This window comes from Sus scrofa, chromosome 15 (assembly GCF_000003025.6).
Source record: "Sus scrofa isolate TJ Tabasco breed Duroc chromosome 15, Sscrofa11.1, whole genome shotgun sequence".
In the NCBI taxonomy this organism is placed as follows: Eukaryota; Metazoa; Chordata; class Mammalia; order Artiodactyla; family Suidae; genus Sus; species Sus scrofa.
This window is the reverse complement of record NC_010457.5, coordinates 111926484-111998572: the sequence shown is the minus strand read 5'-3', so window position 1 is coordinate 111998572 and position 72089 is coordinate 111926484. Positions and strand designations below refer to the sequence as shown.

General features: G+C 37.6%; 1 protein-coding gene across 1 annotated transcript; it reads right to left on the bottom strand.

Moving 5' to 3' along the window:
* On the bottom strand, positions 39522–41784 carry LOC100522220 (gamma-crystallin F). The gene is given in 4 exon segments (XM_003133626.3): positions 39522–39789; positions 39792–39816; positions 41451–41693; positions 41776–41784. Coding segments are annotated over 4 exon segments (522 nt in total). The 3' UTR covers positions 39522–39544.

Sequence of the window (72089 nt, the reverse complement as noted above, 5' to 3'; positions counted from 1 at the left end):
TTGCACTGAGATCAACTACAAACTGTAGAGAACCATGGAGCATTTCAGAAAGGACCTACACGTAATTCTGTTATGAATTTAATACTATTTTATTCAAGTTGTTACAATGTGTCACTACCATATGATGATCCAACTGTCCCTTGGTTTGGCCAGCGGGGATCCTTTCAGGCTGACTTCTCTCTTCTAATATGTAGTCATCATTTGTTGAGCGCATTCTTGCTTTTTGGTGAAAAAAATTTCTGGGCTTATTTTGTAGGTTTTTCTGATAAAGACCTAGAATCATCTATTTTTCCAGGGATCCCTGTTTGTTTTTCAATGAAGAATGGTGTTTAATAAACCACGAACTGGGCATTATGTTTACTCATTGTTGTTGAGCTGCCTCTTGAAAGTAGCAAACTTCAACTGACTCCAGACTTCCAAATTAGTTATATCAGACAGGTTCTGCCAGTGCAGTTACCTATGGAAATTTATAGTATCCCTGACCACATAGTAGCACTGGTAGGCCCTCACCATTTAATTATTTTAACACCATTGAAGGATCAAGGCATGCCTGTGTTATGCCCATTATCCACTGGAGAGTTTTTCTTAATGTTAGTTGGAAATCTCATTACCACTTCTATCCTTTTGACCTTTACTATTTGGTCCTCATTCTTTATCAATTCATATTTTTGTTAAGATATAAGTTTACAGTAGTGCATCAATCATACATACGGAATTATCTGCTAGCAAAGTTAGGAGGTAGAATTACACATGGAAAATATCTGGATTTTGTGGTATTCAGAAAGGAAAACTGTGAATTTTAAGTGCTCTTGCATCTAAAATATGTTTGCAATCTAGTATTCTAGTATGCAATCTTGTTTCTTATTAAATTCCTGTAACATTAAATCTCTATATTTTATCTTCCAATTTTTATATATAAAATCTGTCTCTTCTGAATCATTGAGTGTGAAAACATCTTGTCAACAAAACCAGGAGTTCCATATGAGCAGTAGTAAAATGTGTATTTCAATACAAAACTCCTTTTTTGTGTCTAAAAGACTATGTCCAGTAGTAGGCTCTGAGATGTTTATTGATTGATTTATGGTGATCTCTTTGGCTATAGTTTTAGATTGATATTGTTTATTAATCAGTGTTAAACTCTGAGTTAATTCAAGTTGGAAATGATTTGGAGACCTGATTTCTCTTCCATTTTTTAGCTGTTGTACTTTGTCAGGTTCAGTTAGGGTGTGACGAGGATAATGTTCCTACTTTGTAACTAAGGTTGTGTGAGTCTGCATGTTGCCAGGTAAAACTCCATCCTTGAAAGCATTTTATAAATGTCAGGTTCTGGATAAATATTAGGAGTTGGTCAGGGAATCAGTAATTGGAAAGATCTGGTTGTTCTGTATAAATGGAAAAAAAAACCTTGATGGCCTGTCTCCCACTATTCATCATAAAATTCTGGCAGGTTGTCCTCATGGCTGCTCCACGCACACCTTTGCCTGTCTGCAGGATGCCTAGACAGCTTTTTATTGGCTTCTTGTGGACTTTAGGCAGAGTCCCCCAATTGTCTGTGCTTCTCTTTAGGGGCTAAGTGATGAATGAACACTGAAAAATTCATTTTTCGCACTGTTCTTGTTTCTAGTAACAATGGATAAATTAAAAAAAAAAAGCAAGCAGAAAATCAATGAACGTTTTGCTATTAAAGTCAAACTTATGAATGAAACAGTAATTAAATGGTAATTTAACTTGAGAGTGTGGCTACATTGAGTGTTACCTTAAAGTAGCAGAACCTGGTTAAATAGCTACACATTCCTCAGCAACATCTACTTTTCTGTTAGCTTCTAGAGGTTGTTTTTGAGTTGCCAGTTTTCTCCCAAAGTTTTCAAACACATCCAAATATTTTTGCATTCATTCATCTAAGGGATATGTCTTGTATGTTACCAAGTGCTGTGAACTCTGCTAAGTGTAGGAAATTTGATGTTAGCATATACAGACACAGACCCTGTGGCATTCAGAGAGCTAGGAAGCTAGCAGAGTAGACAAACATTAGGCTATTTTTTGTGTGTGAGAGAGAGAAGGTATAGGAAAATGGTTAAATTTGGTTGACCTGGCTTCAAATTCTGACTTTGCTACTTCCTAGCTTTGGAAATATATGCCAATGACTTAACCTGTGTTAATCTTCTTTTCCTAAAGCAAAAGGGGTAACATAGCATTTCTTTCATAAAGGTATTTTATAATGATTTAATTAACTAACTTATGTAAAATGTTTAATTCAATATTTGGCATGTAGAACATCCTCAGTCAATGGTAGCTAATAGTAACATAGGAATAGAACCCCTAGCATCACTGGTAGCAGTTACAATAGCAGTGGGACTCTGGTCAGGAAAGGCTGTAGCAAATATACTGGAGCCCTTTCAGAAGGGTCTAGATAGTTTCCCAGAGAAAGTGACCTCCAGGTCCTCAGCAAAGAGTAGAAGTTAAACAGCAACAACAAAACAAGCAAACAAAACTATCTCAGAAGGAACATATTGTGTCAAGGCTGATGTAGAAAGAACTGCCAGAATCAGGGCTGGAGTTTGAGGAAGAGAAGCAGGGAGTGGGGAGGGTGAGCTGCATTTTAGCCACCTGCCAGCATGCTTTGTTCTTAAGCATTTTGAGCTCTTCATGAACTCATAGTTCTTTACATAGACTCATCTCATTCATTTTGATTTTCTATATTTTACTGATCTTAGCTAGACTTCTTTTCATATGTTTTTTTCCTAGTGTAACTTCAAATATCCTTGGTCACATATTTGCTTTCTTGTAATAAGTTCCAACCTTATTTAATACTTTTTTTCCCGTCCTGATCCAGGACATGGAATTAATCGCGATTTCCTTTAGAATATTGGAGACTCAAACTTGGGTGACAGTGATACACAGAAAATTGGTTCACATAGCTTGAGCTAGACATAATGCCTCTAGCACCTGGGGACAAAGCAAGAGCTTATTTATAGAAAGAAAAAGGAGTCAAGTTTATGTTGATAATTTCCTTTTCTCTTTCATGAAGTCCTTTTAGTGGTCTTTTAATGGGATTTTTGAAACCTAGTGTTTGTTTTTTTAGCCAACTCTTTATTTCTTCTCTCCCTCCCCCTTTTATCTTCTCTCCCTCTCTCCCCATCTTTCTCTTTTCTCCCTTTCTTTCTCTTCCTTCCTTCCATCCTTCCTCCATCCTCCTTCGCTCTCTCCCTTCTTCCTTCCTTCCTTTCTTTCTTTCTCTTTTTCTTTCCTCTCTTTCTGTAGAAATCACAACATAGTGATTGAGAGCATGGGATTTTAAAATAGTCCACTTAGGTTTAAATTCAAACTCTTCTATTTCTTTTCATTATGACCTTGAGCAAGTTACTTAAACTCTCTATGCCTCATGAATGGTTTTTATTTTTATTATGATTATACTAGATGACGTGTAGCATGTTTATCTGTAATTTATCCCCAATAATTGCCTTATAAGCTCTCTTTCACTCTTGCCATTGTTAATGCTGAAGTGATTTATTTAAAGAATAGAAAAGCTTTTCTTTATTTGTTTAAACTCCTCAAAAGGAGATATAAATATATTAACTATTAAAAATTACAAATTTAATCTTATTAGAAATTTTTTTGCATTGCAATGACTCCCCTTCCCAATTGTAGGCTTTTTAAATTTTATTTTACTCATGTTTAATTCTTCACTCTTGCTTTTTGAAAGGAGGTTATAGATTGTCTTAGTTTTATTTTCTTCATCAGCATTATTTTAGAAACAAACACCTAAAAGGACAAAGAAATCCCTCTTCCCTCTGTCTCTCCACCCTCCCTCCCCTCAATACCCTACAGAGGAGAAAATAACCCATAGCACAATGCCAGGGCTGTCAACATCCTGGGCTGCACACACTGATTATTCTTTAAAAAGATAATACAGTTAAAAAAAATACTACGGACTCGTGAGATTTTGTGGAAATTTTTCTATTAGTTAGCCGAGCTTTAGCCTCATTATGTAAAATCATTTCTCTTCTTTCACTATACTTACACTCTCTTAATTCCATGGTTCATATTTGTCACATACAGTTTTCAGATCAGATTAACTGTAATTTCTCAGTGGTCCAGGTATTAAATATTCCAGGTGTCACATTACTCTTATTCCCTTCAAACCATTAAAAACTATTTTCTGGATTCATATTCTAATTTATCAGAGAAATCTATAAAAACTTTCACACAGAAGTGTTTGGGTTTTTTTTTTTTTTTTTTTTTTTTTTTTTTTTGTCTTTTTGCCTTTTCTAGGGCTGCTCCTGCGGCATATGGAAGTTCCCAGGCTAGGGGTCTGATCGGAGCTGTAGCCACCGGCCTACACCAGAGCCACAGCAACGCGGGATCTGAGCCGCATCTGCGACCTACACTACAGCTCACGCAACTCCAGATCCTTAACCCACTGAGTAAGGCCAGGGATCAAACCCGCAATCTCATGGTTCCTAGTCGGATTCATTAACCACTGTGCCACGATGGGAACTCCTTTTTTTTTTTTGTATTTTTAAGGCTGCACCCAAAGCATATGGAGGTTCCTAGGCTAAGGGTCGAATTGAAGCTGTAGCTGCTGGCCTACACCACAGCCACAGCACCTCGGAATCCAAGGCACATCTGCAAACTACACCACAGCTCGCGGCAATGCCAGATCCTTAACCCACTGAGTGAGGCCAAGGATCGAACTTGCATCCTCAAGGATACTAGTCAGATTCCTTTCTACTGAGCCACGAGGGGAACTCCTCATACAGAAGTCTTTTGTAGCTTAGTAGAGATTCTGTGGGTTCATTCTGTGCCACCTGCAGAATTTCACAAGTTCACAAGAACTCATTTTTTAAAAGCAACAACTGGATCCACATAACCTGTTAAAGTTACCCTAATAAACATATAAGTAATTTTAGAACACTTGGATATACAGAGCTTTAAATTATCTTATATATCAAATAATAAAAAAGATGATAATAAAAATGGACCCACTGTACCAGATGTGCACCATGCCGTAACTGGCACATGGAAATTTTTTTCCTCTCTTGGCAAAGAGATTGTTAAAATCATCCAAATTGTGAGTCTACAGAGTTTATATCTAAATCTCTCTAAACCCAAGTTCATATTCTTTCTACGCTATCATACTGTCCCCACATCATACAAGAATATTTGTTGGTTAAAGGGAAGGGCATTATTCTTGGAGTCAGTATGAGCTCTTCAGCTTCATAGCCATATGGCATCATATTTGTTTTCTTCATCTGAAAGTTGAAATAATAATATCCAGCAACAAAGCTGAGGATGGCTTTATGAGGTTAAATATTTTTGAATCCCTACTCTGATCTCCACATATAGTGGGCCAGGAGTGCAATCTTATAATTGTACCAAAAGTATAGTCCTAATGGAGGGTAGCTCCTAGACTATGTTCATAAATTCAATATTGAGAGAAAAGCAAGGGCAGCTGAATAATTAATGATAAGCCAAGATCAGTAGAATTTCCCTGAATAGTATCTAAAATTTCATTTACTTTTCTTAAATAAAAAATGTTCATGTAAAATTAAAAATTCAGTTTCAAAGTCTTAAGAAAAATCTGCTTTCAATTTGCTCCCAAGCACAACTATTTTATGGTATTAGAATTATATAATTGAATCTCACTATATGTAAACATAATGATACTTAGAGATTAAGTATCATTCAGACAATTAAAAATATATTTTATTTTTCATCAGGAAAAATATTTCTGAGAGAATCCCAAAATGTCAAAACTGAGGAATCCAATAGCCTTTGTAGCCTGCGAATTATTGTTTGATTTATATTAACTCAATATATGTCACCTTCCTTATGGCAGAGAGTCCTTCCAGGACAGAATAATATACCATCTGCAAGAATAACATATTTTTAAGTTCTCTTTTTGTTCTTGTGTAGTGTGAAAAATAGACATCTCTGTGACTTTAATAAATGTTATATAATGAGATATCTCAAATTCCTATATCTCAGCTGCATGGTAATCAGAATCAATCAATCAAATGTCTGTTTTAGTTGGCTTGGGAAGTCACTTTGTTATAGAGGACTCATTAATTAAACTTTCGTCCATCCACCTAATGAGATCCTGGGCAAAAGAGAACTCTATGTATGGATGGGGAGGGAAAAATCAAGAATATACTGTTAAATGGAAACAGGAGTATATATTTTAACTTTTCTAAAATAAAGGAATAAAGATTATAAATAATACATTTTTGTGCGTGAGTATATATTTTAACTTTTCTAAAATAAAGGAATAAAGATTATAAATAATACATTTTTGCATGTGCATACATATATATAGCTAAAAGAGATAACGATACATTAAAAAACTAATAGATTACCTATATGAGGCTGGGCTAATGAGGTAGATAGACAGGTGAGAAGGAAAATTCTCAATATGCATCTTTATTCATGTGTATATAGTCTGAATTTTGCAGCACATTACCCATTACAAATCTTAGTTTTTGTTTAAAAATAGCCAATACATTATAAAAATGTGTTAACTACCACAGTAAAACAATAAAAACCATTTTATTATTCTTTACATCCATGATTTCTTGGCTTTAAAAAATTTCATCTAGAATTGGAGTTCCCGTCGTGGCACAGTGGTTAACGAATCCAACTAGGAACCATGAGGTTGCGGATTTGGTCCCTGCCCTTGCTCAGTGGGTTAAAGATCCGGCGTTGCCCAGCTGTGGTGTAGGTCGCAGACGCCGCTCGGATCCCGCATTGCTGTGGCTCTGGTGTAGGCTGGTGGCTATGGCTCTGATTAGACCCCTAGCCTGGGAATCTCCATATGCCTCGGGAGAAATAGCAAAAAGACAAAAAAAAAAAAAAAAAAGTTCATCTAGAATAAGCAAAAGTCCACTGCAGTTTATTCCTGAGATTGCCCTATAAGCTCTTTTCCTTTTACCATTGTCAACACCGAAGGAGTTTAAGTAAGATAAAATAAAGGCTTTTATTTATCTGTCCAAACTCCCCCAAAACATAAATTAACATTTTAAATGTAATTAGTGTTTATCAACTCTGTACTTATTTTAGTTTAAAATCTAAGGTGAACAGAACATGGCAGTAGTCTTCGCTGCTCTTGGGAGAGCACTACCATATATAGGGAGAATTGAGGTCAGGTGGGCTCATCAGTTCCTGGGACAAATTAAGCCTTATAATTAAGAGGATTGGATGGTCATGTGAGTGAAGTAGGGCCTGGGTCAAGCAGGGCATGTACAGAGAGCAAAAGAACAGTCATCTATGGCCCGACTATACAATTGGGATGGAATTTAGGTCCAACTGGGATTGATTCCCCTACCTAATATTGTAAAAATCAGAAGGCATATGAGTCATGGGTCAACTAATAATGTGGAACTCAGAACTCATTAACCTTCTTCCATTATTTTGGTTGTTTTAAGTTATTTTCCTCGCTATTTTTCTTCCTCTCTGTTTCCCTCAATCCGCAGCCTATGACCAATTGCATAGAATACTTTTGGAAGATTTAAAACTTTCCTTAACTCTCATTGTCTCTGCTGTACCAGGTTATTCACTGAAATTCATGTCACAGATGCTGGGAACATAGTGTTGGAGACATCAGGAGAATTCAAGCTCCAATCTTAGCAACTATGTAAGTGTAATAGCTTAAAAGCATATATAAAAAAGAATATTTGAAAGGCCTACTAAAAGCCAGAAAAAAAAAGGTATTTCTAAGGTTTTATTCCACACACTTTGAGGAACACTTGTGTGTACAAAAATAGCTATAAGGGGATAATTGTGTTCAGTGATCAGCCACTTTACTTCATGACCCCCACCAAAACACAACTGCCGAACAGGCATACTGTCCATTTTAATCTACTAGCCCAAGGTGGCCAGGCCAATTCAAAGTCTTTAAAATAACAATGTATTTTATTTGAGTGCTTTCACTACCTTTTAATGTAAATAAAAATTGTAATTTCTAACACTCTTCTCCATTTAGTTAGTTAATTAATTTATTTTCGGCCACATCATGGAGCAGCTTAAATGGGATCTCAGTTCTGAGATCAAGGGTTGAACCTGGGCCTCAGTGGTGAAAGTACCAAATCCTAACCACTAGACCAGAGAACTCTTTCTTTTTTCCCCTTTTTTCTTTCTCTCTTTTTTTTTTTCCCTCCTTCTTTCCTCCTTCTTTTCCTATTGTATCTTCGTTACCTACTTCAGTGCTGAGCATTCTGTGAGGAGCAGATGAGAAAAATACATATATCCAGGGGAATAGAAGAATAAGTAAGAATGTCTGGAGATGGATATATAAACAATATACATTTAAATATAATTTTATTTTTATATATAAATATAAAACGTTGCTAGGGCTTTCATTTGGTATATTTTCATTAAAGAGTTAAATGGATTTGTCACCAAGAGAAATTCTGCAGAATCACTGTAAAAGACACAGTTATAAGAAAAAAGATAAACAACTGATATTTCTGCAGCCAGCCTATATCTTTGTTTTTAAATTGCATAATGTATCTGACATTTAAAGGAAAATGAAAACTACATACTTTCTTTTCTGCCCCTAACTCCCTTAATATTTTCATTTGATTGTCCCTGATCATTCTTTATTGATTGAATCGGAAATCATGCAAACTTTTGTGTATAAAAGTCTCTTTAAGTATTAAATTCCTTGAGAGTAAGACTGGTTTCATACTATTAAATGATATACCTTTGAATATACTTGTGCATCTTTATTTTTAATTAAAGTATAGTTGATTTACAATGCTGTGCCAATTTCTGCCATCCAGCAAAGTGACCTATTCATACATATGTATGCATTCTTTTTTTCTTTTCTCATACTCCATCATGATCTATCCCAAGGGATTGGGTATCATTCCCTGTGCTATACAGTAGACGTGGTGCATCTTTATTTTAAATTAGTTTATTTGGTAATTCTTTGATCTGCATTTTTTGCTTTTCATTTTTTTCTTTAGGTAAAGTGTCATCCAGTTTTATGTGAGAGTATTTGGGCTTGCAGAATCTAGAAGAAAGGGACAGATGTTACTGCACCTGTAATCTGAAGAAGATAAAAATCCACCTTAGTTATGTTCACATAAATCCAGGGGTTGGGGGAAGTAAACTGAAAAAGAAATCCTTACTTTAGAAGCTCATTGGCTTCCCCTGTTAAACATGGGAAATAAAATATGGAGAAATTTAGAGAAGCCAGATTGCATATTTGCTGAAATACCATCTTATCAAACTAGACCAGATCCCTAGAAAGGCTCAGAATTCTATCTCAGATTCTGGATAGAAGTATACATGATATCATATTTTACTTTTTAATGTGAATGACATGCTGGGGTCTGTCTGGTGATTAACATCACATCCTTGATATCCAGCTACATTTCTGAGCAAACTTCACTACTATTAAAACACAGATTCGGATTATCTTCAAAATTATTTAATACAATTCATTTTATATCTAACTGGATTTAATGTTGACAGAAGTCTTGACAAAAACCTCTGTTTTTGAGGTTTTTGAATTTTTTATTTCCTTGGAGTTTGTCTGGTGCAATATTGTTAAGTATTTTTTTCAAAAAATATGAATCAGCTATATATAAACACTATAAATGTTTTGCCTTTGTTCATGAAAGACAAGTTGACTAGCAGAAAATTGTTGAATTGTTGAACCATAATTCTTTTTCATCAGATTCTGAACAGAAGAATCCTTTGTCTTCTCGACTTTAGTGTTGCGTATCTGAAGGACGCCTGCTTTGGTTCCTTTGTGGCTATTTTTTTTGCTTTTTAGAATCTCTTCAACTCTGACATTAGAAGTGAAATAATCAAAAATAATTTTCTCACTCTTTTTCATTCATCATTGTAGTATATAAATTTAATCTTTCCATTTGCAGACTTGGGTTTCCATAGTTGGGAAATCATTCTACTTTTTACACTTATTTATTCATTTGCTCCATATGGTAGGCGGAATACCCAACCTTAAGCATGTCCATGCCCTCATCCTTGAAACCTGTAACTATGTCACATTATGTGGCAAAAGAGATTTTGCAGATATAATCAAGGTTACGGACCTTCCAATAGAGGGATTATTCAGATGGTCCAAATTACTTGCATGGGCCGTAAGAGAAGATCAAATTCTCTGGCTGGAGGTAGAAATGTGGTGGAAGGGAAAGTCAGAATCCAGGTATGAGGAAGCCTCTAGCAGCAAAGTCAGTCAGAGAGAAAATGTGGACTTTGACCCCACGATCACAAGGGACTGAATGAGCAAACAGCCTGAAGTAGCTTAAAAACACATTCTTCCCTAGATCCCCTAGATAAGAAGCCAGGCTGATCAATACTGTATTTTGATCTTGTGAGGTCTAGAAGAAAGGAACCACTGAGTCCATACATTCCTCTGACCTACGGAAACATGAGATAATCAATTTGCATTGTTTTAAAACACCAAATTTGTGATGATTTGTTATAGCAGCAATAGAAAACTAATACATTCTATTTATTACCATATTTTTTTTCCAGATAATACCTTTCCATTATTCAAGTGGGAGTAGCATGAATGATTTATGTTTCTCTGCTTTGCCTCAATTTGGGAATGCAGTTATTCAATTGGAGCCTTATAGGCATGTTGTGAAAAGCTGGATTGTAGTTTCGAAATAAGAACTTGGAAGAACTCTGTGGGACGTAATTTTTATTTTGACTTTAATTAAATATTTAAGTCTGTAACTTATTTCCTACATTTCAAGACATATATCCAAAATATTAAAATAAAATAATGAGCACGAGATAAATAAAGCAGTTAAACCCATTTGCATGGATGTTACCTTTTCTTATTCTTCTCTTTTTTTTTTTTGCTTTTTAGGCCGTGGGTGTGGCACATGGAAGTACCCAGGCTAGGGGTTGAATAGAAGCTACAGTTGCTTGCTCACCTACATCACAGCAGCAACAATGCAGGATCTGAACTGCATCTGTGACCTACACTACAGCTCATGGCGACACCAGATCCTTGACTCACTGAGCGAGACCAGGGATTGAACTTGCATCCTCATGGATGCTAGTCGCATTTGTTTCCACTGAACCACAACAGGAACCCTGGATGTTATCTTCTTCTGAAAGACTGATGATGAATTAATTTCTTGAGTAGAGGTGAAAATACAAAAGGTACATGGTTGTGCTGTGGTTGAAAATGTAAGCACATAGATACATACATTTGTATATACAAGGATTTCTGCAAAACAAATATAACTCTCAATTAGTACAATGTCATAAAATTGAGCCTGGTAGAATGAATTAATTCAAGGAGTTATTTTTAAACAAGATTGATGTTAAGAAAATTAATGAATGAAACTGAACATCATAATAAATATTTTTTACTTTAATCTCTCGACTCAGTGTCTTTGCAAAACAAGGCAATGGTAATCAGTAAAGTAGATGAACATAGGAAAGAAAAACTCAAAATTTAATGGAAAAGCAAACTTGCTGACTTTTTCATTTATTCAGATGTTCAATAAACATTAAATGGAAACTGAATTTTATGTTTTTGGTATAAATTTATTTTTTATTTATTATATAACATAATAATGACAATCATACATGTTAAGGCTGACTCCACTACTCATTTTTTGACTTTGGGCAAGTATTTACCACCTTGGGCCTTTTCCTCATCTAAAAAGGGAACCTCGCAAGGCTGGGGTCCTGAAGAAATGAGATTATAACTGTTAAAGCTGTGAGTCACAATGTCTAGCACCTGTGCTCAATGGGCAGGGGTTTCATTTAGTGAGAAACTTCCTTGTGACACATGCTGTTCTAAAGGCTGTAGTGAAAATGGTGAAAGATAAATAAAATGTCCCCAGCTTTGAAAGAGCCCACAAGCTAACAGAAGAGATGGAAAAACAATCAGCATTAGGGTAAATAAGTGCCAGGAGAGATGTGTGTACAAAGTGCTATGGGTATATGGAAGCGAAGATTGATTCACCCTCATGAGAGGTCAAGGAGGCTTTATAGGAGTGATGATTTCTGAGAAAAAAATGACTGTTGGAATTTGCCAGGTGGAGAAGTTTCAGCAGAACAGCAAGAGAGGTTCACAGTTCTCCTGGTCAGAGAGACATGAGTTTGGAAAGACATGAAATCAGGAGAGACTATGTTATGTATTTTGGGAAGACTTAGTATTGAGGTACCACTTTTCTTAACAAGACCTGGGCATTACCCTTTCTGAGTCCTTTGCTTTTTCAGCTTTGTCCTTGAACGAGAGCGACCTTCCAGCTGAAGCCAGAAGGCTGTTTTCAATCATTTAAACCCCTGAGTCATCTCATCAAGCAGCTGTGCCTTTTCAGAAAGCAATGCTGCCAAGAGGTGGGTGGTTGTGCAAACAGTGTGGATGGGGGACCAGATGTATGCCAACCAAATCAGTGCCCCAGAAAGCTGGATGATGATGTCAGCAGAAAGGTCTATCTCAGTGAGTGAACAGACAGGCAACCACCAACGCATGTATCTAAAGCCTGCTGTAACAAGTTACTATAGTCACTATTTTATTACATTAAACCAAATTGGCTCTATGCTTGTACATCTGTGAGCATTTCACACCGTATGTCCCTATGTTCCATTTTAACCTAGTTTTCAGGTACTAATATCTTTTTTTGTTTTGTTTTGTTTTTTTAGGGCTGCACCCACTGCATATGGAGTTCCCAAGCTAGGGGTCGAGTTGGAGCTGTAGCACCAGGCCAACACCACAGCCACAGAAACACCAGATCCAAGGTGCTCTGCATCTGCAACCTACACCACAGCTCACAGCAATGCCAGATCCTTAAACCATTGAGTGAGGCTAGGGATTGAACCTGCGTCCTCAGGGATGGTAGTCAGATTCGTTACTGTGAGCTGCAATGGGTACTAGTATCTTGCAATAGAAATAATCAAAGTTAACTTTTATTTGGAGAAAATTCTCGAGGGGTATTTAGAAATTTGTAAAAGAGTAGAGTAGACGAATTTCTATTTAGAATATTGTTGAATGGGACTTGAAGTTTTTTTGCAAGTACAATTAATGCTGTTTTCCTTCACTGGATTGAATTGAATTTCATTGCAGTGAATATCTTCCTAGTGCCCTGCCCAGCCCAGCCCAGGCAGTGATATAGGAGGCAAGAAGTACTTATGATTCAGGAGGAAAATGAGCTCATCCCAAGGAATGCATAAATGAATTGGGCAAGTATTACAGTTCAAGCTGAGGTTATATCAGTATGAAAATGAAGGGATATAAGATTCACTTTGCTGTACACCTGAAACTAACACAACATTGTAAGTCAACTATACTCCAATAAAAAATTTTTTAAAGCTATTGTCTTAATAAAGCTGTTAAAAGGCAAAAAGGAAAAAAAAAAGCTAAGGTTATGTCAATTGGGAATATTCAGTGCCTTTAATTGCATGGATATTTACTCATAGATCTGCCATGAATAAAATGAACTGACCAGCACTGCCTTAAAATACTCTGCAGCTTGATCAAACTTTAAACAGACTTCTTGCTGCCTGAGGACCTGATCTTCCTTTCCTTAGAGCACTTTAGGAAATTCATCATTTTCTTTGCCCTTTTGAGATATAAATCTTAAAAAAAAAAAAAAAAACAAAAAAACCTCTTGCCAGTTCTACAACCCAGGATCTTCTTTCTCAAAGCCCTGGAAGCCTTCTCTTTGAAATGCGATCATCAAGAAATATAGCACCCTGATCTCCCAGTCTCTGCAGGAAGGTAGGGATCTAACTTTGGTAAGGTCCCTTGCTTGAAGCTGTAAAACTACTGGCTGTCATGAAGATATGGGAAAGTTTTCTCTTCCTTTGGGTAAAGCCAATTAGCAGGCACATATTGCCTATGGTCTCTCAATGATCACCCCAACTCTTAGAAATTTTCTATCTTTTGTTTCAGCAGAAGCAAGTACTGAGTTCTAGTCTCATTCCCATATTGCAGGATCTTGAATAAAATTTTGCATACCTGTTTAGCTTTGGTGAAGTTTTGGCTTTGACAGAACCTAAAACTGAGTTTTCTAATTGAGCGGGCTGTGGATAAACCAGCATGTGAGGAAAGAGATAAAAAAAAAAATAGCTAAAGCAAAAGTTATAGTAGGACTATTGGGGAACCTATGAATGTGAGGTAGGGCCTTGCACCAAGAGGAGCAGGTGGTCAAGGCAGAGAAGAGATGAAATGAGCAAAGGAGAATACACAGAGCAAATGGGCAACTGCAAACATCCAAACTGGACCCTTGTCAATGATTCTGCACTTCTCTTGAGCATCTAGAGGATTAGAAGATAGTATGTGATCAGGAAAGTGCAGGATATGGTCCCAGTAGAAATTCATTGTGGAAGCGTAATTCCTATAGCCGTTCTTTCTTGCATGCAGTCTTCATGTGTAGCGATAAATAAACCAAGTCACAGGAAACCTTCTCTAGACTTGCTAGCCAGATAATGTAAAATGGGAAGCCAAATAAATTTCTTATCATCAATCCAATGTGTTTTCTTCTCTCTCACATTCTTTCTTCAAAAGGCAGAAAATGAGAAACTGTTGGAGAAAAGTTAAAGAGAAGGATGCTGAAGTTGTCCCAGTTGAGAAAAGCAGGTTATCAGGACTTTAATAATTTGGAGAGGAAAGGAGATATTTGAGAAATGAAGGAAGAAAGAGGGATCAGGATTTAGCAGTGAATTAGGTAAAAAGTAAAACCCACAAAATAACCAGCACATGTTGGGTTTAGGAGGTGAGAAAGATAATGGAGGGTCCACCAAAAAACAGGAATATATACAGGGTGTATGAGACCAGTGAGCTGCCAGCTTTGGGGATTTATTACAAACTGTTGGTGTTGGTTATAAATGGATAAAAGTGATCCATAGGCAATTTGAGATATAATGCTCGCTGGTATAAGGAAATATGTAAGATGGCAAAAAAAATTGGAGGACTGACAAATTAAATGTGCTAGAGAATAAATGGTAGAACCAAGGAAAAAAAAAAAGCAATGGAAGTGTCCCCAAGAAAAACAAACAAAAAACCAAAAATCTTCCAGTGAAGACCTAGGTAATTATTTGTACTAACCAGCAGCCAGTCTGAAATAGTACTGCTCATTCTCTGGAGAGGAGCCAAGATGATGAGCAGAGACTGAAAGTCTTTAAGATGCCATCATAGACTAATTCATCATGTTATTTTGCCATTTCTCTGGAAAGGAAAAAAAAAAACTACAGAATCACATCTATGTTGGAAGAAAAGGGGCAGAGAAAATCCGTATCATGGCAATGATGCTTAGAGAGTGGAAAGCTTTAAAAGTCCATGACCTTCCAGGGCCCTGGGGTAACAGAAGGACATAAAACATCTGCAGGATGAGTAGTGCAAAATCAGAACAAATGAAAGGGGGAGTAGCAGAAGACAGTTTGTTTCCAGAGGCAGGCTATGGTAATAATTTAAAAGTTATTAATCAAGATTATAGTCAAACATACATATAAGTAAAAGCTACATAGCATTTGGATGGTTGGATACTGGAAGAAACTCAGTTCTTGTGGAAGTGCCAAACCTGTAGAACAGTGTGGTGGATAAGGTCACACCTAGAAGAATTATATCTTAAAACAGATGTGTTATTCCCAGCTACTAAGCTAGGTGGGTAGAGTTGGATGGGAATGAGAAATGGAAATAAAAAAGAAACAAGAAAAAAAAAAGGACCTTGCAGACTGATAACATTAATAGGCCATGAACTGAGGACCAGGATGAACTTTGCAGTGAGAGAGAGGATTTGAGACAATGTTAAAACAAAATCAGTTCTGTGGCCTACAATATGATAACTTTCCTGGCAAACTACACTGAGTTCAAACCACTCCAAAATATATGGATATTTTCCATTTCCTGGAATTCAGTAGCTTTCTCCTAAGCCCACTACCCTCTGGGGCTTCTCTAAGTATGAGTGAGAACAGCATTTCAATGGTCTTTGGTAATCTTGAAAGGCGGTATTTGCTTGGCTCCACAGTAACACTCCAAAGAGATTATTTTTTAAAGATCTGATGTCAAGACAGTGAAATTACTGGTACTTCTTGGTAGCACTTAATAGCAGAGCTCAGTAAGGTTTTCACTGTTATGTAGAAGAGAAAAGAATAAAGCCAAAACTAATATTATATAACATGCATAAGAAAAATGATTTTTTTTGTGTATGCGTCTCCTGGCCAAGAACTGACAGAATTAAAGAGAAAAGTATAAACCTAATACATGTTTTATATTAATTATACAGGTAAAAGTAAGAGCACGGCTCATGACTTTTTGATTTGAGTAATATATGGTATTTCCAGAATTTATTTTCTTTTATGATTATCTAACCAGTAGTCTCCTGTTATTCTAATTTAAGATTTCTTCAGCACTGATTTTTGAGGTGCCTAGCATAAATAATGAAAACTTACTTGATAATGTTTCTGGTCAGTAATTTACTTTTTCTATGATGAATACATGTTAAAATTATCCAAAGACATTTTTTCTTTGGTTCCAGAGAAATAAGACAGATGAATTGTAATGTAGTTGAAAACAGTCTCCTAATCTAATGGTGAGCTTAAAAAGGAAATTTCAGGCCAATGTGCATGATTAATCCCATTTTTGTAAAAATCTGTGCTTACAGGTTCTTAGAATTTTTGGAAGTATATAAAACAAAGTGCAAGAGTGGTTATATCTGGATGGGGTTTTTTTTGTTTGTTTGTTTGTTTTTGTCTTTTTGCCTTTTCTTGAGCCACTCCTGCAGCATACGGAGGTTCCCAGGCTAGGGGTCTAATCGGAGCTGTAGACACCGGCCTACACCAGAACCACAGCAACGCAGGATCCAAGCCGCGCCTGCAACCTACACCACAGCTCATGGCAACGCCGGATCCTTAGCCCACTGAGCAAGGCCAAGGATAGAACCCACAACCTCATGTTCCTAGTCGGATTCATTAACCCCTATGCCACGATGGGAACTCCTGGATGGTTTTTTGATTGTATATAATTTGTTTACAGGTTTTCTCTAGTAAAACCTGGATTATTTGTATAAAATTTTTAAATATTAAATTTTCCTTTAGAGAATGAAAGGCAATATGAATATTAGGCTAGTGTGGCCACATGCAGAGGATGACATTGCTAGAAAGTCCTGTGACTTATGCCTTGAAGAATAACAACAAGGAAGCTTCTATAGGTTTTTGTTACAATTTGTAACAAGGTCTACTGTAACAAAATAAGAGGGACAATTATTCATATAAGCAACACTGATGTTGACAGGTCTGCTTCTTGTAAGCAGTTTGGATAGTTTCACCCAAAGTAGCAGAAATTCTGATCCAATATGGCTGAAGAAATAAACTCGTCCAGTAGAGTAGAGTAGATTCAGGAGTTTACTGGTAAAAACGGACTCTGATTCTTCTGTCGCTAGGCTATGCCATCCTTAATGTAAACTTCTTACTCAGGCTGACTGTAGAACAGCTACAACAGTTCCAGGCGTGACAGCCTCACCTTACAGGGTCTAAAGGCATCATATTGTCCAGCTCTTCTTGCGTCCTCTCAGACATTTGTGAACTTTTTAGAAAGTGGTCATAAAACTCCCACTTTATTTGCCTTTCCTGAATCCATCAAAAAGTGGGTGTGAGTACATCCCTCAAATGTATCCTTTACCGATAAGCCCTCCTTGAAAAAAATCAGAACGTCACTTTGTAGCAAGGTGAATTCTTCACAATACTAGGGAGATTTCCAATTTGGAGGGTATAATAAACTTCTGTACATGTCTCTGGGCACGGCTGGTTCTTATTTTCACAAACGTTTGTTGAAACAAGACTTTTATTACAGCCTTGCAAATTAACTATACTTCAATAAAACTTAAAAAAAAAACAAGACTTAACATTTCAACCTTTTTGTTGTGTGAGTAATGATATCTTACTATTTTATTTCCTACTCAGTAATGCAGGCATATCATTTCCTTTATGGCCATTTGTTTCTTTATTTTAATTCTGTGATGTTCCTCATCAAATCTTTAACCCATTTCTCTATTGAGACTTTTTTCAAATCTTATTTGTAAGTTCATTTATGTTTTCTGGATTCTAGACACTCATGTTATCTTTCGTATACCTCCTTATAGTAGATTTTAAATTTATTTAATTTTAATTAAAAATATTCTGTCAACAGAATTGACTTTTTTAGGCATACAGGTCTATGAGTTTCATTTTTTAATGTTTTATTGGTATACAGTTAATTTACAATGTTGTGATGATGTCTGCTATACAACAGAGTGATTCGGTTATACCTTTACACACATCCATTCTCCTTCAGATTCCCACATAGATTATCATAGATTGTTGGGTAGAGTTCTCTGTGCTATATATCAAGTCCCTTTTGGCCAATCATTCCATATACCTCAGTGTGCATATGCCAATCCCAAACTCCCAGTCCCCTTTGGTAACCATAAATTTGTTTTCAAAGTCCGTGAGCCTGTTTCTGTTGTGCAAAGAAACTGTGTTTTAAATATGCATAGATTTTCATAACTACTACCACAATACAGAACAAATTTAATATCCCATAGAATTCCCAGGTGCTGCCCTTTTGTTGAATACAAAATGGCATTTCTCCTACCTCTAAACCTTAGTAACAACTGATCTGTTTTCTGTTCCTATATTTTTGCCTTTTTCAGACTGTCATATAAATGGAATCATCCTGTATGTAACATTTTTGAGACTTTTCTTTCATTCAGCGTAATGCATTTGAGATTCATTCTATTGTGTGTATCAATAGCTCATTCTTTTTTATCGCTGAATAGCATTACACTGGATCTATCACAGTGTTTTGATCTAGTCACTAGTTGAAGGACATTTAGGTTGTTTCTAATTACCGGTGATTGCAAATGATGATTCTGTATTCAGGCACAGGTTGTGTGAACATGATTTCAATTCTCTAGAATAAACAGAATAGAAATTGCTGAGTCATATAATAAATGTGTGTTTAACTTTTAAGGAAACTCTTATGTTGTCCTTTGTTGAAAAGAGGTTTATAAATATGAATTTTAGACTCTTAGGATTGGTGTTTTTCTGTCTTGTTTAATAAATGCTTCCATTCCCCCAGGAGAAGAGGGATATCACAGAAAGTTTTCTCCTATATTATTACCTAAAAGCTTTACAGCTTTTCCCTTCTCATTTAGATCTTTAAACCACCTGGAATTGAGACACAGGTCTTAAAGTTTATCCTCTGTTTAAATGTTTTGGCAGGATAGTAAGCTAATGTTTTTGTTTTATTTTTCAGCCATTATCCCTATCTTTTATAATGTTTCTCTCTAATGTTAAAAACTTTTAATGGGAAAACATAGTCAAAACAAATTGGAGTGAATCTCACAATATTATTGTCATCAAATTGAATTGAATGCTGAAATTCTTACAAAGGGCTTTTTTTTTTCTTTAGTGTGAATGAAATGGTAATAAATAAAAAGTTTACTTTTCAAAATATGCAGCAGAAGCACGATATTTTCTATTTGCATTTTTTCTCAAAAAAATAGCTTTAACAAAACACTAGATAAATAAGAAAGTCATCAGGAATGGTAAAGTAGAAACTCGATTGAGATTTAAAACAAAACCATGCAATGTCAAGTTACTTTATCATTGCTCTTCAAAGAATTATCCTATGTGAACTTGATTCACTGTTATGGAGTCTTTCTTAGTATATGCTATGGATTGTCTTTTTCATGAAACACTTTTATGGCCTTATTCAGTGTGTAAATAGGAAAATATTAATCTGAAGCTCTCTCCAGGAAACATTTTGAGAGCTAGGTCCATCTTCCCAACTGAATCAAATAAAAGGGGTCTTAACTTGAGCTTGTTTTCTGTACTACTTTCTGAATATATCCTTCATAGTTTGAGCCTTTTGACCCTCAACATTGATTTTATTCTGTGGGTGAGAGCTGTCATAAACAGTCAAACAAACAAACAAAACCTCATTGACAGAAAGATCTGATATTCCCATGAAGAGGTAGCAGAAACAATCCTCACACCAAGAAATGCTGTGTGAGTTTAAATTAGCTTGGAGGGTATGAGGACACAAGTTGGTGGAAAAAAAAATGGTTTAGTTCTTAGTGTTCACTGGTGATGGAGCCTTACTGCTCTCTTTTCTGATTCTTCCCTACCTGCACTCAAATTAAGCTAACAATGTTTAACTTTTTATTAGGAAGTAAGTTTAATTTTTAAGTCCAATTGATCAGTGTTTCTTTTTCATGGACCTGATTTTGATGTTAAATCTAGAAATCTTGTTTCAAGTAGTTTTCTTTTTTGTTGACTATGGTTTATTTTTGGACCTCAACTATTTTTCTTTTTGTTTATTTTCAGACTCTCTATTCTGTTCTGTTGAGCTGTCTTCATGCTAAGACCACACTGTCTTGATTACAGTAGCTTTTGAAATTGTGTTTTAGTCCTCCAACTTAGTTCTTTTTCAACATTATTTTGGCTCTTCTAGGTCCTTCGAGTTAGCATATAAATTTTGGAATCAGTTTGTCAATTTCCACCAAAAAGCTTCCTGAGATTGTGATCCAGACTGCATTGGATCTACAGATGAATTAAGGTAGACATCTTAAAAATATTGTGGCACAACCCATGAATGAGGTATATATTTCCATTCATTTAGGTCTACTCTAATTTCTCTCAGCAGCAGTGTCTCATGTTTTTGGTGTTTCTGTCAGTGATTTTGCTTTTTCACAATTTCAGTTTCTGATTGTCCGGGTCTAGTTGATAGAAGCACAGTGGATCTTCATGTACATTGATCTTTATGTTTCCTATTGATTTTAGAGAGTTTTAAAGATATTTGTTATGACACTTTCTTCTTTAATAGCAGTAATACTCAAATGCCAGGAAGAGAATTTCCTACTTTTGCCAGAACTATTAGGAATTTTCTCTTTGTCTTTTGTTTTCACCAACTCAAATATGATATATCCTGTGTGTGTGTTTACTATGCTTTTTGTTCTCTGAGTTTCTTGCAGGTCTGGTTCAATATCTGCTGTTATTTCTGGACAATTCACACCTATTATTTCTTCAAATATTTCTTCTGCCCTGTTCAATCTCTTGTCTCCTGGGGTTTCAACTTTGTGTATGTTAGAACATTTGATATTTTCCTACAGCTCTTGATAGTTTCATTCTGTTTTGATCAGTCTTTTTTAATCATTGTATTGGAGTATGAGGTATTTCTTTTGACTTGTCTTCAAGTTCACTCTATTTTGGCTCTCCATATTCTAATGATGAGCCCATTGCAGACACTTTTCATTGCTCTTACTTTTGTTTTTTTTTTCTGGCATCTCCACTTAATTCATTCTTTTTGTTCCATCTCTTTGCTGAAATTACCCATCTGATCTGGCATGTTATCTACCCTTTATGTTAGAACTTCTACCATATAAGTAATAATTATTCAATTCTTCTTCAGATAATTCCAACACCTGTACCTTATCTGAATCTGGTCTGTTGATTAATTTTCTCCAGGCAAAGAACTGGTTTCCTTGCATTTTTCATTTTCCATGTAGAACAGTGGGATAAGGTAAATATTGTGCTTAGAAATGGTCATGCCCTTCTTTCTGCTAGGCATTTAGTGTGAGGTTTCATTAACCTAGTTGCACTGTGACTGACATTCCCTTTCACTATGTTTATCCTCAGTGTAAGGGACACTTGGCAGTATTAGGAGACATTTTTATTTATCACAACTGGGCAGTGCTCCTGGTATCTAGTGAAGAGAGGCCAGAGATGCCACTAACTATCCTTCAGACTGGGTACAGACCCCACAACAAAGGTTAGTCTACTTCAAAATATCAATAATGTCAAAACTGAGAATCTGCCCTGGAGGTAGAGGGAGTTTTGTATTTGTTTATACTTCTGTTCCCTTCTCCCAGCAGCAGTGGGTTTTCACCAATGCCTTTGAGGACTGTAGTTTTGTTATTGTGGTTCATTTTTTTCTTCAAATCTTCTCCTCGCCTTAGATTAAGGCTTTTGGTCCATAAAGGAGATTAAGGTAAATTTCCACGTTGGTGTTTCCTATCATTATGTAGCACCTGCTGTTCCACTGAAGGTTAAAAGTGCCAAAAACAATAGTGGTTTCAATAGTGATGGAACCCCTCCCCATTTCTAGAGCCTCTGGAGCTTCATAGTTCTTTGCCATCTGCTAATTCATCAACAGTTCTTGCTAAATAATGTTGACCATGCCTGGCTGGCTGGGCCTCAGGTGAGCAAGTGGTCCATCCTGTCAGCCTTTCCCTGCAAGTCCTCATCTCTGGCTAGTTGTGTGTTCTCTTTCCTCGGCTCTCTGATGGGTTTAAGTAACTCACAAACTTGTAATTAGTCTTAATTTATCTTTGTTGTAAGGATAAGGAGCAGTGTTCTTTCTAGTTCTCTAAATTCCCAAGCAAAAACTGGAAATTACACTATAATGTTTTTGCAATAATATTAACCATCAAGGAATATACCTTTCTGAAACAATAACCCTATCCCCAAAATATTAACATTTCAAATGACAATTTATCTCTTAAATTTATTTATTTCATCAATTGCTTGAGTAAATAGGTAAACTAACCCAAGCCTTTAGTATCCCTCAGATATTTATATCAAGCCTAAATATCACCTCATATTTATATCAAGTTAAGAAAAATAATCAAATAAAAAAATATATATGCCTTTGTTGTTGCTTTGACTTGTCTTTAAATTTTAGAATGTGAAAATTGATCTATTACTGTCTACCAAATCTGCCTCTTCATGCATTTCACTTATCACTTTTGAAACTGCTCATACCACTATGTCTATAATTTAAGAGTAGCTTAAAACTTAATTGCTGGGGAGTTCCCATCATGATGCAGTGGAAACGAATCCAACTAGGAGCTATGAGGTTGTGGGTTCAATCCCTGGCCTGGCTCAGTGGTTTAAGGATCTGGAGGTTCAATTCCTGGCCTCGCTCAATGGATTAAGGATCCGACATTGCCGTGAACTGTGGTGTAGGTCACAGATGTGGGTTGGATCTGGAGTTGCTGTGCTGTGTGCTGTGGCCAGCAGCTGTAGTCCAATTTAACCCCTAGCCTGGGAACCTCCGTATGCCGCAGGTGTAAAAAGCAAAAAAAACAAAACAAAACAAAACAAAAAAACCCCAAAAAAACCCAAAACACCTTTATTTCTGGGAAAATGGCTCTTTGAGAAATGTGCAGAGTATAAGGACTTTTTCTATTTTTGTGATTGAAAAAGAGGAGTAGTGTGGAAGTGGGGCATCCCGTAACAGAGATGCCTCTAAAAGTCATTAAAAATTCTCTGAATAAGTTTCTTCTCTTTTCCGTTTCTCCACTCTCCCTTCCTTTCTCACATCTTTCTCCTTGTTTCATTTTTCCCAAAGACTTTACTGAAATATTTTGATCTTCTCTTCTTCATAATGAAAAGTAATTTCTTTCCACTTCTTTTATTATTTCAAAGTCATTAATAATTCTTTTTAAATGCATTTAAATATGAAGTTGAAGGTTATGTGATATTAATTATATTTGCTCAAGTGAGGCCTCTAATCCTGAGATTTTCTGTGTGGGAAGAACTCACTGTCAAAAGGGAAGAATGACGAGTCACTGTGGGAAGGCTGAAAATTGTCTAAATCTATCAAAATGTCATGACCAAATTAAGATTTAATTAAAAGCTAAAAAAAAAATCACCAGATGTTGAATCCCAATTGTTTGAGAAAATAACTCTTAGCAATGTTAAAATGTAGTATTTTAGTCTCTTTCTAATCCTCATGCTACAAATTTGAAATTCAACTATAATGGATGCTTGCGTTTTTCAGAACTAGAATGATGGAACTATCTGAAATTTCATACCTAGAAATTTGCTGTGTTATCCAGCTCTAATGGAATTCTCTTGACTCAAGTGGTCAATAAAAAGTCAACAGATATTCACTGGGTAAGATTAGGGCACTTACATCATGGTAGAACGGCCATGAATACTGTTTTCTCTCCTTCTGCCTCACTCTGTTCTCACACAAATTACAAAGAATAGGATAGAGAAGTTAAATGATCATAAGATGTTCATCAGATTCCATATCTCAATAAAGACCATGCATCGTTATATTTGTATCCCTTCAGCTGGTATCAATAAGTATTAAATAATATGTTCTTAGACATCTAAGAAGTACAAAAATTACTAAAGGAAAACAACTGTTACATTTAGCAATGTTCTTCATTTTTGCAATGAGATTAACATCAACAAGGTCCATGGTATCTTTAGATAATTTGGCCATATCCAACATAATATGTATAATACCTGACACACTCTTGAAATGTTTCCTACACTTGGCTTTCAAGAGAACCCCCCACCTATTTTTTTCCCCTCCTTGCCCCCTCTCCCCCAGACCACTCTTTCTCAGTCTCCTTTACTGGCTTCTTCTCATCGTCTTTCTTTTTGAAGATGACGAGGAAGTAGTCCAGGATATCATCTCTTCCATATTTACCCTCATTTTCTGCATATCATGACTTTAAATATTACCTGTGTGCGGATAACTGTCAAGTTTATATGTGCAACATGAACTTCTCTCTGGACCTCTAGATTCCTAGAGGGCATTAGTAAGTAACATGTCCACTTAGATGTTTAATACACATCTTGAACCTAACATCTCCCATACTGAGCCGTCTTCTATCAATTAATGATGACGTTATTCTTCTAGTTGCTAAGGCCAAAAACCTTGAGTCATCCTTGAGATCTTTATGTTTCTCCCTCCAATCAGATCTATAGCAAATCCTATAGCTTTATATTCAAAACATATACAGAATCCATTCAACTTCTGGATTGTTACAGAAAACTTCTATCTGGATCTCGCTGCTTAGATGTTGCAACCCTAATGCCTTTTCTCCAGACAGCAATAGAGTACTAGTCCTAAAATGTGTGAGAACATGACAATTATCAACTGATGACTCTCCAGTGCTTTCCCTATCATGCAGAAAAGAAGCCAAAGTCCTCACCATGGTCGAATTTCCCCCCAACTCATTACTGATTTCCTACAACTCTTCCTTTCTCACCGCACTCCAATCACTGTCTTCCTTCCTGATGTTCTAAAATACTAGGTAAGCTATTACCCCAGTCTTTTGTACCTTCTTCTAGAATGCCTCCCCTGGGTCTCTCCAAGATTCACTACCTCTGCTCCTTCCCCTTTGTGCAAGTGCCACACCTTTATCTGAAATGGCAAAACTTCCCCTGCCCTCCCAAAACAAAAACTCTACTGTCCCATTTTCCTGCATTATCTTATAGCATCAATTGTAATCTAAAGTATCATATATTTTACTTACTAATCTTGTTTATTGCCAGTTTTCCTTATAGAATATAAGGTTCCTGTTGTAGGGGTGGCCTAGGGTGAAGCAAGCAAGGGATCTAGTTTGCAAAAACCTAAGGAGATGCTTGCCCTTAGGACCATGCAAGTTTAGGTCCACCCCGGTCCAAAATTCAAGAACATTTTCTTTCATACTTTTTACCAAAAAATAGAATGAAAAAATGTCTTCAGATAAAAAACTTATTTTTATTCATCTATCCTATTTTCAAAGAAAGGAGACTTGTTTGAAAAAAGTTCCGATGATTTAAAAAACAATTACTTTTAATTGAGGGATTCAGACTTTTGCTTTTGCTCTTTTCTATATTGTTTGCTGTCATACAGTTTTATATGACACGTGTATTATATGTTCAAAAAAGTCAAAACTTAAAAACTAAATAGCTTTAGTTAAAACTTTTATTTATTTTATTTGTCTTTTTAGGGCTGCACCTGCGGCATATACAGGTTCCCAGGCTAGGGGTCGAGTTGGAGCTGGCCTACCCCATGACCACAGCAACGTGGGATCTGAGTGGTGACTTTGACCTTCACCACAGCTCACAGCCAACACCGGATCCTTAACCCACCAAGCAAAGCCAGGGATTGAACCTGCGGCCTTATGGATACTAGTTAGATTCATTTCCACTGAGCCACAATGGGAACGCCTATAATTTTATTTTTTGAAAAAATTAAGGAGGAAATGGAGTTCCTGCCATGGTGCAGCAGAAACAAATCCGACTAGGAACCATGAGGTTTCAGGTTCGATCCCTGGCCTTGCTCAGTGGATTAAGGATCTGGCGTTGCCATGAGCTGTGGTGTATATCACAGATGTGGCTCAAATCTGGCATTGCTGTGGCTGTGGCATAGGCTGGCACCTACAGCTCCGATTAGACCCCTAGCCTGGGAACCTCCATATGCCATGGATGTGGCCCTAAAAAAAGACAAAAAGGCAAAAAAAATAAAATTTAATTTAAAAAGGAGGAAATAATTAACATTTTTATAAACATAGATATGTAAACAGTGATTATCTCTAATAAAATATAAGCAATGGTTAATTTTCAGTGGAAGGATTTTGTCATTTTGATTTCTTATTTATGCTCCCCTTTATTTCCTCCAATTTCCATAACAGACATATGATATTTGAATTTAAAATGCATATATATTAAAATGAAATGTTACCTTCAAACACATACACACATACATAAAACCAACACATAAGTACTAGCCCAGATATCAAAGATCCCTACATTGTAGATAAATAAACAAAGCGATGTAAAAAAAGTATTTCATATCAAATTCAAAACACAGCATCAAGTGTTTTTGTTTTTGTTTTTGTTTTGTTTTGACTTCATTTCTTATATCTTCATTTTATTTGCAGTGTTTTTATTATTTTTATCGAAGTTTGACTACAGGAAAAAGATAGAAATGGGAAAACTATAAAAAGTAAAATGACTCACAGAATAGAAAGAGTAAAAGGAAAATATTAGCAGATAAGGAAAAAAATAGATGAATCATGGAACTTACTCATCCATTTCTCTTGTTTTGCATCAGGATTTGGTAAAGCAAATGATGAACAGTTGTCATGAGTTAGGCATTTTTATTTAAAACCCACTGGCCTATAAATGAACCTCTATTAGACATTCTGTTTATGTTGAGATCATGAGGATGGCAAATATACATGTTAGCAGCCAACATCTTGCCATCTGTGTGGTTCCATGACCAACACATATTCCAACAAAACTTACTCTGCTGAACTACCATAACTTGTCTCCATTTCTGTGACTGAATAGACAGACTTACCTATTTATAGTTCATGGACCAGGCACAGTTCAACAGACAAAGGTATCATCAATGAGCAAAGCAAAGCTTATGTGCTTAAGTTGCCCCATGTTAGTGGATGAAAACAGGCCACAATAATTAAACAATCTAGAATATACATTAGAAGGAAGGTATTTCTACAGGTTTTAAAAAAAGAGGAGGGAAAGTAATGGTGTCTAGTCATACTGGGGCAGGAAGTGAACTTGAGTATAATGCAGATTGCAGTATCAAGTGGGATGATCAGAAAGTGGTACCTGAGTAGATTTGAAGTTTATGAAATTGCTAGTCTAGAAAACTGGAGAAGAACGTGACAGATAGAGGTATTGCTAAAGAAAAAGCTCTGAATTAAGAGCATGCTGGCCTGCTCAGTTTTACTGTTTCAGAATAAAATGAAGGAAGGATCTTTGATTGAACGGAAATACTTTGCCAGAATTTTAGTATTAACATAACATATGATTTATGTTATAAAAGGATCACGCTGGCTGCTGTGTAGAAAATAGACTGTAGAAGGGAAGAGCCTTATTAAGAAACTATTGGGAGTTCCTGTTGTGGCGCAGTGGAAGTGAATCTGACTAGTATCCCTGAGGATGCAGGTTCAATCCTGGTCTTGCTCAGTGGGTCAGGGATCTGGCATTGCAGGGATCCTATACTCTGGTATAGGTCGCAGACACGGCTCAGATCCTGCATTGCTCTGGCTGTGGTGTAGGCCACCAGCTGTAGCTCCAGTTCAGGCCCTAGCCTGGGAACTTCCAATATGCTGTGAGGGTGGCCCTAAAGAGAAAAAAAAAGAAAAAGAAAAGAAATTGATGTAGTAATCCAAGCAAGAGGTAATGGTGGGCCCTGCCAAGTGTGGAAGTATCGGAACAAATGATAAGTGAGGCGATTATTCAGTGTACGATGAAGAAAAAGCATCTTTTACTATTCTATACTACATATACTACACATAGAATAGTAAAAGAAGTCAAACACAACCCAAGAGTTGTTGGTTTTGATTTTTTAAAAATTTTGAGTAACAGGAAAGATGAGGGATATAAATTGAAGCCAGGCTTTGAAGGAGAGAATGACATGATTTGGCAGCCTAAAAGGGGAAAGATATTTTAGTCACAACAAGTGAAATAGCTCAAAACATTGATCAGAGCACTAGGTGAGACTCAAGTGGGCCAGAAGTTTTTTTAAAAGTGATTTGTCACAGCATGGGAGCTCACATAATACCCACTTTTAAATTTGTTTATACTCTACTTTCAAAACTGAAGTGAAACTGTGAATACCAAAAATGTAGGCATTATGAAAACAACATGAAAGACGAAAATCAAGTTTTAAAAAAGGAGAATCGGTAATGGAGGTATATGATCAAACTTTCTGCCACAAAATACTTAAATTATCCAAATATTGCTGCAGTGAGCAGCTTTGCCATGTAGTTTCTCTGGCTGAATTATGCGCCCCCTCTTTGTCATCTGTCTGTTAATACATATTTATGTTTAGCCAAATTTTATCTCCTTTACTCGTGGTAGGTGGGGGGATTGGAAGAGGCTGTACACAGTTTCCTTTGAATTCCAGACACCAGAGGCCAGCAATACTTACCTGGACACTGTTAATCAGCCTGATTGTGAAGGGAGTGCAGGGTAAAGTAAAGACACAGCCAGTTGATATAAGATATAAACAAATATTAACTGAAAGCTCAGCATTTTCATCTGAAGCCTCAGTGCTGCCCTTTCTATTGATTACCCATCTGATTTCTCTGCTCCTGCCTGTCCTCAGTCACAGCATGTGACTCACAGCAAGCACTCTACCTCTCAAGTTGACTTTGATAAACGCCAAACCATGGTTCCAAACTAGACATGGGTCCTCATTCCTAAAAATGTAAGTCCTTGTGTGAAGGGACAGAAGGAAGACACAGGTGTAGGTCTGGGAAAAGTGGGGGGTTTAGTTGCTAACAGTATAAAAGCAGAGGAATAAGAACTCATTACCCACTAAAACAAAGACCAACCCTGTTGACATTTTTGAGTCCCTGTTCTATAAGAGGGAACTCATCTAGATACCAGAGAGCCTGAACATGTAAAATATAGCTCAGAGCCTTCAAGGGAAGATAAGCTAACGGAAATGTCAATAGTAACACAAAAAATAAGTTAAAAATTTGAAAGACCAAAAAGAGAAAACTTTTAGGAACATATTTGCCTTTTTTGGTCCCTCTCAACCAGAGAGCGCTGAATTTTCCTCTGTGGAGCAGAGATGACATTAAAGACTTTGACTTGAGCTATTAAAAAGTACAGAGCTGATTGAAAGGACAGTTTGAGTCGCCAAAAAGATCTCTTCAATCTTCAGCTCCTCCTAGCCTGTATTAGAGCACTCTGTTCTTTTCATCCTCTTTTTTTTCCCACAGTATTTCTTAATCCCAAAAATATACTGAGCTCTAAATAAAATTTTAAAAATCAATGAGTGAGAGGTCAGGGGGAAACAACCTGTTTGTCAACCAACAGATTGTGTCTTCTCTCTGAGAAATCACTCTTGCAAAGAAAAAAAAAAATAAAAGGCCTTTATAAAAATCACAATTTGAGGTTGAGGTAAGAAATGATTCCGGAGTTCCCGTCGTGGCGCAGTGGTTAACGAATCCAACTAGGAACCATGAGGTTGCAGGTTCGGTCCCTGCCCTTGCTCAGTGGGTTAATGATCCGGCATTGCCCTGAGCTGTGGTGTAGGTTGCAGACGCGGCTCGGATCCCGTGTTGCTGTGGCTCTGGCGTAGGCCGGTGGCTACAGCTCCGATTGGACCCCTAGCCTGGGAACCTCCATATGCCATGGGAGCAGCCCAAAGAAATAACAAAAAAAAGACCGAAAAAAAAAAAAAAAGAAATGATTCCATTTAGCTTTGCTTTGAAGCCTTGAATGAGTTCTGACTTGTTTGTACTGTATTTTCTAGAGGTCTGGGGTCAAATGCCATACATTTTTATTTTAATAGCACATCTCTGTGGCTGTATTTCCTTGTTTTTTAATACAATTTTATCTTCTGGATTTGAGTATTTGGAACCGGAAATATGAAGGGCTGTGTTGCTAAGAGACAGAGTCCTAGGATGAAAATCAGAAAATCAGGATTCTCTCTCTTTGCACATGTGTTACTGACTTTGTAGGACATTGTAGAAACCATTTATAAGTTATACACATCCATTTGTTCAAAAAATATATCTTTTAATCAACTTTACTGCTGTTCATAAAGTCCTCTTGTAGACAGGAAATTAAAGAAAGTTACTAGTAAGAAGAAAAAAATTGGTTTTAAAAACTCTAAGATTGGAGTTCCCACTGTGGCCCAGTGGGTTAAGAATCTGCCTGCAGTGGTTTGGGTCACTGCAGAGGTGCAGGTTCCATCCCTGGCTGGTGCAGTGGATTAAAGGTATTGCTGCAGTGTTGCTGTGGCTTGGATTTAATCCCTGACCTGGGAACTTCCATATGCCTGAGCGCAGTCATTAAAAACAAACAAAACAAAACAAAACAATCCAACAACAACAAAGAAAACCTCTCAGATTATTTTGTCTCTGGGTTGTCAGCCATATACCCTGAGGCCTGAAGATGCTGCAGATCTTGGAGATAATTTCTCCACCTTCCCAAAGCGCTTTAAATCTACTTAACTGAAATGCATTTTGTTTATTTGAAATGGGATCTGGTTTGTTTTAGACTTAAATGCCTCTTTCCTTGTATATTTTAATCGCTGAGTCTCAATCCCTTTCAGAAACAGACCTGACACATCTTTGATATGAATGCCAGGAGAAGTGGAAAATATATTTAAAGTTCTCTATTAAAGAAAACCCCTTTTTTTTTTCCTTTTTTTTTGCCATAGGAAATGAGCAGTAACCTCAGAATGGTGTCTAAAACTACCTCTGGTGTATTAAATCATAGAAGTATAGTGTCTTCATAAACAAAAAGGAAACCATAGGTCTTTTTGAATGTGAGAAGGTCAAGAAGAGTGAGATACAATAGGAGTTCCCATTGTGGCTCAGCAGTTAGGAACCCCACTAGTAACCATAAGGATGAGGTTTCCATCCCTGGCCCCTGCTCATGGGTTAAGGATCCGGTGTTGAGCTGTGGTGTAGGTCGCAGATGTGGCTTGGATATGGTGTTGCTGTGGCTGTGGTGTAGGGCTGCAGTTCCATCCACCCCTAGGCTGGGAACCTCCATGTGCTGCAGGTATGGGTGTGGCCCTAAAAAATAAAAATAAAAAATAAATATCACTTCTAAAAAAAAAAATACAATAAATTCTCTCATTTATAGTGACCTGGGCTGCATCTCTCCACTTTACTTGCAAGAGCCTTTTGTTATGTGGCGATATCATACAGTAGCCATTCTTTCCTGCCCCATAGGTAAAACCCAGGCAAGATTTTGGATTAGATACAGATTTTTTTTTTCATATAGACACTCCCCTTTCCTTTCAGCAATCATGAACTATCACTTCCAGTTCCCACTTTCCTCACCAAGTTATTTTTTATTATTAATTTTTCAGATTATTCTCCAACTCTCCCACTCAGAAATTTTTCATTTCTAAAAAACATTCCTCAAGAGAAAAGAGCTTTCATAACCAAATGAATGCATCTCCTAGTGGACTAGTATTCTTCTAGGAAAATTTTTGGTAATTATTGAACATTTTTGTATTTTTCTGAAAGGGTAGCAGGTATTTTTCATGATCTCACTCAATTCAGAGAAAAATTATTCTGCATTTGCTTACATACATAGTTTTTTCCTAACCATCCTTAATTGTTTTTTCTGATCAAAAACTGTCTCGCCCAATTTGGTCACTCACCTGATCTGTCCCCTTTAATCATCGATGCTGATGAAATAAGCCAGTTCTACATTCAGTAGGAAATTTGGTATCATGGACAACTGTCAAAAGAATATGTCAAATGTTATAGAGGGTTTCAAAAAGAAAATAATTCCAAAATATTTCTGAACAATGGAAATGTAAATAATGTCCTAACAGGACTATGTGAAAAAAGCCAACATTAGTGTTTAACTGTTTTTAAAAATGTGAGTCATGTTATAAACAAATAAAAGTTTTGCAAGTCTCAATTCTGGTTATTTTCCTCATGTAGAACACAAACTGTCTGGGCCTGGCCTGAGACAGGTGAAAACACAGCACAGCAGTTATGACCGTGATCTCTTACTTTCTCTAGCTTGTCTCATGGCCTCTTAGAAAACAAAGTGAGCAGCCGACCATCTACTACTGTCTGTGCTTGAATTGAGTAAAGGAAGGAGCTCTAGGACAGGTTCTCCACTGACTGTAAATTTTAAAAAAGAAAAGATATGTAGCCCATTTTTTCACACTGGTTTAATTTCTCATTGAAGGATTTATTTTTAACAAATGGGTTTCTGGCCTTTGCAAACCCTGCAAACTTCAGAAAAAAATGACGGTAGTCATTAGAATGCCAAGCACAGACACACAAAAAAGGAAACTCAACCAGAAATATATCAAAACTAGTATGTTTTAGAGGCTCGCCTTCCATGTAAGGTGCTTTCAGAAAATTCAGTCTAAAATGGCATGAGACAAAAAAGGGATTCATTGGTTTAGTGTAGGCACCAGAGCTTGGCTCATTCTCATTCCCATCCAGTGAGGACTCAAGTTCAGTTTCCCTAAATTTTCACTTTGCAGATCTGAAGCTCTTTGACCATCATGGGCCAGACTTGATCATGCACCCAGATATCAACCACATAGTGTCTGGGATTTGGAAAGATGTAAATTGGATTAAACTCATGAGGGCCTTCTCAGGAGCTCAAGATATCATCAGTTTTTCCTTTCTCAGATAATGCTTTGAGTCACATGTATTAGAAACTTCATATCAAATTAGCTTAAACTATAAAGATATTTAGCATCTCACATAGTAGGAAGTTCAGGGAGAGGAGTCTCCCAGCGTAGTTAAGATAGGACTCTGGCTTCTCTTTGATTTCCTTGGTTCTGCCTTTGTCTGTGCATTGGCTTTGTTAAGATGGGATGGTTTCTGGACTTTTCACGTTCTACAGCCCTACTCATGAAGTTTCAAGATGGCAAAAATAGCAACTCAGATGACTCAGCAGGACAACAAAAAAGCTTTTACTCCAAAAATGAAATAACACTCAACATTTAGTATGGTTGAGCCACTTTAGGTCATATGTCAACTCTCATTTAGTATCAGTCACCAGGAGAAAGCCATGATCTTGTCTAGCTGAAAGCTGAGTTCTGTTAGTTGATCAGGAGGCAGGATTAACACAGGTGATTTAGGGCTAGTAACCACCTTTGAGCTGGAGGTGGGATTTCTTTCCCGGAGAATCACAGAGCTCATGAAGAAGGCTGAAGACTTGAATGTGATTGGCATTTTGTAAGAAGGAAGGAGATAATAAATGGAGGATATTAAGCCCTCAGTGATCAGGATGCATACACATTCAGAAAGGAAGAGATGGTAGGTGATGAAGAATATAGAGACAGGAGTTCCTGTGGTGGCTCAGTGGTTAACAAATCCGACTGGGAACCATGAGATTGTGGGTTCGATCCTTGGCCTTGCTCAGTGAGTTAGGGATCCGGTGTTGCCGTGAGCTGTGGTGTAGGTTGCAGACGCGGCTCGGATCCCGCGTTGCTGTGGCTCTGGCGTAGGCCGGCGCTACAGCTCTGATTCGACCCCTAGCCTGGGAACCTCCATGTGCCACGGGAGCAGCCCAAGAAATGGCAAAAAGACAAAAAAAAAAAAAAAAAAAAGAAGAAGAAAATAATATGGAGACAAATGATTCCTGTGACAATGCTGCGTTCTTCTTCTAGCATTTGACTGATGATATGCATAAAACTTGCCTGAATAAAGTATGGTAAATCAGGAGTACCACCCTAGAAACAATCAGATTTCAATTTCAAAAAATTTTCAAAAGAACCACCACTTACCTGGTTTCAATTTTGGGTAGAATTTGAGAATCCCAATGATGTTCAGTGACTTTTTTTGTTTAGAGTGCCAGAACCCCCTGAATACATTTCAAGTTTCTCTGCGTTCAGTCAACACTGACGCCCAGAGAGAGGCCATCCCCTTTCACTGGATGAGCATTATTTTATCTGGAACATATTTCCTGGTTCCTAAAAGAGAAATTTCCAATTCACCCTAGCACTTGTTTCTATCACAGTACACTGACTGGCAATAATAGCATCTGCAGCAAAGACACAAAAACCCAGAAAAGTTCATTTCTCAGATGAGAGCAGATTTCAGTTCTGATGTCACCATTTCCTCCCCTTTTCTCCACTGATCTGCTTCCTTTCTGACAAGAAGGAATGGGACCAGGATAAGTGAAACTTCATAAATGGATGATAAACCCTGATTGTACTTTGAGAATACTTTATAGGCTGAAATAATTTACCAAAAGAGTCAAAACAAGGAGACATAGGGTGTAATATTAATATGTAAATAGATGCATATTGGAAATCAAAAAATCAAGATTTTATGTTCTAAGTTATTTTTCTATTATTTTGTTATTTAGTGATAGCGACTCATTTGGTAAAACCAATCCAATAGTGGAAAGATTAGAATGGTACATTTTGTAAATCTTTAAACTGCTATTGATCACAAATACAGCCCATTAAATCAAGAAAAGAAAGAAAATCAAACTAGCATTTATTACATGCTATCTACTCTGTTAGGTGGTTTGTCTACTTTTCCCAGTATCCTCATCTGACCAATGAGTAAATGGAAGGCTCTGAAATCCATGATTTTCCTAATGCCTTCAGCATAGCAAATGTCCCTCCATGAATCACCAGGTAGACAGAGCAACCCATTTCAATGAGGAAAGGAAAAGACAGGCAGAGTTCCTAAATACCCAGTCTGCACCTGGCACTGTGCAAGGCAAATACATACAATAGCGCACTCTCCCATTTGAACAGAAAAAAAAAATCAAGACTTTGAAAGGTTTGCTGATACACCCAAAGCCACAATTCTGTGCATGGAGGCGCAAAGAGCCCAAGGTTGGGGCTAATGACCCCCCACACCATTCTCACTTCACTATACCATGTGACAGCTTGTGCTGAAGCATGGTGGGCTAACATAGAGGTATTCCTATAGAAACTGAGCTATTAGGAATTGGGAATCCCACTGTTAGCAAATGGCAAAGCACATAGGCCCAATTAAAGGCAAGGACATGGAAAAGCCATAGCTTTGTACATCAGCTGACAGTGGTGTGATGTCCTCTCTTCCATGAATGTTCTGTTCGGAGGACAATGTGCCTGTAGCCTGAGAGATTCTAAAGAGATGGTTTTGAAAATGCTTCACTGCCTTCACTTTTCACAAAGGTGATATACAAACTATAAAATTGTCGATAAACTTTGAATACTGCTGACAAATCTACTCTTTCTGCATGCTCCCCTTTCTCTCTCTACTTTTATATTGTAATTGATTTCAGTATCATCTGACACAAACTTGTGATTGAATGTGGTCAGCGTATATGTATCACAAGTGAGCATCTTGTGTGAAATGCACACTACTTGTAAGATTGAGCTATGATTTTTTTTTGTCTTTTTGCCTTTTCTAGGGCCGCTCCCGTGGCACATGGAAGTTCCCAGGCTAGGGGTTGAATTGGAGCTGTAGCCGCCGGCCTACACCACAGGTTTCGGCAACGCTGAATCCTTAACCCACTGAGCAAGGGCAGGGATCAAATCCGCAACCTCATGGTTTCTAGTCGGATTCGTTAACCACTGCGCCACAATGGAAACTCCTTGAGCTATGATTAATATACATTAATTTTGATTAATATACATCTGTTATGAATCAAATATTTCAGTTTTTCTTTTTCCATTTAATTATTAAGTATGACATTCAGCTTTGCTATTGTCTAGGGCAAACATTTTTCATGAAACCAGTCAGAACACATAACTTGGCAAAAAGTAACTCTGCCTCTCAAGTGCCGTAAACAACTTATCACCTCATTATTCAGTCTTTTATCAAAGTTCTGATTTCCCTGACTGTGGAGAATTCCTTCAGTCAGTCAGCCTGACAGCATCTTTCTCTGTGGCTACAAATGTGGCAGGGTAAAAATAATTGCACGTCAGAACAAACATCCTGGAAACCTTCCACTGGCCTCATCTTGTTAGGAAAGTACTTGAACGGAGTTTTGAAAACCAGCACCTGACTTAAAAAAGAAAAAGCTTCCCTTTTTTGATATGGCTTTTTCTTTGCCTTTAATCTATTAGCATTTTATTCACAAAGAACAGCATGCAATATTCAGGTTTTCTGCTTCACCTGTCAATAAATAGTTCATGGATTACCCAAATTCTTTGTTTATTTTTCAAATTCCATAAAAAGCTACTCTCATCCAGCTATTTGACAGACATTTTCAAGTGTTTCTGCACAATATCAAGGCTTACATCTTGAAAGGAAAATATCTCCCTTTGAATTTCTCTATAACTGAGATGCAGGATTTTACTGTCATCCCATATTTGGAACAAGAATTTATTCTTCGTAGTTAGCAAAAGCCTATGGATGTATTAGGACCATTAATAAGGCAGGAGGTATCTAGGGTCCCTATTGTTTAATTAGCCTTCCTCTAGGACCATATTATACATTCTTTAAATTTCTGAGATTATCAAATTGAACCCCATCTTATCTGATTTTTTTTCAATAGTTGAACTAATACAGTGACCAAGTAGATGGAAAACAACCCTGGTTATAAATGAGACTTGGTGTCCACTTGTTAAACATTTGCAGTCTGAATTCTCTGCACAATACCCTATGTAATCTTTTTTAAAAAGAATTGTACAGCCTGTATTCAGCCCTCATTCCTCTTGACATTCCAGCATTGGATGACAGTGGTTTCCAGAACGTTCAACTATTCTTTCTCACTTTCCACTGTACTTAACCGTTTTTTATCTCTTTAACAGTTTGCTGTCCTTTTCTCATCATTACATCTCTTTAAAAAACCTAGTTGTTCTCCTAAATTCTAGCATGTGATCCTGCTCAAAAATGGTTAATGTATTTATTTGCCCAGCATAAAGAGTCAAAGATGAATTTTTTTAACTGGTTATTCTTTATTCTCTGTGTAAAATCTGTAATAATGTCAACAGTGTTTGAAAAGTTGACGGAGGCAAACATATCAGCTTTCAGAATGAAAAGGCTGTAATTGAAGGGCCATCACTGGACAGGAAGAGTAAAGTAGGGAAAATTAGTTGAAAAAAGGAGGCATTTATATCTGTAGTGCCTCCATCTGTAGAATGGAAGATCGTTCATATCTGTTGTTGAATTTTCAAGTTGGTATAGTTAATGGAACAAACACAGGATGAGACAAGATGGGGCCCAAGTCCCCAGTTGCCTCAGTCAGTGAAAGGTGAAAATTATAATTTGAGTATCTCCTCATAAGAGAATGGATATTCAGTGACTCTATGAAACTTAAAGATGTTCTTTGCAATCTCATTTTTAGATTTTATATAACAAGTTTTAGGCTGAACTGTAACAATATATATTACAACTCACCTTTTTAGCCTGGGGTGGGGATCTGCTCGATAGAATTATAAGAAGAGGCATAAATGGAATCTTAAAATTTTCTTTTTTTTTTTTTTTTTTTGTCTTTTTGTCTTTTTCTAGGGCCCCACCCATGGCATATGTAGGCCAGCCCATGCCAGAGCCTATGGGAACTCCGGAATCTTAAAATTTTCTAATAGCAACATTAAAACAGTTAAAAGAGGAGTTCCCATCGTGGCTCAGTGGTTAACGAATCCAACTAGGAACCATGAGGTTGCGGGTTCGATCCCTGGCCTTGCTCAGTGAGTTAAGGATCCGGCGTTGCCATGAGCTGTGGGGTAGGTTGCAGACTTGGCTCGCATCCTGCGTTGCTGTGGCTCTGGTGTAGGCCAGTGGCTACAGCTCCAATTAGACCCTAGACTGGGAACCTCCATATGCTGCGGGAGCAGCCCTAGAAAAGGAAAAAAGAAAAACAAACAAAAGAAATAAGATCAACTTTAATAAAAGATTTTATTAAAACTAATATATCAAAAATATCATTTCAACATTAAATTAATTTGAAAAATATTGAGACATTTTACATTCTACCTTTCATACTCAGTCTTTGAAATTTGGTGTGTATTTTACACTTACGACACGTCTTCGTTTGAATTTAGCTAAATGAACTCTAGCCAAATAGAGTCAGTGACTACTGTGTTAGAACTGACCTAAATGTCGATAAAGCTTCTTCAGATACCTTGGAACATGATGTGTTAGGGAAGTAAAATGTTAGGTGTAAATAACATGACTACTTCATTCCTTTAATATCTGAGGTTTGGGAACAACATATTTCCTAGCCAATATATACAAATTTTCAAGTAGAAAATAATATGCAACGGTTCTTTCCTAATCATGGCAATTCAGCGCATCAATAACTCATTGCACAAAAGGTTGCCACTTACACAATTAAGGAAACCACTAAGCTGGGACATAATTTATTTTTCCTCAGTGACATGTAAACATCTGAAATCTAGAAGTCTAATATTTTCAATGAAAGAAAATCCTATAGTTGATAGAATATCTACTTAGACCTCATTTGATGAAATTCATCTTCCTGCAAAGAAATTTCAAATTCAATTAAATGATTAGTTCCCAGGTTGCCGTTCCTTTCTTAATGCTATGATTATTATCAAATGCTGATGCACATACTAGATGTAATAAAAATTCATCTGAGTATGGGGACATTATCAGCCTAGCCTAGTTTAAGAACTCTGTGTGACTGCATGTTATTTTTCTGATCATGTACCTCTGCCTCTACTTCTGTCCCTCTGTGCTCATTTTGATCAGTGCACACTACTTGGATGCTTTGTACCTCCCCTAAGTAGAGAAAAGTTTGGAAGAGTCCTTAGGGCTGTTCATTAAAGTGGCACTTGGTTCTAATATCTGTGCTTAGGATGCATGAATATTAATAGATCTATTCAGTCAGTCACACGTATTTACACCAAAGATGTACCAAACACAATGGACATCTATCTCTATCTAACTCTGTCTCCCTCTGCTGCAATTTTATTTAGTCATCCTACTTAACACAATCTCCAAAAGGGAATTCTACTAAGAAAAGGGTACTAAGAAAGTGACCGGATGTTTCACCAGCAAGCTTACAGAACAGTTTCTTAGAAAGCTAAAATGTCTAAGTGATTTTAAAATGATAACTCATTTAATCTACAAACTTAGGAAATGAGGAGTATCATTGCACCAAGTTTTACAAATTAGGAAACTGAGGCATAGAAATGCTAAGCAACTTGCTGATCACCTAAAGCTATAAAGTAGACCTGGACCCAGGCACTCTGGCTCCAGAGCCAGTCCTCTTAACTGCTACCCCACACCACCCTTTCCACTGAGACTTTAAGAAAATCCACATTATTTCCAGCTTTATTTTTACTGAGCCCTTCCATGAAAAGAAGAGAGGACCACGTTACTGCATCAAACACACAGGAAATATTTTATTAGCTTCCAGATGGAGAAAAGGTTAGAGTATAAATATTTCAATAGAAATCCATGGCCCTCCTTAAGGAGCCCACTCGGGCATCCAGAGCCCCCCAGTCATGGTAGCGCCTGTAGTCCCCCGGCCGCAGCAGGTACTGCCGCCCCCGGTAGTTGGGCATCTCATAGAGGACCCACCAGCCCTCCAGGACATGGAAGGAGTGGATCTCACTGAAGTGGAAGCGGTCATGGAGTGAGGAGCAGTCCTCCGAGATCTCCACCATCTGGCCTCTGTAGTCCTCTCGTCGTAGACCCTCAGCCGGTGGGTGCTGGTCTGTGGGTTCAGCCATCAGCCGAAGGGGAAAAGTCAGAAAACCTAGGCTTTAGCAGCCAGTCATGCACACCCCGAGGAAATAGGAATTTCTATATCTTTTCTATATTAAAGCTGCCAAATTAAAAAGACAGCCAACATCAGGGCCACTCTGTACAGCTGGGTAGTTTGTACACTGCAAAACTGAAGAGGGTGCCATTCATATAGATCAAGATGTGCAGGGTACTCCACAGAGTTTTCTAGGGCCACAACCCACATGAACTTTATTTAGTACCTACTTAGTACCATGCTTAAGTAACTATTAATATGATAGACAGATATGAATATCTGTATCTATCTAAAATGATAATAGCATTAGAAGAAGCTGGGAAAAAGGAAGTCAAATTGCTTTTCCCCCACAAGAGGTCACAGATTGGTGGCAAGTCTAAAGAGTCCAACCCAGACAATCCCTAATCCCTTCCTCTCTGCTTTCAGCCCTGCTGCTCTAAAATCCTAAAAAGCAGAGTGTGTAGAAAGATTAGGTTCAGTCTTCAGCTCGAATATATGCTCCTGAGAATTTGATTTAGGTAATACACAAAAATGGAAATTCAAGATCATGAAGGAAGCCTGTACAGAATCAAGGGAGTATGAGATCTTTAGAAAAATGAAGTTTTGCTCTTTGTCCTAAGTAAATCCTGTCTGTCTCTTCTTAGGCACTTATTTTATCTGCTTGTTCCTTCCCAGCAGGTACCTACTGTCTCATTGTTTTCTTTCTTCCACCATTAATACCTCGCTGGGAAAGGTTCTCATAGGCAATCCATGCCTTCTAATAAGGTATCTTCCATGGTTTACAAAGGACTCACATGTATGTTATCTCATTTGATCTTCACAACAGCCTGATACAGGTGAAGCAACCATTCTAAGTCTTTTCTTTTTTATGAGACACTAATGAATACAGTTTTTGGTTTATAATTAGATCAGTCAGGACTGGAAAGTGGGAGCCCAGGTTTCCAGGCTCCTAAAGCTAGTCTGGGTCTATCAAGGCATTAAACCCTCTGAGGAGGTTCCAAACTTCCCAAGTGGTACATTTTCCACAGGATTCTGTAGACCTGCTATTCCGGCTTTGTTTGGGTAGCGGTAGGCTTTGCAGGAGCTACTGCAATCATATTGTTATTTGTTTTGCCTAATCAAAACGCAGGGCTTTAGAGACCCCTGATGTTCACAATAGTTAATATTTGGAGGAGGGGGCAGCTTGTCACGTGCCAGGCCTTCTCCTTTCTACCTCCTGGCAGCTCTATGAGTTAGCTTCCCTTATTAGCTCATTTCACAGTTGAAGAGAGAAATCACCCTGGTAACTAGCCCAAGGCCACCTGAGTGTGAGGAGCTAAGCTGTGGCTTATTCATCACCTGTGGCATAGACTCCAATACTGTGCAGCACTTTTTCCAGTGGAAGAGTTTAATTTTAGCAAAGGGATAAAATTTCAATTAAGAGCACATCATCACAGGATTTTTCAGTGGAGGAAACCTTAGAGGTGTCCATTAAGGGAAAGAGAACCGGTGAGAGCCGCCAAAAAAGACCACAGCCCTCCGATCTGACCACTGTGTCCGCAGCACCCGAGTGACCCGAGGGCACAGCGGGCCTAGGGTACTGGACTCACGTGGGGGATGAGGCGGCAGGAGCGGATCGAATCGCTGAGGCCCATCCACTGCTGGTAGTCGGGGTAGTCGCCGCGCCGCAGGAAGTACTGGCAGCCAGAGAAGTTGGGCTGCTCATAGAGCATCCAGCAGCCGCTGTCCACGCGGATGGAGTTGCAGCGGCTGAAGTAGGGCTGCAGGTTGGGGTGGTCGCTGCTGCACTCGTAGTGGCGGCCTTGGAAGCCCCGGTCCTCGTAGAAGGTGATCTGCGAGGAAGGGAAAGGAGGGCTCAGAGGCCTGGCCTCCAGCCTGGGCTGCGGGCCGCCCCCCCGCCGGCGCCGGGCTCACCTTCCCCATGGCTGCTCGACCCGGTGATGGAGCTCCAGGCGGTGGGGCCGGCACGGTCTATATAGCAGGCCGGCTGCTGCGTAGGCAAGAACAACACAAAAGGGGCCCCCAGGGGCGGAGGATTTCCTCTCTCTCTCTTTTCTATATAATGACGGCGGGGGTGGGGGTGGGGGGACGTATTGTATGTTTGCTCTTAGACTCTCCAGAGCTTTCGAACTGATGACCCGCGTAAAACTGTCCCTTGGTGCCTCTGGGGCCTTTAAATGAAGCCTATTCAGGAGACTGGAAGCGAGCAAAAGCGCTTAAGCGAGCTAATAATTGTAATTCAATATTTTTAAACCTGTCTCAATTTCAAAATGACCTTTTGGAGGAACAAGGCGGGATAGTGACCAAGTTTGAGGTCAGGACGGGCTTCGGCAGGAGGCGTTTAGAGGAGGGAACGTTTATTTCCTCCGTGTGAGGTGGGACCTGGGATCGTCTGCCCTCTCCACACGCGTGGAGGATGGAATTTTCCCGAAAGAACCCATCCTCTCCGCAGATGAGGGGGTGCAGCAGATACGCCACCTGAGGAAACGTGAAGGGGGCTGGACCCCGAGGAAGTCCCCTGTAGGCACCTGGCTCCGCTCTGCTCCCTGGGGACCCGGCGGACCAGGGACACCTCCAGACTCAGCCACTGCCTCCCACCCCACAGCCCAGCACATTCTCAGCTGTGGAGTTCCCGAGGTGACTCACTGCTGTTGACTAGTCACATTGTAACTGTCTACGTAATATTTTTGTTAAGTGCTAAGCTTATTTGTTTGGATCTAGCTGCTGACAAATGCAAGTTAACCTGCAAATATATCAAAATTTTAAATCCCACCATTTTGCAAAGCTTCTGCCTTCTCTACCTTTCCCAGCCCTGGGCCAGCCCTGGTCACTCCCTAGTTAAGGCTCTGACGCCAAGAGCTGGAGTCTTCCTTCCTCTCCACAAGCCAGGAACTGCTGCGGGGAGGGGGGGGGGGGAAAGGGGGGACTCTTTAGAGCAGGCTTTCTCAAGCTCAGCACTATGGTGACATCTTAGGCTGAAAAACTTTCTGCCGTGGGGGGCTGTCCTGTACCTCGTAGGACTTTTAGCAATATCCCCCTCTACTACTAGATGCCATAGCACACCCCCCTCATTCCTCTCCAAGTTACAACAACCAAAAATATGTTCAGGTATTTCCAAAAGGACCCAAGGGGGACAAAATCCCAAAGGCCCCAGTGTTGAAAAATCAGAGGTCTAAAGTTCTAGCCATATGCCTGACCTTCTCACCAGCAGTTACTGCACTGCATCGGTGAGATTGTTTGCAGGCTGTGTTTGCAGAACCACAGAAATTCCTCAGAGATGCTCTGGGGCCACTCAGAGAGCAAGAAGGAGGGAAAGGGGGAGTTCACCTACCCTATCCCCTACTTTAACCAGGGCGTTTGCACTTCTACCTGTTTTATATAAAACCTTATTTGAAAACAGCATTTTATCATTAGATAATTTAAAAAAAATAAATATTTGAAGACCATTGGTTTAGGGTATTGTGACTTTTATAAGGCTCTTTAAAATATGAGTATTTTACCTACTAACCACAGTACATGGTGAAGTTGCCATCCTTTTACAGATCAGTGTAGATGAGTTTCCCATGACAGCTTGCTAATTTCTTCTGAAAAGATCTTTAGAAGAACAAAGCGCAGGTCTGATAAATTCTGATGTGATAAAATCTGAAAACAGTGGTTCATGGCACTGTGCCAAAGAGAACAAGAATGAATTGAATATCACATGGAAAGTTCTGGACAACCAGAGATTAGCCTGTGAACAGTGGGCTGGTGAAAGGGGCTGTGAAGAGCTGGCAAAGAGAATGCACTGAAACTGGGCTTTGACAAATTCACAATCTGGTCCAGAAGCTCAGTGCAGTTTGAGGCTGTTTTGAAGGTTTCTAAAATGGTTCTTTGAAGATGAAATGGTTTTTCACTTGAAGATTAGTTTAGGGATTTATTGTTTGTATGTTTGTATTTTTAAATCGTTGTGGATTAGGAGTTCCTATTGTGGTGCAGTAGAAATGAATCCAACTAGGAACCATGAGGTTGTGGGTTCGATCCTTGGCCTCGCTCAGTGGGTCAAGGATCTGGCGTTGCCGGTTGCCGTGAGCTGTGGTGTAGGTGGCAGACACGGCTCGGATCAAGCATTGCTGTGGCTGTGGTGTAGACGGGTGGCTACACCTCCGATTCAACCCCTAGCCTGGGAACCTCCCTATGCTGCAGGTGTGGCCCTAAAAAGACAAAAATAAATAAATAAATAAATCGCGGATTAGTTCAGTTATTCATGATGAATTTAAAATTTTACTATAACCCTCAATCTTCTAACCTGTAAAGCTTAGAAGCAAATAGATTTCTTCTTAGATAAAACTTTTCAGGAGACTGAAAATGGATTGCGTCAATTTATACTAGTTAGGAAGTCACGGGGAAAGATATTATTACTGTATGAACAGAAAAAGGCAAATAGTATAGAGATGCTGGGCACAGAGGTTAGCAAGAATATAATCTGTTTTTATCCTGCCTATCCCAAATGTGCTACTAAGGCTTTCAAGCTTTTCCTCCAAGCCCTTGGGGGAAAACAGCAATAAAAACAACAGTCTTTTAGGAAATAATGCAGGGTAAAGTGGGGAATTGAAGCACAGTCATATAAAGCATGTAATACTAAGTACGTTGGCAAGAACCGTCAAAAACTTGAATCACCAGGGTCTTTCTTCTAAAGGCTGATTGCAGGTTTTCCCAAAAGGATATGGCAAACTTGGTTCTAGCTGTCTGTTTTATTATTTGAACCTTTGGATCAATGTTTATTTTCCCAAGATACACATCATATAATAAATTTCCTAGTAATTGTATTCTTTCCTGAAGTATTTTTAAGGCATCCTGAGAATAAAATATTTAAAGCCAATGCATTGTATTTTTACTCTAAATCCTGCTGTACCATGAAATTCTATAATTGAATTGTTTCAATAAAGGGCAGCTGCAATTCCCTAACACTGGTCACAGAAAAGCACCAAGGTTCCCAAGGGACCTGGGTATACAAATACAAAGTATTATTGGCCTGAATATTAATCGGTTGAGGCAAGGGCAACTGTCCATCACAGCTGTCTTCTATCAAGGCCTTACAAATGATTGGCATATTTAATATGAGAACTCTTTTCTTTTTAATAAATTTGTAGCATTCATGCTCAGAGAGGAAAAGAACTTAAAGGCAATTCATGCTTGATCCACTTGTGATAGCAGTTGTGAATGCAGACTACAAAACATGTGTAAAATAGCTGCCCTTTATGTCAGCATGCTAAGATAAATGCTAGAAATGATATAAAATTTCCAATTTCAAGACAATAAGAAAAAGAGGAAAGAAGAACTACATTGTATCACGTGGATTTCAAGTTATTAAAATTCTATGATTAAAAAAAAATTTCCTGGAAAAGAATTCTACTCCTAAATGACAGAGGAGAAAATAAAGTCACAGTTGTATAAGAAGTTTTTCTATTTTGAAATTGCTAAGCTACTTTCTTCAAAAAGGATTAAAGCATATGTATTTTAAATATCTAATGTCAAATAATTTAATAAAGCCAAGAAAAAAGATATTTAAAAAAATAGGGAGTGAGATTGGTGAATTTTTTATTGGAAAAATTTTAGTCATTATCTTTCTTTATCAAAGTCACTAACAGTTAAACTAGGAATTAGACTTCTGAAGTTAAAAAATTAAGGCCTAAGCAAAATTAAAACATAAGCCACTCCCGTCGTGGCTCAGTGGTTAACGAATCTGACTAGAAACCAAGAGGTTGCGGGTTCCATCCCTGGCCTTGCTCAGTGGGTTAAGGATCCAGCATTGCCGTGAGTTGTGGTGTAGGTTGCAGATGCGGCTCAGATCCCTCATTGCTCTGGCTTTTGGCGTAGGCTGGCGGCTACAACTCCGATTAGACCCCTAGCCTGAGAACCTCCATGTGCCGAGGGAGCGGCCCTAGAAAAGCAAAAAGACTAAATAAATAAATAAGCCACTAGATATTGCAAAGAAATCATGATTCATATCTTGGTTCCCATTTCTCTGGGCTGATGTCATTCCTGCCCTAAGAAACATTATCCTTTCGACAAAATATAAGAAAATCATATTATAGCCTAGAGAAAAATCTTTGTCAATTATTTATTCTTTTTTTTCCTCTAAGAGCTTTTTGTATGCCACTATTAAATAGTTACGTAAATCAATCTGAACAAAATGAAGTCTACATTTTTTTTCTGAGAAGGAAAATGAAAAAAAATACTGTTATAATTGGACTAGATATCAAAAACTAGTGGCGGTTTTCTTTTATAATAGGAATTTTTTTTAAAAAAGTGGCTGCTAGAACAAAAACAGAATAATACTGAATTCTATGGAGTTCCTAGTGGTTAAGGGCCTAGAAGTTAAGGATCCAGCACGGTCACCTCTGTAGCTGGGGTCACTACTGTGGTGCAGGAACCCCGGCCCAGGGACTTCTGCATGCTGTGAGTGCAGCCAAGAAAAAAAATGCTAAATTCTAAAATTAAACAATATTACTTATTAAAACACTGCAACAGAATATATGAGAATGTATTTCATTTCTTTTTTTTTTCTTTTTTTGCCCACACCCATGGCACGTGGAAATTCCTGGGCCAGATACTGAACCCTTGCCACAGCAGTGACCCAAGCCACAGCAGTGACAATGCCAGGTCCTTAACCCACTGAGCCACAAGGGAACTCCTCTGACAATATATTTTAAAACATTTGATTTATGATACATAATAATATAATGTCTGATTAAAATGCATTTAGTATATAATTAGTTATATAATTAGATCTGTGATATTAAATAACTAAAAAAAAATCTTTTTCCTTTTTCTACAAAATGAGGGTGTTGATTTTAGAGATCCCAGAAATGTCAGAGGTCATCTTTATCACATAAAATTCTATCCATCACTGAAAAAAGAGAAACAAGTGTAAGCAATACACAAATAGCCAGACAGGTTTTATGATCCTTTCCTTTAAACTGGAAATTAGGATACAAAAAATACTATGTTGGACTTGCTGTTGTTTTCTCAGATTGTTATTTAGCTCAGCAGATAACTGTCCTGTCGTATGCAAATTTCCCTTCGCAGAGACCTATTGCTCCTTAGAGAAATTTATTTCAAAGACTCCTATCATCTTAGTGTTGAGACAATCAAATTACCTTGGACAAGAACATAAAGCAGCAGCTAAAATAATTGAATAATTCTTCCCACAGTCCCACCCTGGTTAATATCTAATTTCTAAAATTCTTCTCAGGTTTCTTTCTATCACATTGTTCACATCAGAACAAAGTACACCTCATTTACCCAAACTTGAATTAAATCACCATGATTATAAAACCCTCCTCAAAAGAGGAGTTAAACTTTACCCTTTTATTATTATGATTCTGAAAGAAAAGTTTTTTTCTTACTGAATGTTTGTACTACTCTTTTGCCAAATACCATCCCAGGAGTTTGGAATAATTATTGCACAAAATAAGTGGAGATCCCCCCTCTCCTGAATTTTCTTCTAACCAGTAAAGATGGATGCTAAAGTAGACAAAATAACTACATTGCAATTTTAAATGTTATAAGCCATTGAAAGCTAGGAAAAAAAAAAAAAAAAAAAAGGTTTTCCCATGCTGGATTGTGAGATCATGAACTAATTTTTGCCCTATGGGAGCCCCTAGAATCATTTAACCTGCTTCTTTCTGATAGTTATTTTTCTACATTTGATTCAGCATTATGAAATAGTCTTACTTTTTTGTTTTCATATAACTCTTTACTAATGTAACAATCAACGCTCCTTCCTTACTGAAGTTATCCAATGAAGGAGAATGTCATGCATGACTGTGTTTGTTCAATATGTGTCTAATCACAAAACAGATTGTTTGACTCTTCCTTTATCAAACCCTAAATTAATATTGTTTATCGTCAGGACTAATTATAAAATGAAAAAAGGCAATAGTAGTTAATATACAATAACTACTCTAGACTTTCTTACAGCATCCAATTCTTTATGAAAGCATATATTCTTCACTTTGGCCAAACTTGTGTCACTCTATAAAGCATGTTACTGTGTTAAACTGTAAGACTAAACATATTCACTGATAGCTAGTATGATTTTGGAGTAATTCATGACTTTAGAATGCTAAGGAAACAAAGATTTTTATTTTTAACTCCTCGGTTGACTCTGAATTTTAAAAAGTTATTGTGAAAGCAACAGGAAATGCTTTAGTAGATCAAAAGCTAAACATGCCGCTTAATTACAGTGCTTTGTAAAACTGAAGACAAATCTATGGAGAGCTTATTATTTCCATTGTAAGTGCATAAAATATCACAAAATAAGAGTGGGAGCAATCAGTTTAAAAGGTTTATGAGGATGAGATTGGGAAAAGCCAAGAACAGTCAGCCGATGGCCCCAGATAAGCTCAAATCGACACTTAACCAAAATCCTCAATGAAATATATCCATTGCCTGGGCTATCAACCACTAAAACTTCTCTAGGAAAACAGAGACTATGGCAATTCATTCTGCATTTGTAACTTACATAATTTTGGAAGAACTTTAATAGTGGTTCATAACAAGAATGATGTCCTATTATAGACTTTGAACATCTCGAAATACATTTTATGTAATTGTCTCCTTCACTGGGTTATCAAATCAATATATACTTGTGATTCTGTGTTTATTTTGTGGATGGATTAAAGCACAGCCATTTCAAAGAGGCTAAAATATATTAGATTCTTTATCCCTACTGGTTCTTTCTGATTTATATACCAAATGGTAGGTAATACATTTTCTTAGCTACTTATTATAAGGATTTCCCCTTAAGTAGAAAACTCACTACCTCTCATTCTCAGTTCACTGAATAAATGAAGAAACTTTATCAGGTACTTCTGACAACAAATTTAACATTTAAATCACAATGAAATTGATCTTGGCCCATATTTCCCAACTAAAATGCCATCAACTGTCTTTAAATAACAAGAATTAGAAAATTAAACTCATTGAAGACCTTAACTGATGTTTTCTAGAGAAACTTTAGAAATAGCGTCCAGTGACTGGAACAGGAGAACAATTGCACAAAATAGCTTCCATTCGAATTACATTCTCCTAAATGCTGTATTCTCTTATTGTCATATTGTTTCTTTGCATAGTTTGTTCATTATTCCTTTTGTAATCATTTTCCTCATTACTATTTTATTTTTCCTTATTTAGCCTATTTAATATTTCCTTTTACTGATAAAAAAAAATCTTTTCTAAATTAGCCCCTTCCTAAGGTCAATTTCTGTCCATAATTCAGTTCTCTCAATTTGTTGATAGTGCAAATAATTTGAATAATTCTTGGATACATCTTGTGATGTTAATAGTTAATAGATTATTCCATATTATGGCTCTCAAACATCCTTTGAGGATAATGTTTCCTTTCAAATAGCTTGAAAGGATTTTTTTTTTTTTCTGGCAGAATACATTCCTTATCTTGGCTGACAAAAAATAATGCATTCCAGAGATCCCTGGTGGCCTAGCAATTAAGGACTCAACATTGTTGCTACTGTAGCTTAAGTGCAATCCCTGGCCCGGGAACTTCCCCATGCCACTGGCATGGCAAAAAAAAAGAAAAAGAAAAAAAAAGTCCCATTAACAATGGACATAATAAATTAGTTTACAACCATTTGGTAATTATAAAGGATTTTCTTTTGGCAAAGCAGGGGGGGTGGGCATGGAGGAAATGATCTCCATAACTGCCATCATTTCGTACTTTATGTAGGTAATGCTATGGGTAAGATGGCACGATCTATATCTAAACAAAGAAGTAATGAATGAATCAAAAATTAAAAAACCAAAAAGAAACCTTGGGAGTCACCAGAGCTTATTATAATTATTTAGTGATTTTAATGATATAGGACAAGATGCAAACTGAATTTATAAAATTCATCATAGAGGTCTAGTAATATATGAGTCCTGGGACTTTTAGTTATTGCTATATTTTGATTAGAAAACAATACAAATTTAGGAGTTCCCACTGTAGTGCAGTGAGTTAAGATTCCGACTTCAGTGGCTAGGGTTGCTGCAGAGGTGCAGGTTTGATCCCCAGCCTGGTGCAGTGGGTTAAAGGATCTGGCATTGCCACAGTTACGGTGTAGGTTGCAGCTGCTTCTTGGATTCAGTTGCTGGCCCTGGGAATTCCATATGCTCTGTGTGTGGCCCCCCAAAATAACATAATACAAATTTAAATTCAGACTTAAAATACTGGTAAACCAGATCATACAAAAAGTTTGCCCTCATGGAGCTCATGGTCTGGAATGTCCTTTCTGGAAGCTGAGGGCAAGAGTGAGACAAAACAAAATGTGTTCTGATTGTGGAATGAAGACTGCCTTTCAGTAAGTAAAGGTCAAGCCAGATTTGAATTCAGTTACAAATTTATTTTTTTCTTTAATTCTTAAAACTTCATGACTATAAAGGTTGAGAATAAGTGCTCATGTAAACAGACTGGTGGAAATAAAAAATATTCTTCATAATGTTATCTCATTTAACTTTTTTGTTATTTTTGATATTTGTCTATGCTACATTCCAAAAATCAATAGATACGTCATCAAATATTACTTTTAATGATATATTAAAGGAAATATAAAGTTTCTTTGCAAGTTTGAAAGGAGCAAAGAATTAAAATTTACCTTCCACATAGAAGATTTTGGTACCTAGTTATTTTTTAATTGGGAGGTATGATTTAAAGCCTTCTCCAAGTGAGAATGATTATTATTTATATTATTTATTATACTTACATTGCAAATATATATGTTATTTTGTATCAGTTACTTTTCACTTATAGGTATCTTATTTATGGCACTAAATTAGGCAAACCTGGGGCAAAAACCTCACCCAATCTTAGAAATTCCACATTTTGTACTATTCCTTGTTACTTTTAAACACCTAAAAGCTAATAACGCTTTTAGTTCTTTTCAGTGCATGCTTAATAAACAATAAAATATAAATTAAAATTTCAAAATTATTTTGATAGACACATAAATATTTAGCTTTTAGTTATTAATTTGATAGAATAGGAACAGTGCAAAATTTGAGAGGGAAGAGTTTATTTAAATGAAGCAGATTTAATCTTGATTATGTATTTTATTCTAAACTTCAACATAAATCAGACATTCTGTTTTTATTTTGTAGAAATTATCCTCAAAGAAAGAAAAGAATGGAGAAGGGAGTAGGAGGGCACAAGATAGTGCAGAAATTTGCATTTCATGTATGGGAAAAAAAAAACTTGTATCAAAAATAGTCCTACAAATAAATAATCAAAATTCAAACAAACCAATTAAAAATATAGGCATAAAACATGAACAGAGTCTTCACAAATGATGTGGTGAAATCCAGTACTCAAAGGGACTTAAAATATCAATTCTCAAGGAAATACAAATTAGTACAGTAAGTCACCTCTTAATACCCTCTATTAGAGGGAACATTTTCTAGAATGCTGAACCTTTTTAGTGGGAGGGTAATATTTATAACCCACGTAGAAATCATTTGTAAGTTTCTCATAGAGTTAATCTTACTTCTGCCCTGTGACCCAGGATATTCCATTCTAGGAGAAATGAAAACACATATCCGCAAAAGACTCATAGCAATTTTCTTCTTAATAACCCCAAACTGTAAAAAACACACATGACCCTTAACAGAAGAATAAATAAGTCAATTTTGTTATCTTTATAGGAATACTACAAAAAGAGGGGAAGAATGAGAATACAGAGACCCACAAATGCAAGTACACACACCAGCAGATTCATCTGACTGATTACAAAAATCCATTTGTGACTGATTATTACAGAAATTATGATCATTCAAACTGAGTAGGAGGGTCTAAGTTTTGGATGCAACTTTTGGCATTGGGTGACAGTTAAAATTTTTGCCAAAATCAGTGAAATGAACAATGAGAAAAGTTTGGTCACCAGTAAGGGAACACAGGGTAAGGGTGGAAGAGTTAGACATTTGTACTGTGTATCAACTGACTTGACTCTGCAGCCCTCTGGAGTGAGCACTATAATGTGCATCCACGAAGTCCTGCACAGTCTAAAGATGATCAAGGTATCCATTTACCTTCGTGGCTCAAAGCTAATAATAAAATGGTTAAATTGCACATGTAAGCAAGGAATTCTTAACTGAAGTATGTACAAGGACTTCAAGCAACCGAATTCCCCCTAAAAAGGGAAGAAAGATTTGCCATATGCATTTAGAATTATTTTCATATAGACAGGCTTTCATCAGAGGCTTTGAAAGAAAATTATGAACCGTTGATAATAAAATTTAAGGTTGAACCCAATAATATGCCCTTTCATAAAAGCCACTGTAAACTTTATGCCCACCATGTGCTTAAACTTAACAACTGCCTACAGAAACAGTAAGTCTCAATTTTTAATCACCAATGAGCAATATGCTGTTAGTTTTCCTTTGCTATGCATAACCATTAAATATTTTGTTCTAACTTCATTTTATTGACATTTAATTTTCACATAATTTTTACTACTGTTCGGTGAACTTTGGAAAAATGTGTTTAGTCCTATAATCACTACAGTCATGACATAGAACATTTCTAGGACGACAGGCATTAAAAAATGTTACTGTCATTCCACTCCCCTAGTTTCTGATGAGAAGGGCACTGTCATTTTTATGTTTGTGCCTCTGTATAAAATGTGTCTATTTTCTCTGACAGCTTTTAATATTATCTCTTTATTATTTGGTTTCAGCAGTTCGGTTATTTTATGCCCTGGAGTGGCTTTCTGTTTATTCTGCCTCAGGATCATTGATCTTCCTGGATCTGTATGTTAATAGTTTTCATTAAATTGAAAGATCTAGGTCACTATTTCTTCAAATGTTTTTTATACCTCCCATCACCTTTTGGGATTTCAGCTACACATGGATTAGACTCCTTGATATTATCCCCCAATTAAATGAGGCTCTGTTTTTATCTTATTCCTTCTCATGCTTTATTTTAGCACACTTTATATTCCTATGTCTTTAAGATCACTTGTCTTTTCTTCAGATGTATCTAATATGCTACTGCCCCCTCCAGTGTACTTTTCATTTCAGATACATTGTTTTATCTCTAAAGGTTCTGTTATGTCTTTTCTCTAACAGATTTTCCTACACTTTATGCTTGTTTTTTTCTACTATCTTTAACTTATGGGGCACATTTATAATAGTTGTTTTGGTATATGTGTCTATAATTCCATCAGTGCTATCATTTCTGAGTCTGTGTATATTGATTTTTATTATGATTATAAATCACACTTTTCTGCTTTATAACCTGCATGATAGTTCTTCACTGGATGCCCAGTTATGTTACATGAGTCAGGGAAGTTAGAACATTTAAAGGACAATTTTAAGCTTTCTGAGGACTATGCCCTTTGCTGTGTACATTACAGTGCCTTTTATTTGCTTTGGATAATGAGAACAGAAACTATAATTATCTACATGTGAGTCTTGGGAGTCCTGTTGGCCCTTAGATACAAAGTCCCTAGAGAGAGACTTGAATTTGTATAGAGCTCAGCCCAAAACAAATTATTTATAGTGTGCATTCTCACTAATTCTCACAAAACTCCATGATGTTTATCTCCATTTTATAGATAACACTAAGGCTTCACTATATTATATTACTTCATATAGCTTTTCTGAGAATTAGATGCGAAAACAATCTGGTAAATTGCCTGCCTCCTAAATGACCCCCAATTTTTCATATTGTGTGTTGTTTATTATCCAACTTAATGATCATGTAGCAAATTCTGAAAACTGTCTTCCATGGTTTTAGTGAATATCCAAATATAGACACCATTGCCTAGAGAGCACCAGGCAGAAAGGAGTCCACTCATTTGTTACCATGAACAAGTGACATTGAGTCTTTTGGTCAAGGACCTTGAAAGTTCCTCTAGTGTCTCACCCTTGGACTCTTTTGGAAGACTCCACACACCCTAGTCTACATAGATGATTTTCCCTTATAAACTCTTCTGAAGAAGAATTTTCAGCAACCATTGGCAAAATATTTGATGTCCCACAGCAGTTTAGGTCAGGGAACACTTCCTTGAGATTTGAATTAATTTTCTATATTCAGTAGAAAAAAAAAGCATGTTAATATATGCCATCTCAGAACTAGAAAAGCTTTGAAAGTTACTTAGGCAAACATCCCTATTTTGTAGATGAGGTCCAGAGAATTTATCAGAATCCAGAACAGAACTTGGTTTCCTTTAGTTTTAGTTCAGTGCTCTTTCCATTATGTTATTCTGTCTCCTTACAGCTAAACAGAGCCCGAGGCCCCACTTTACTTCCACTCATGCTATGAAAGGTGGCACATTTATATGCCTACTAGGTTCTTAGAAAACATTCTCAGAATACTCAACATTATTGCTTAAAAATGTCACTAGTAAAAAAATGAACCACGCTAATGCATATCTGCCTTCATTTAAGGAAGTGAATAATTAAGTGTTTTTTCAAAGGAAAAGAGTAGCCTGTGTTTCAATTAAGTCAGTCCATTAAGGTCATAGGTGTTCAATTCTGCACAAGAGACCAAATAAACAAGTTTCAAAATTATCACAGTAATCTGGAGTTCTGGAAGCCCCATATTATTATTGACATTTCTGATCCAGAAAATAATCACTATATCCTCAGTAGGTTCCCAAGTGTTAAAAAAAAAAAAAAAAAAAAAAACCTAATAACGGGAAGAAAATAAATTCAGCCTTATTGGGTATTCCTCAGAAAAAGTGAAAGCCTCCGCCAGGAGCAGACTTTGTGTTTTGAATAAAACAGACAGTTCTAGAATTATAGGTGTCATCGTATGATCTTTGAATACTTCCATTTCATTAACTATAAAATAGATAATAGTGCCTTTCTCAAAAAAGAAGAAAGATCCCAAATTGACAACTTAACCCTCCACCTAAATGAAGTAGAAAAAGAAGAACAAAAAAGTCCTAAAGTCAGCAGAAGGAAGGAAATTATAAAGATCAAAGAAGAAATCAATAAAATAGAGACTCAAAAAACAATAGAGAAAATTAATAAAACCAAGAGCTGGTTCTTTGAAAAGATAAACAAAATTGACAAACCCCTGGCCAGACTCACTAAAAAGAGGAGAGAAAGAACCCAAATAACCAAAATTATAAATGAAAAGGAGAAATCACAACGGATACAGCAGAAATACAAAAAACCATAAGAGAATACTATGAACAACTATACGGCAACAAGTTTGACAATCTGGAAGAAATGGACAATTTTCTACAATCTTACAGCCTCCCAAAACTGAATCAAGCAGAAACAGACCAACTGAACAGACTGATCACTAGAAATGAAGTTGAAGAGGTCATAAAATCATTCCCTACAAATAAAAGTCCAGGACCAGATGGCTTCACAGGTGAATTCTATCAAACATATAAAGAGGAATTGGTGCCCATCCTCCTTAAACTCTTTCAAAAGGTTGAAGAAGAAGGAATACTCCCAAAGACATTCTATGAGGCCACCATCACCCTCATTCCAAAACCAGACAGAGATACCACCAAAAAAGAAAACTATTGCCCAATATCATTGATGAATATAGATGCAAAAATTCTCAACAAAATCTTAGCCAACCGAATCCAACAACATACCAAAAAAATTATACATCATGACCAGGTTGGGTTCATCCCAGGTTCACAAGGATGGTTCAACATACGCAAATCAATCAGCATCATACACCACATTAACAAAAAAAAAGTCAAAAATCATATGATCACCTCAATAGATGCAGAAAAAGCATTTGACAAAGTCCAACATCCATTCATGATCAAGACCCTCGCCAAAGTGGGTATAGAGGGAACATTCCTGAATATAATCAAAGCGATTTATGATAAACCCACAGCAAATATAATCCTCAATGGGGAAAAACTGAAAGCCTTCTCACTCAAATCTGGAACAAGACAGGGATGCCCACTCTCACCACTGCTCTTCAACATAGTTTTGGAAGTCCTGGCCACAGCAATTAGACAAACCAAAGAAATAAAAGGCATCCATATAGGAAGAGAAGAGATCAAACTGTCACTGTATGCAGATGACATGATACTATACCTAGAAAACCCTAAGGACTCAACCCAAAAACTCCTTGAACTGATTAATAAATTCAGCAAAGTGGCAGGATATAAGATTAACATTCAGAAGTCAGTTGCATTTCTGTATACCAGCAATGAAACATTAGAAAAGGAATACAAAAAAATGATACCTTTTAAAATTGTACCTCACAAATCAAATACCTCGGAATACACCTGACCAAAGAGGTAAAGGACCTATATGCCGAGAACTATAAAACTTTAATCAAAGAAATCAAAGAAGATGTAAAGAAATGGAAAGATATTCCATGTTCCTGGATTGGGAAAATCAATATTGTGAAAATGGCCATACTACCCAAAGCAATCTACAGATTCAATGCAATCCCTATCAAATTACCCATGACATTTTTCACAGAACTAGAACAAACAATCCAAACATTTATATGGAACCACAAAAGACCCAGAATCGCCAAAGCAATCCTGAGAAACAAAAACCAAGCAGGAGGCATAACTCTCCCAGACTTCAAGAAATACTACAAAGCCACAGTCATCAAAACAGTGTGGTACTGGTATCAGAACAGACAGACAGACCAATGGAACAGAATAGAGAACCTGGAAATAAACCCTGACACCTATGGTCAATTAATCTTTGACAAGGGAGGTAAGAACATAAAATGGGGAAAAGGAAAGTCTATTCAGCAAGCATTGCTGGGAAACCTGGACAGCAACATGCAAAGCAATGAAACTAGAACACACCCTCACACCATGCACAAAAATAAACTCCACATGGCTGAAAGACTTAAATATACAACAGGACACCATCAAACTCCTAGAAGAAAACATAGGCAAAACACTCTCTGACATCAACATCATGAATATTTTCTCAGGTCAGTCTCCCAAAGCAATAGAAATTAGAGCAAAAATAAACCCATGGGACCTCATCAAACTGAAAAGCTTTTGCACAGCAAAGGAAACCCAAAAGAAAACAAAAAGACAACTTACAGAATGGGAGAAAATAGTTTCAAATGATGCAACCGAAAAGGGCTTAATCTCTAGAATATATAAACACCTTATACAACCCAACAGCAAAAAAGCTAATCAATCAATGGAAAAATGGGCAAAAGACCTGAATAGACATTTCTCCAAAGAAGATATACAGATGGCCAACAAACACATGAAAAAATGCACAACATCACTGATTATAAGAGAAATGCAAATCAAAACTACCATGAGATATCACCTCACACCAGTCAGAATGGCCATCATTAATAAATCCACAATTAACAAGTCCTGGAGGGGCTGTGGAGAAAAGGGAACCCTCCTGCACTGCTGGTGGGAATGTAAACTGGTACAGCCACTATGGAGAACAGTTTGGAGATACCTTAGAAATCTATACATAGAACTTCCATATGACCCCGCAATCCCACTCTTGGGCATCTAGCCGGACAAAACTCTACTTAAAAGAGACACCTACACCCGCATGTTCATTGCAGCACTATTCACAATAGCCAGGACATGGAAACAACCCAAATGTCCATCGACAGATGATTGGATTCCATTATACACAATGGAATACTACTCAGCCATAAAAAGGAATGACATAATGCCATTTGCAGCAACATGGATGCAACTAGAGAATCTCATCCTGAGTGAAATGAGCCAGAAAGACAAAGACAAATACCATATGATATCACTTATAACTGGAATCTAATATCCAGCACAAATGAACATCTCCTCAGAAAAGAAAATCATGGACTTGGAGAAGAGACATGTGGCTGCCTGATGGGAGGGGGAGGGAGTGGGAGGGATCGGGAGCTTGGGCTTATCAGACACAACTTAGAATAGATTTACAAGGAGATCCTGCTAAACCGCATTGAGAACTATGTCTAGATACTCATGTTGCAACAGAAGAAAGGTTGGGGGAAGAAATGTAATTGTAATGTATACATGTAAGGATAACTTGATCCCCTTGCTGTACAATGGGAAAATAAAAAATAAAATAAAATAAAATAAAATAGATAATAGTAATAGTGTATCAAAGAATTGCCAGCAAAATAGAACTGTAGATAGGATGCATTCAAACCTAAGTAATAGAAACCTGCCTCACACTGGCATAAATAATGACATTTATCTTTACAAAAACATAGGACAGTTAAGAAAAATAGTACCCTAGGGAAATATCGTTCTCTAATTAACATTAGCCTTGATGTTAAGGCATAGGGGAATGAAATTACTGTGGAACTGGTCTGGAGACGAGAAACATTTTCTCATTAATCATATCAATTTTATTACAGAGGGGGAGATATCGAAACTTCATCATTTCTCTGTTAAGAAAGAGTAAGTTTGAATTGTTGCCTGTTTATAAGGAAAGAGAGTTAATAAACATTCATGGATATTTTAGAAAACATTAACAAATTTAGTTTGACTCTTCCTTGAGCTATTCCTTGTAGGTTAGTTCAATTAACATATTACAGAAAAAATAGCCTTTCAAAATATAATTTTACATTTAAATCTTTTGTCAACCTCCCACACAATGACAGTCATTTATTGTTCCATTGTCTTTTCTCCCAGTACTAATTAATTTTTTAAAAAATGTATTTGTTCTGCGTAAAAACATGGTATAGACTATAACCTATAACTTTTACACTGAAAATAAAAAAGTAGAATTCATGATTTTTGTTTTTTCCTAAAGTTGTTTCTCCTTGTAAAGCTTAACTGAAAATCTTATAAGAATAAGGTAAAATACAGTTATCTAAAAGACAGGGATACAATACTATGAAAGCAAGCCTTCAGATTACCTGTAGTTAGGCACATGATTTTGGATTAGGGGTAGGGTACTGCTGAAATCGGTTAGAGAACATGATGCTCGTTTTTAAATTTAGTTCTTGACCTTGAAAAACTGTCAAAAATATTATGCAAGTTTGGAAAATTGTGTTTACCACCTATGAAAAGCACATACTGAGCAGGTGAAGAAGCAGATTCTCTTTTGCTTCTCTTGACTGGGTGCCAAACAGACCTCAGACTTCTCAGTTATCCTGATCCACCTAAAAACAGTGGCCTTCCTGGGCATGTGAGTGGCCCCAGAGCAAAGTGGTAGGGCAGACGAGGTCTTGGTGAGCAGCCCATGCTGCAGTGTTGTGTGGATCCCACAGGTTAGGATCAAATTCAGACCCATTTTTATAAATACAGTTTTGCAAATACATTTTTGTGACCAAAATTTTCTAATAGGGAAGAAGCTGTATATTCTATTACAATTAATCACTAAAGGGACGTCACCTATAAGCTTAAATTGTACATAATTGCCCATCTCAGAACCCTGCCTCCCAGGTAATGAGCATTAAGCCAAAATAACTTTGTTTAGCTCACAGGAAACATGCTGACCAGGCCCATCTGTGAATGACTTCAGGGAGGAAGAAATTAACATATCCCCTCTGGGCTCAGCAGTAAGGAACCCAACTAGTATCCATGAGGAGGCCGGTTTGATCCTTGGCCTCGCTGTGAGCTGTGATGGAGGATGTAGCATTGCTGTGGCTGCGGCTTAGCCCTGCAGCTGCAGCTCTGATTCAACCCCTATCCTGGGAACGCCATATGCCTGGGGTACAGCCCTAAAATAAAGACAAATAATAATAATAATAATAATGATACAATCCCCTCTGGAGACTGACTGGAACCAAGAAATGGTTGACCTTACCCCCTCCCCTTTTAGTATAAAAGAAACCCGAATTCTAACTCAGGCATAGTTCTTTGGGACACAAGTCTACCATTTTCTCAGTCTGCCGGCTTTCTGAATAAATTGGCTAGTCCTTGCCCCAACAACTTGTCTCAATTTAGATTTACTTGCCTGTTGTGTGGCGAACAGTACAAGCTTGAACTTGGACCGGTTTTACAAGTGCCTCCGTTTGTTTCCACATTGCCCATGGCTGCTTTCATCCTGCAATGTCAAGAGTTGCATGGTTGTATCAGAGATCATGTGGCTGGCAAAGCCTGAAATATTTACTTGGCCCTTTAGAGGAAAGGTTTAAAGACTCTGGATCTCCAAAAATTTTGCTGAGTGTTTTTTGTTTGTTTGTTTTAGTTTTCCCTTGAGGCATGCCATAATGCTTTGTTTTTTGTTATATAAAGGACATTTTCTTAGAAAACTAGAATTCATGGTATTTTAGTTCAATTTTTAAAAAAAGCATTATCTTTTCAGGTACGCAGAACATGACCCCATTCTTTTTTGGGGGGGGGGGTGCTGCACACACAGCACATAAAAATTCCCAGACTAGGGACTGAATCAGAGCCACTGCTGAGACCTACGCCACAGCTGTGGCAATGCCGAATCCTTAATCCACTGCACGGGTCCAGGGATCAAACCTGGGCTGCTGCAGAGACAAGGCCAGGTCTTTAACCCACTGTACCACAGTGGACACTCCATGACCCATTTTTAATAGACTTAGTAGCTATAGTATTATGGGTAATTTTTTTAGCCTCTCTGAACTCCAGTTACCTGATCTGTAAAATGAGACTAATAACTGCTTGCAGGTATTTTGTGGAGACGAAATGACATAATCTGTAAACCACCTGGAATGGAGCCTCACAAGGCGTGGACGCATGCTAATCCCCACTCCTTAATTGAAGTAATCCCACACCTGCTCTGGATGTACCAAAGACCCCTGAAATCCAAATCTGACAAATTCTAAGTTTTTGATGTCACAGGTTTTTTTGTTTTTGTTTTGCTGTGAATTTCTAAATTTTTACAATTTCTATAGCTACATTGGTGACACATAGAAGAAGATCCTTTCCCACGGCATGACTGACAGGCCCTAATGAACTGATGGGGTAAGAGGAGCATATGGAGTACTAGTACTTCTGGAAATGTTTGTGGGGATCTAGAAGGTGGGAAGAAGTCATTTCTTGAGAGCCTAAGCTGATTAATAAGGTGATGAGTTTAAGATCATTTGTGGGTGGACTGCATTTGAAATGAATAAGCAATGAGATCCTGCTGGGAACTATATCTAGTCACTTGTGAAGGAACATGATGGAAGATGTGAGAAAAAGAATGTGTATATGAATTATGACTGGGTCACTTTTCTGTACAGTAAAAATTTGACAGAACACTGTAAACCAGCTGTAATAGAAAAAATAAAAATCACTTAAAAAATTGAATAGGTGTTCCCATCATGGTGCAGCGGAAACAAATCTGACTAGTATCCATGAGGTTGCAGGTTTAATCCTTGGCCTTTCTCAGTGGGATAAGGATCCGGTGTTGCTGTGAGCTGTCGTGTAGGTTGAAGATGTGGCTCAGATCCCACATTGCTGTGGCTGTGGCACAGGCTAGGGCTATAGCTCTGATTCTACCCCTAGCCTAGAAACCTCCATTTGCTGTGGGTGTGGCCCTAAAAAGACAAAAAAAATTTTTTTTTGAATAAATAATTTTAACCTGGAACAAAAATGAACCAATTTTCTTTTTTTTTTTAATAGTTTTGTTCAGTTTTTAAGAGTTGGAAAAGAGGGAGATTTATATCTCTTATACCTGGAGGTAAGTGTCTCCAGGAAGGAAACTTTTCACAGCTGTGTTCTGCTTCATTAATTCCCCCCAGTGAAGCCACCTTTCCTGTTTCAGAGAACAGTTGAGGATGGGTCATTGCCCAGAAAGCTGATTTAGATACTAGAACATTTAGTACTGAGCTGGAATTTCTGCCCAGGAACTAAAGAAGAAGTAGAAAGTCTTCTGTTCTGAGCTGGGCATTATCCTTCAACAAAAACTGATTGGACCAAGTTTACTGCAGAACCATCAGACTGGTGAAACAATGGTTTAAAAGATTAGAAACTTCTAGGTTATAGAAAAAGACAGCAGTGCAGGAACATCATAGCTATGCTGAAATGTTTTAAAGGATGTCACTGTTTTTTATGTTCCCAATTACAGAACTGATGAGTAGAAAACAAAGAGGGAGATGTTCGCTCATATAGAACTTTTAATAAGGCTGCTCAGAGCTGCCGTTGGCATCTTTTATGAGGGAGTGAGTTCTTTCTCAGTAGAGATAAATCAACATTCTGTGTTGTAATAATCAGCAGGAGAGGATATAGGATTTAAGTGCCTGATGACTGGTGAGACTATATGACCTTTAAGAACTCTTTCCACTCTGAGATGCTGGAATTCCAAAAAATAGTTAATTAACCCAAGGAAACATTTGACTCACTCTGTGCTGGTTCCACGGGAAAGAGGAGATTGGTCCCTAAAGACATCTAAATCCAGAAATCTGCACAGAAACAAGCTTATAGTGAGCAATTGGAACCAAGTAAAGGCACTAAAGCAGCTCCACTGTGTACAGAACATGGAGCAGTTTGTTTCTTGGAAGAAGGTCCACTGTGAGTAGAATACCTCGAGAATGATAAAATGGGAGTGAAAGTTGGAAATTGGGGAGGAAGAATAAAGAAAGGCATGGCTGCACTTCTGCTCAGCGAGGAGCACAGTGTCATGATCGGAAGGTGACTTTCATGACTCTGAAACTTCTGCCTTTGTTCTCCCCCAATTAACAATCCCCATCCCGTGCTCCCCATCTTTGTAAAGTCCAAGTATGATTTTAAAATGACAAAAAACATGCACATGTGCTAAAAACTGATTGTTTTAGATTTTTCTAACTACAAAACTCTGTGTAACTTCATCAAAGTTGAATTATTCTTGTGTATGTCTGTGTGTGTGTATGTCTGTGTGTGTGTGTGTCTTTGAGTCCTAGAGTGGCTTCCAAAAACATTTATGGTCGCTTGAGGTTTTGTGGGAGAAAGGATAAGTACTATTTTAAAATAGTTTTAAAAAATAGTCTGTGCATCAGTCTACTTTTCCTAATTACATAAAAGCAAAGTTCATTTCAGTGCAAGGGATGAAAAATCAGGTCTACAGCGGTGAAGCATGAAATATCAATATAGGAAGGGAGAACTCCCTCATTGCCAAGCACCTGCCTAGTGACCCTGCCTTTCAAACACTGTATAGATCTATAGGACCAAAAACAAACAAACACCTTGGAAGACTGGTTAACCTAAGAATCATTGGATTGCAGCAAAATAGTTTCTAATGTTTAGTTCTTCCTAGAAATAAAGTGAGGAGATGCCTAGCAAAACAATCAATGAGGGCTCACAAAGGTGGATGAGTAGCAAAAACTTCTTGACAAAAATGGCTGAGCATTAAGAGGCTAAAGGAGCTACTATTGCTGTTCTCAGTTAGCTGCTCCACTAGTTCATGATCATGTGCTCTAGACTGTATGGTGACGGTGTCGAAGTGTTGCAGCCGAGGGGATAGGGCGATGGGTAGATAGATAGAAGGAAGAGCTCCCCATGTGAGGGTATCATTTTCACAGATGCTGCTGGAACCCAAAGAGCCTGTGTGACATATGCCAGGCACTTTCATGAATTCAGAGCAGGAGCATGTCTAGAATCCAGTTACCACATGTCTCAGAATAGCTTATTATTTGATACTAGAGGCTGGAATATAAATTTGCTCTTCCTTTTGTTTCTGTGAAGAAGAATCTCCGTTTAGTTGAATGAGCATCTATGACAATCATCCACTGACCTGGGTCATCTTTTGGTTAGCTTCTTCCCCCCTGGCCAGTTGCTTGGAATTAGAACTTTGTTCAGTCTATTGATAACAGGTCCGAGGCAAGAACCAGGCAACAAGTTTGGTGAAAGCCTCAAAACAGGTAGATGCCCTTTTGTTTTAACTTTTTCTTAATTGCTTTAGATGCATTGACAAATATTTATTACACTACTGACATTTCAGCCAGTTACAGGAGACCCCTGGAAATGGCTTTAATCCTATCTGCCAAACGCTTCTATGATCTCTTAGTCAAATTCTTTTTTTTTTCTTATGGCAGCACCTGCAGCACATGGAAGTTCCCAGGCTAGGGGCTGAATGAGAGTTGCAGCTCTAGGCCTACGCCACACCCATGGAAATGCAGATTCTGAGCCTCATCTGCGACCTACATTGCAGCTTGAGCCAATGCCAGATCCTTAACAACTGAGCAAGGCCAGAGATTGAACCTGCATTCTCATGGACACTATGTTGAGTTCTTAACCCAATGAACCACAGTGGGAGCTCTTCTTAGTCAAAATCTAATCAGTCTAGTTCCTGGTAAATTTTCAGCAGTATTAAGTTTATCTCAGGCATGCTCTGTTTTCTTTGTTGCCTTAATAAATGATGTTTTATCACAGAAACTGACTTAATTAAATATTGTCCATAGTTTTCACTATTAGTTGCAGAATTGCAAGATACCCCAAAAATACACTATTACATATTGTCCTCATTTAACTGAATTACTTCTTCCTCTAATTCATAATGAAAGTGTGTTTTACTGTCATTATGAATACTGATTAGATTTTCCAAATGCTTCTTTACTTATAAAAACTTCTTGACACCTGAAATCTTTCTGTCGCCTGCCAGTCAATCCATAGAAGAAATCATAATAGCTTCAGAACCAGCTACCCATATTAGATTCAAAATGTATTGGGCAAAAAATCCTCAAATGTGGAGCATCTTTTAAAAATCTGTTCCATTAGGAGTTCCCCTCATGGCTCAGCAGAAACGAATCCAACTAGCATCCATGAGGACACAAGTTCGATCCCTGGCCTCACTCAGTAGGTTAAGAATCCAGCATTGGGGTTAGCTGTGGTGTAGGTCGCAGGTGTGGCTTGGATCCTGCATTGCTGTGGCTATGGTGTAGGCTGGCAGCTGTATCTCTGATTTGACCCCTAGCCTGGGAACCTCTGTGTGCCATGGGTGCAGCCCTAAAAAGACAAAAAATAAGTAAATTAAAAAAACAAAATAAAAATTTGTTCCATTAAAAACAACAATCTCTCTGTTGGTGATGTGGTTAGTAGTCATGCTTTTTACATTGAGAAAGATGATTTTTTAGAATAAAACTAGCAAATCAAAGATTGAAGGACAGCATAGCCAGCACACACTCAGCAAAACCCTCGGGGGTGGGAGCTTGTGGTTCTTTTTTTGTGTGGCTCAAGGCTGGGACAGCCTTAACTGAATGGAACCCATTTCAGCTCTTTGCAGTAATCTCTATTTCTGCTTTCCTCTCCAGACCCTACACAAGCAAGTGGGTCATGACAGAAACATGATTAATTTCCTCTACATATTTTAGCAAAATGTTTGATGCCTCTCCAAATGATCAGTAAATTTAATCCATATATCAATTTGTTGAACTATTGTTTGATAGTCAAATGAAGAACATTCAAAGCTCAACACTTTTGAGCGGAAAGAGACCTCCGAGATATTCTAATCCAGAGTTAGCATTTTATTAAGGTGAAACCCAAAGCCCAGGTGATGCAACTTTTCCAGTGTCTCACTGTTGGTGTGTGACAGAATGGGGCTGCTGGTCATTATGTTTTCCTTCTCTCTTTGTGCGATCTATGACGAGTCAGGCATGAACCCTGACCTTTTGGAGATCACTATTTAGGAAAAGAAAAGCAAGAGAAGTCACTCTGCAGACATGTTAGTGTATTTAGTCATATGCCCTACTCAACTTTGTATTCATTTCTCCAGCAGAATATTGCCAGGGACCTATTCCTCTTTTCCTTCTCTCCTGAAAAATATCAGCAATGTCAGAAAGATGTTGTTGCCATAATATGTATGAGGCATAGCTCTCAAAAAACGCTTATCTTAAATATCAAATGTATAAATGTGATGGGAATCCTGCGGATGTCACGAGCATGTGCCTTGCAGATCACCAACTACTGAGAGTCACTGACCAAGGGTCCAGCTGCTATATTGAAGTTCATCATCACCTTCTGTGACTGAAGGCATCAGGGACACTCAGGCAGCCCGTTTGTGGAGACATGAACTCCTCTGACCACTGCATTTGGCTCACGGACTCCCTGATGGTCTCGTTGAACCTTCCTTAGATTTACCACAGTACAGGGAGCTACGTGCTAGGGCGGGGTGCTTCCTCCCTCTTTATTTTCTTCACTCAGGTTCAGACTTGCGCCACAGTCTGACAGCTCTCTCAGTCCTTTTGCAGCCCCTTCTCTATCTTCTTTCCCACAGGAATTTTCTCCAGTGAAACCTTTACACATATGACTCTCTGGGCTGAAGAGTTCAAGAATCTCCACCAGGGTTGCCCAAAAAAGGCCATTCAACACCACTGCCGTGATTCAGCATCTTTCTTCTTCTTTTTTCTCCTTTTTTTTTTTTTTAACCTCTGTTGACCAGATAGAAACCTCTATCCCATCAGCTTATAGCCTAATGAACCTCTACTATATATGTGTGTGTGTGTGTGTATAGACTGAATTTTGCTACACAAACACATCCGTTTACCTAGTGGGGCCTTGCTAGGCTATCCATCTGCCTCCAGGATAGAATTAGGGGGATTTTAATAGAAAGAAATACTTTTAGTCTGTTCTGAACTAGGAACTATCTTTAGCCATAATTTAGAAAAAGTAACATTTGATAAATAGGAGCTTTAAACAGACCCAACTCCATAGCTCTTTCAGATTGGAAATTATAATAAAAATTTTGAAGGTCAAACGATACGAGCAAAGCACAGTATAAGGAACTTGGAAACATTAAAAATATTATGTGAATACAAAGCTCTGTTATTTACTGAATAACAGGAATAGGCATGAGTCTCTAAGAATAGGGAATGCGTTACAGTTAGGGCCCCCTCGGTGGCTACCTTGAGATGCCACTGGAGGGTCATCAGGGAGATAACATCACTGAGGTCCAGCAAAAATGGAAGTGAGAGGTAATGAGCAGACTGTGCAATAGCAGAACAACCACAGTGGGAAAATAATGGTACTCACATCTAATACCCTACGTTATTACTTAGAAAAAGAGAAGATAAAAGGTTCCCTGAGATTACAGGAGGTGCAGAATGTTAATAGCCTGCTATTAAAGCACGAGGGATAGCACTTTCTGTAATCCCAGCTTTCCGCTTTCTACTGAAAACACTAACCCATCAGGTCCCTTCCAATGCCTTTTGTGTGAGATGCTCTGTGTTTTAAATATCATTATAGCCACAGGATAATTACTGAATCTGAATTAAAGGAAGCAAGGTAGCTATCAAAGGAAAGAAATGACGCCATGAAGTCATCAATTCCAAAATCTATTCAACATCACTGTGAAGAGAAGGATGTTTTTATCTTTTCATAGGCACTTGGATTTTCCACAGGCCTGGCCTTGACCCTCATTTACTCAATGAGCAGAGTCATTTTATGAGAGGTCCAGCTACACATGCCTTCTCTTCAGAAAAATCTTCTTAGAGATAGGGGGATGCTTTTCAGATGTGATTTTCTGTGAAAATAAAAGCTAGTGTGGATCATAAGCAAGGATAACAACCAACTGACACTGCTAGATCCTGCCTTAAAGTATTTATTTGTATTTACTCTTGTATGCTTCATAATAAGCCTTTAACCTATTATTATTATGCCCATTTTATAGAAGCAAAATTGACACATAGGGAGGTGAAGGAATTTAATCAAAATCACATATTTTGATCACACCAAATCACATCCACAGAATGGAGATGTAGCATTCACAAAATGGAGTCGAGCTGAGCAATCCGACTCCAACTCTTGCACACGTTCCTCTGGGACCCTTAAGTCATACCTCCTAAGCACTGTCACTTCTCAAGATATCCCTTTGCTCTAAATTATTTTTCAAGCTCTCTTTCCAAGCACTGCTTTCTACCTGCTCTCAAAGGCTCTCAGTTCTCTTCAGTCCTAAAAATATGTTCATTCAAATCCACCACCTGTTTGCGGGCTGTCCCGTCCAGCCCGCGAGCGATGTCCACCCACCCCTTACATCACCTCTTTCTGAAGGGATCCTGCCTACTCCCTCCCTGAACCTCCCCACCACACCTAAGGAGCTCCTTCTGTCTAAAACTGCCTATGACCGTCTGCTAACCAAATTCAGGGGAATCTGTCCTTGAGTCAACTCCCAGCAACACGGATTATTCCTCATTACTCTGGACTCTTCAGCCAGAGGTTTTCTTTCTTTCTTTTTTGTCTTTTCTAGGGCCACACCAGCAGCATATGGAGGTTCCCAGGCTAGGGGTCGAATCAGAGCTGTAGCCGCCGGCCCACACCAGAGCCACAGCAATGCAGGATCTGAGCCGCATCTGCAACCCACACCACAGCTCACAGCAACGCCAGATCCTTATCCCACAGAGCAAGGCCAGGGATCGAACCTGCAACCTCATGGTTCTTAGTCAGATTTGTTAACCCCTGAGCCACCACGGGAACTCCTCTTTCTTTTCTTTCTAATTTTAGTTTCCCTTGTTCCCTTTCTGCTCTCTCCCTGTGGGTATTTTCAAATGCTTTCTCCTTTGCTTTGGGTATTTCTCCCTCTAGTTTCACTTTCTCTGCATAGTCTTCTGACCTTATCTTCCCCAAATCTACCTGTCCCCAAGGTGTAACTATGACAGTTCCAAAGAACTAAATCAGAAACTTTGGGAAAGGACGGAACATCATGTATTCTAAAAGCTGCCCAAGTGACAGTAACATACAAGCAGGGTTGAGAAACACTGACAGAGGTCTACCTCCTGAAATTTTATATAAATTTTATTGTTGTGGAAAGAGTCATTACATGATTTAGAGTGTAATCACCTCTTATAACCAGCTGCAGGGCATCAGGAGAAAGAGCTTCAGTGGGAGGCAATGGCTCCTGTTTTTAAAGGGTCTTCCCATGTATAAGCCACAACCTTCATTATTTTTGTTCAGTAAATGGATTAGATCGCTATCCAATGAACAGTATCCCTCTTATTAACCATGTTACCAGAGACAGAAAAAGTCATCTCTTTCCTTGATTTCCATGGACAGAGACTCCAGACTATATGCTCTCCTGAAAATTAGGAAAAATGGGTGTGGCTGACAATGCCCAATAGAAACAAAAAGATAATGTTAGATAAAGTATCATTGTCTTTCAGCCCACCCCTATAATAATGTTTCATTGCTTTCCAAAGACATTCACATCTCTTTCCAGCGCCTCCTTCCTTTGGCTTCATCCAAATACCATCCTTTCTACTTTATTTTACTGGGCAAGTTGGCTCTAAAATCTTTTCTCATCTGCAAACCTAACTTTGCATACCAAAAGATTTTACTATGCTTTGCCATAGTAGAACAACAACAAACCACTAGAATTGACTTAGAAATTTTCATATTTTCCCACCAGTGCCTGTAAGAAGACTTATATTGTCCATTAATACTAATCATGTGATGTCCCTTAGACTATAAAATTTGCTTTGAAAAGCTAATTTTTAAAAAACCAATCAAGTTTGGTTTAAAAAACAAATTTTCTCTGACATACAAAGATTTACTTTTAATTATGGGTATATAAAATGTTAAGAATGTTTATCTCTAGGTAAAAGAGTATGGATTTTTATACTTGATTACATTTTCATATGTTTTATGAATATCTTACCATAAATATATGTAAATTTTATAACCAGAAAAACCATGACTGTGAAAACCACCCTGGCCCTATTTTTTCAATTGTCCTTCAATTCTCTGTTTCCAGATTACTGCAAGATACTTCCACTGGACTGATTAGAATTCATGAATATCTCCTGACCTCTCGGATCAGTTTCATTTTCTTACTACTTCACTGTATTCTCCTTTCATTTTTTTTCCCTTTCATCTTTCATTCATGCCTTCGTCCACTCACTCATTAGAGATTTTTTTATTGAAGCAGAATTGATCTACAGTGTTGTGTTAATTTCTTCTGAGCAGCAAAGTAATAGATATATATACATATATGCACACATTTTTTCAAAAAATTTCTTTTCCATTTTAGAAGATTATTACAGGACATTGGGCACAGTTCTCTGTGCTCTGCAGTAGGACCTCGTCGTTTATCACCTCCATATATAATAGTTTACACCTGCTAACCCCACCCTCCCACTCCATCCCTGACAGATTTATTGAATTTTATTACAATAAACACTGGGTTCAGTACTGTCTAGTCAGTCTATAAAAATCTTAATTTTTATTTCCTTCTTTTGAAGCCTCTACCCATGATAAAAAAAACAAAAAGTCTTTTTTCAAATCCCAGCTCCTCCACAAACTCTAAAGACTGAGTAAGGAACAAGTGGGATAAGTTTAAATTGTGCGGATTAGTCCTATTCCCTAAAGTATGGACAAAACCTGAGTTACTGGAGAGGTAAACTCCTAAGGGAGGTTTCTTACTGGAGGAAAGTATGAAAAGGCAATTTCAACTCTCAAGAAGATGCCAATAGAAGCCTGATGATCACTCTTTAGAAAATATCTATTATTAGATTAGGCAGAGGTTTTTTGTTTGTGTGCTATTTTTTTCTCCAATTTTTTTGGTATACATTAAATAAAAGTTTTACTGGGTAAATGCTTGCATGTATATGTAATGCTTCTTTATTTTTTTAAATGATTTTTATTTTTTTCCATTATAACTGGTTTACTGTGTTCTGTCAATTTTCTGCTATACAGAAAAGTGACCCAGTCACACACACACACACACACACACACACATATATATACACACATTCTTTTTTCTCACATTATCATGCTCCATCATAAGTGACTAGATATAGTTCCCAGTGCTATACAGCAGGATCTCATTGCTTATCCATTCCAATTTTTCTCTAATTTTATGGTTCTCTTCCTAAAGAAAAATTAAAATGGAGAGTTGAGGATGGGGTTTTTTTTCCCTAAAAATTCAGATTCAGCAATTAAGCCTTAAATAATAAAGACGGCTAATGGGATCAGTCATCTTCCCATATATAGTGGTTCCCAGTGCTCTATTCAACACCTCAGGCCACATGATGTGCCTGTTTTCTGGGCTGAGGCTTGAGATTTCTAGAGCTCCTAGTCCTCATCACAGATAAACACATATGCCCCTTAATATCCAAATTCCAAGGAGATTTTCTAATATGAAATCTTATCTCTAGGATGCCTTTAAAAACCGTCTGAAGCTCTGCTTTTAATCCAGCTAGCAAATTGCTTAGTTCTCAGAAGGAATGCTTCAAAGTGAATAAGCAAGTGATACTTTTTACCTCTTTTTCATACTGTCACTTTATTAAACCTACTCCAATGATCATCTCACTGTTGTTTGTTGTTTTTCTTTTTACTGCCGCTCCTGGGCCAAATGGAAGTTCCCAGGCTAGGAGGTCAAACTGGAGCTGCAGGTGCAGGCTTACGCCACAGCCACAGCAACACTAGATCTGAGCTGCATCTTCGACCTACACTATAGCTTTCAGCAATGCCAGATTCTTAACCCACTTTGTGAGTCCAGGGATCAAACCCACATCCTCATGGATACTATCTTAGGTTCTTAACCTGCTGAGCCACAATGGGAACTCAGTCACTGGATATTTTTATTTGACACTATCGAAAATAAAGTGTGTTACAGTAAACATTTGTTAACTTAATTTGCTTTTACCCCACAATGGAAGAAAGAACTACTCTTAGAATATTTTGATTTTTGTGCCCAGCTTGTTTTTGTATGAGGCCATCTGCTGCCATTAGTGAGCAGTGCCTATTCAATTCAGGTTCTACACCTATAGAATGTATCTCCACAGGGAGATAGACCCAATGATTCCTGATATGTTTTCACATGTACAACATTTTATTTATTTATTTATTTTTATTTTGTTTATTTTTTCTGCTGTACAGCATGGGGCTTTTTTTCCCTCCCTTTGTTCTGTTGCAATATAGGTATCTAGACAAGTTCTCAATGCTACACAGCAGGATCTCATTGTAAATCCATTCCAAGAGCAGTAGTTTGCATCCAATAACCCCACGCTCCCGATTCCTCCCACTCCTAAAAGTTTAGCATCAAAAATTTAATTAAAAACATTTTTTATTTTTAACAATTCATTTTCAATAAGCAGAAAGGAGTTAGATTAAAAGGGAAAGGAGGAAATAGCCTATAATGTGAAAATGTGAGGGAACTTTCTATCATGTTACCCGCCAAAATCTCTCTCACACACATGCATACACACAACACACACAGAGACACACACTCCTACAAGCACACACTTCCTAAAGGTTCCATCAATCTTTGTTCTCTCACACTGTCTAGGAACAATGACTAAAGACATAGTCATAGTAAAAAATAGGCCATATCACAGTTTTCCCTAATAAAAATCTAATGACTAAAAAACCAAGGTTCCAAATAATTCTGAACAGCTGTCAGTCCGTGTTACTTTATATGTCCTTAAATCAGGATACCTTATATACAGGTATGACCACATC